Source organism: Cyrtonyx montezumae, unplaced genomic scaffold (assembly GCF_038088225.1).
Source record: "Cyrtonyx montezumae isolate F1298 unplaced genomic scaffold, pur_monq_1.0 scaffold_2, whole genome shotgun sequence".
In the NCBI taxonomy this organism is placed as follows: domain Eukaryota; kingdom Metazoa; phylum Chordata; class Aves; order Galliformes; family Odontophoridae; genus Cyrtonyx; species Cyrtonyx montezumae.
This window is the reverse complement of record NW_027071936.1, coordinates 52,328,520-52,400,608: the sequence shown is the minus strand read 5'-3', so window position 1 is coordinate 52,400,608 and position 72,089 is coordinate 52,328,520. Positions and strand designations below refer to the sequence as shown.

General features: G+C 37.6%; 1 protein-coding gene across 1 annotated transcript; it reads right to left on the bottom strand.

Annotated features, from left to right (window-relative positions):
• Positions 1-14,526: 14,526 nt before the first annotated feature.
• Positions 14,527-68,464, bottom strand: ADGRA3 (adhesion G protein-coupled receptor A3). The gene is made up of 19 exons (XM_065735721.1): positions 68,199-68,464; positions 55,966-56,037; positions 47,067-47,138; positions 45,707-45,778; positions 45,097-45,168; positions 43,310-43,470; positions 42,619-42,832; positions 41,592-41,756; positions 34,196-34,397; positions 30,696-30,845; positions 27,876-28,037; positions 27,419-27,622; positions 26,142-26,355; positions 25,780-25,988; positions 21,338-21,462; positions 20,679-20,802; positions 19,582-19,727; positions 16,635-16,730; positions 14,527-16,443 (listed from the first exon to the last, which is right to left on the bottom strand). Exons 1-19 carry the CDS (start codon positions 68,462-68,464, stop codon positions 15,201-15,203), a joined length of 3,969 nt encoding a protein of 1,322 aa, XP_065591793.1. The 3' UTR covers positions 14,527-15,200.
• Between the last annotated feature and the right edge of the window lie 3,625 nt (positions 68,465-72,089).

Below are 72,089 nucleotides of genomic sequence, written 5' to 3'. Positions count from 1 at the left end.
AGTAGAGAGAAGGAGAGTAGGAGGCACAGGGTAAATTTCCAGGTCTGCCCTGGAAGTTCAGGAGACTGAGACTCTTGTTCATCTCTTCAAACAGCACTGTAAGTGCCAGACTTTGAGCATGAGCCATCCTCCTCTTTGAAGATGACCTTTCACATGGCTTACCAATAAAAAGCAAACAAACAAAGAAAACAAAACACCTTTTGTCATACTGGGAAGGGCTCATATACTTTGTTTTCTTCATAAAATATCTGAAATATATGTTTTTCTGTTTTCTTTTTTTCTTTTCTTTTCTTTTTTTTTATTTTTTTTTCAATGCATAACACCAAGAATCACAAATTAAAAACATTTTATTTTAATATGGGTTTATTTTTCTGTCTCAGAGGAATAGGGCCTGTGGGACACACTCTCTTCTATGCGACTCCCAAGTTTACTGCCTGCAGGAACAAAGATATTCTGAACAGAATTTTAGCAATTATTAATAGTGACATTTTCTCTCACTTTCACATATTCTCATGGAAAACTGATTAACAGATACTTGGTGTATGAGTTCATAAGAGCAGGGACCAGGACAGCAGTTCACTTCCTTTCAAATAGTTAACTACCAAAAGGTGCATTGAGAGTCCTGTGTGTTTCTGAGAGATTAAATTAAATGCTTCTTTGCAATTCATGAGGAAGAATTATCAAAGATGAGATGGCAGGTTGAAAAGAAAAATCTTTTTTCTAAGCAGAAAAATATTCCTATCTAGCTAATCCATTAGTGACTTAAATTCTACCTTTTGTGATCCGCAGCAATAACTGGACCATGAGTGCAGTTTTATTCAGACTGTGTTGCTCTTATGATCCTTAAAATCTCTGTCAACATAAAACCAAATGAATTATTTAAATAAAGGAAGAGCAAATTAGTAACATAGTCATTCAAATCTACCAAAGTTCATCCCTCATATTCTTTCATCTCTCACTCCCTTTTCTTCCCACAAAGCCACTCAACTTTACATGACTTAAATATTCTCTGTAGCTTAATCTTTGTAATAAACAGGATTATTAAAGACTAATTTATCCCTGCACAAAATATTGCAAGTAGGTAAAGTTAATATCAAAATTTAGGACACTGTTAGATTGTTGGTGAGTAAACATCATTAGCTTTCTCACAGTGCATGTTGAAGGTGCTTGCTACTTTCTGTCTGTCTCTCCTTGTTATCAGCTTCATGTTTGCTCTTTTAAAATAGATTTCTGTTGACAATACTCTGTATTGACCACATTTTCTGAACTAGCAGTGGAAAGATAGAGTGAGTTGAGAGGGAAGAGACCTTAAACATCACCTAGTTCCAAGCCTGCGGTCATCTTCATGCCTCCTTCAGAAGTATGTGATGAGATGAGAAGCTGTCATTCTCCCTCACATCTAATTGTTGCTAGTGGGGCTTGTCTAGTCCTCTGTGGTTCCTCTGGACATGCCAGTTTCTGTCACTCCTATTACAAGTGAAGCTGTTAGACAGATACTGTGCTAAAATAGATGGCATTATCTTTCAATCTCACTCACAGTTACTGATTATGAGTCAGTTCTTAGAGGCTATTGAATGACATATGCTGAAGATGACTTCTTCACACACACCAAGAATTTGTTGTGCAGGAGTCTTGTGAAAGTAACGAACAGAACAAGCATTCATTCCAGAACCTTTTATGTATTTTTGACATAATATGTGTTTTTTTCTGAAATTAACATCTGGAAACTACAGATTTGACTGTTATTGGTGGTTCATCATCATTACAAGGGTCTGAATTCAACAAAATGGACTTAAGGAGAAGTGTTGAAAAGAGTTGTACAACAGAAATTGATTTAGAATCTTGCCTATCTACAGCTTAAATTGTGAAAAATAGATCTTGATATTGAAACATCTTTTTTTTTTTTTTCCTAAAAGTGAAACCTAAATGTTTAAGCCTGGAGAATTCTGCATACTGAAATACAGATTAGGAAAAGACAGAGCAAAAGAAATGCACAGTGTAGGGGAAGTGGATATTTTGCTATAACCATGAAAACGCAATTGAAATAATTGCAGAGGATGCTTTAAAGTCACCTTCCACTAAAACAAACCAGAAGGCTTGTGAGCTGTCTCAGAAGCTCAGTGGAGGAGTGCTCACCCTGTGCTCTAACTGTTATCCCAGCTCTGCAGTTTCACATCTATCAGCTCACTTTTGTTGATTCCAGTGGAGCATACGCTTTGGCAAGCCAGCCCAGATGGTTTCCCCAAATGGTACATTTATGACCTCTTTCTCCCTCTTCTGACTTCCTTCCAGAACATCAGACCTGGTGTTCTTTCTTGTGATTTCATACACATTTTAACTAGACAAAGGTAGATAGTTCAAGTTTCACTGGATTGTGCAGAAACATTCATTGGCACAACTGTCAACATGTGCGATGTTTTCTGTGCATGTAGTGGGAGTGGGGGAAGCATTGTTTGTTTCCCTTTGACAGGACAAAGGTCCTGTCCTTCTGGGACAGGATTCTGTTACACAACTGATGTTCCTCTTCATACTTACAATGCCTTGAACAATAATGACCCCCCAGATTTACCTGTTGGTTGCAATTATTCGTAAGAACTAAATGTATAATAGTGCAGAATTTTTCCTGTAACCTCGAAAAACAACTGGTTGTCTAGGCAGCAGAGCTTGAACACACTTTGTCTCTCATCTATTTGCAGGTTTTCAGGCAGTTGAGATACTTCTAGGTTTAGCTGGAACATTAATTTGTCCTCAGTATCATCATTATGATGGCTGATTCTGTCCATAGCTAGAAAAAAACCAAAACTTACCATCAACTGAGGTCTGTACCCACGTTTAAGCGGAGCTGAAAATGCTAAGAGAGTCAAAAAGTTTTTGTGAAGGAGAAACACAATTGTGTAAGATACACTGCCTAAGGGAGGCAAAGTAAATAAACTTTTTGTTGCTGTTGTCTGTTGCTTTGGTTAAGGTTTGACTTCCCCATCAACCCAACTTCATTCCAAATCAAGGTCAGGCTTATCTGAAAGGCTCACAGACATTTTCAGCAAGCTCAGGTTGAAATTTTTCAGGAGCTTTTGCTGAGATTCTGTTTTTCTTCTAAGTATTTTGCACTGCTCTATTTTCTCTCTTGATAATACATGCTGTTGTTCTGAATATGATTTTAATGTGGTATGAAATTGTTTGTGCCACAGGTCTGCTGTTACTCACCAGCAGAGTAAAAGTTTCAAAGAGCTTCAATGAGTGCTTCAGAAATTCAGATGGCTTATGGAAACCCTGGCGTCAAGCACTTCATTCATGTGGGACATTAATTTATTCTTTCTTCTTATTCACTTATTCTTTTCCTGTGTGTTTTCAGTTTGTCATAAACATTTTCCAATAGACATAACTCTACAGATCACCTACCTTGCAGAATACAAGAATTTAAAGCTCCTATTTTTTAAAGTTACTTCAGAGTTCCCTTATTTCTAGAAAGTGAGTGAGATTAAATTGATATAAAGGAATGCAATTCAACTATATTTATAAGCCTGAACAAATTAAACCTGAGAAGTCTGTTTCTCTCTGATGGAGTTGAGAGCTATGAATTAATTTCCTCTGTGCCTCCTCCCGCCCATGCAAACGCCTACAACAAATAACACAATCTATTTTGATTCTCTCTTTTGTATCAGGCGGATAAAAATGTACCCCAAACCTCACCACAGCCGCTATCAACATCTGTTAGACCTTTCATCTATTTTACCTTTACAGTTGTATGTGGGTTGTAATCATTCCTTTTTTTAATCACCCTGGGAAACAGCTGGATTCTAATTCATCCAGCTGGATATTTATAATACATAAACATGAAAATTACATTTATGATCATTTGTTTATCTATTCGTGTAAACGTGTGTGGAAAAACAAGCAAGCAAATGTTGGCATCATTACATTTAATGCACTGACCACTTATTTCTCTAAGTGTGATGCAAAATGATGAGTTGCTTACTTAACTGACAGAACAGTGCAGACTGCAAAGAGGAGGTAATCACTGCAACCCTAGGGAATCATTGCCTGGTAAAATTGTGTGGGTGTTTTGAATACAAACCTGCTTGAGTATAAGGCAAGCTTGTCTATCAAGAGCTTCAATGAAAAAACCTGAACCTATCTGTGTAGGTCAAGAAGTAAGTCACATACAAAGTGAAATAATTGAATGAAGGTAGTGCTCTGAAAGTAGTGTGCCTCAAATGAATGGCTTTTTATTCTGCTTTTCTAAAAAGAGGAGAGGTTTATGATACAGAAAATTATAAGGGGAGTATAATAGGCGGAAAGGATTAAGACATATTGTTTTCTTACCCCTCTCAAATGAAAAATTATTTCAGATGTTTGCATGTGATTTCCCTAGAAACGGTTACAGAACACACACTGGTCAACTCCTCAAACACTTCGGGCAAAGGAGACTGCTGTCCCTGATGCTACCTGTTACTGCAAGTATCCTGCTTAGTCAAAAACATTAGGGCTCTTCTCCTGGGCTTCACAGGCATATTCGACAGGAATGGGATAAAGACAGGGACATATGCCATATGCCCCAGCAGCCACAGACTTATACTGAAGTTTGAGGGATATGATGCTTGAAAATAGATGTTTTGTGCCTCTGACCTCTCTGGATGCGTTGCAGATGATCTTTTATCATGGAATAGTTTAAAATGACTTACATAATTTGAGATCAGAATATTACCTAGAAATCTTAGTTTCAAAAGTAATCAACTTTCTCTTCAGAGAGCCTCTACTACTTTTAAATGCTACTCCTTGAAGCATTTGCCTTAAACGTGAGTGTGTCTGCTAATCAATTTAGTGCATCTGGAGAGATCTGTGTATTTTGCTTAGCTTGGGAATGAAAACAGCTTACATTCTTGCACATGCACACTGCTTGCTTCACCCTTCACTGCGTGGACTCTGAGTCCTCAGAGTGACAACACTCAGGCGATACTGCACAGGTCGTACTTGGAAATAAGTTCTGTTTACATTAAGAACTCTGAAATGACAACACATTTAGATTTAAAAAAATAGCATTTCCATCATATCTGTTTTAAACACGAAATAAAAACTCACCTTAATTCTCAGTCAAATTCTAGTCATTGGTACACATTTTAAAGATTAACTGAGAACTAAGAATCTACTCTTTTCTTTAAAATCTCATCACTTGCAGTCTGCAACTGCCATTAAATTATATTTGCAATTTGCAACATTGAAAAAAGCAATCTATAAAACTATTCCGTATTCCCATTTTTATTAACCTTTCCAGTTTTATGAGAGCTCTGAAATTGTAGATCTTGGTTATTTTTTTTTTTTCCCCTCTGGACTTCTTCATGTTTCAGCAATTAAGAAATTTTGTAACCAAAGCCAAGATTTTTATACCAACATATTTTAAATCATGTTTAAGTATGATCAATTACAGAATTGTAGGGGTTGGAAGGGATCTGTAGAGATCATTGAGTCCAACCCCCTGCCAAAGCAGCTCCCAGCCCAGGTTGCGCAGGTAGGTGTCCAGGTGGGTCTTGAACATCTCTAGAGAAGGAGACTCCACCACCTCTCTGTGCAGCTGTGCCACTGCTCCGTCACTGCACTGGGAAGAAGTTCCCACACATTTGTGCAGAACTTCCTATGCTTCAGTTTGTGGCCATTTCCCCTTGTTTTATCACCACACACTGCTGAGAAGAGCCCAGCCTCATCCCTTTGCCTTCCACTCCTTAGGTATTTATAGATGTGGATCAGATCCCCTCTGGGTCCTGTTTTCAAGGTTGAACAGACCCAGGTCTCCCAGCTTTTCCTCATAAGAGAGGTGTTCCATGCCCTTCAGCATCTTTGTATCCCACTGCTGGAATTTCCAGGGGATCCCTGTCTTTTTTTTTTTTTTTTTTTGGATAATGAGATCAACCCCAGAATATTCTGCTTGCAGTGTCAATGAATGTTAATTCTGTGCATTTATTCTTTTGATCCATCATCAGCTTCACACTATTTTGAAGGAGTCTTTAAACTATCTCCCAGCAATACAAACCACGTTCTAGGTTTTACCTTAATATGCAAATCAGCACACATCAAAATTCACATTTAAGGACAATTTTGTTAACGTTCCAGTTACCTGATCTGAAATGAAAATCTGGCTCTCTTTCTTCCAAGTTTTGAAAAAAGCAACGGCTAAAACTGCCTGTAACACAATTCTTTTCTTTAATGATCCTAAGAAATAAAGAAGGGACCTTGATACAGACTGACACATTTCAAAGTCTGAAATGAACTTAGTCTCTGGCAGCCAGGAAAGTGTTCTGAAGAAGTTCTTTCTCCTTTGGAACAAACTATACATAAAATTCCAATAATTTTATGGGCAGAGAGCTTGTTGTTCTTTGATAATTTTTTGTTTCCACTGTAGTGGCTGATAGAGAGAACGTCAGGAGCTGGACCTGATTGACATCAGTCTGATAAACCTTTCTAAGACGTGAGCAGCCCACTGCCATGTCTTACAGAAAACAAGGAGGGGCCAAGGACCGTAAGGTCCTGGGAAATGCAAAGGGCTCCTTTCTCAAACAGAAGGAACGTAACATGAATTTGCTTGGAGAATATTCCAGTCGTTAGCCTAGATGCAAAACAGGCATTAATTTCCTTTTTTATTATTATTGCGGTGAGGTACAGAATCATGTTCAAGGAATTTTATGCTACTTTGCACATTTGCAATGCAAATGATTACCACCCTGACTTCCACAACACAATGTAAAACTGCAGCAGTTTTAATGAATGAATCCATCACACGGTGTCTTTCAAAACAACTTTTATAATGGTCATAAATTCTAGGATTGCCATTGCTGTTACTAGGAAAACTAAAATGAACAGGAAATTAACACGAAAAGCCATAGTCCAATCAATAAACTAACAAACCTGAGGCAAAGTTCTGAAAATAGTATGTTAAGTGTTGTTTTTTACTTCAATTCATGGACTTCCTGACCCCGTATTGCAGTACAGCTCCCTCAGTGCCAGCTCTTCCCTTGGAGTAATACAATTCAAAACAATCACAGCATGAGATCATATTTTCGTTTTCTTGTGTACGGATTGAAGGCAAGATAAAATTCAGTTTTGCCAAGGTAAATTAAGTTTCTCTCCCTGCTGTCTCATTTGCTTAGGTAAGATTTGCATTTTGTTAATTGCTTACAGATGAGAGGAATGAAAATATTTTAATTTAACAAATAATCAAATTCTGCACAGAACTATCCCTTCTGTTATCAAGAATACTCTGAAGCTTTGCAACATTTTTAAGGATTATCTCTGACCTGGGAGAGACAATTCCCCTTTAAACAGCATTACCATAGCAGAAAGACAAAGCTAAATAATTCTGTGAGCTGAGCTGCCCTTGTCACTGAGGTTACCCAAAAGTCACACAAAGATTCCCTGACAGGGTTTGAGCAGTAAAGGCAAAATAAAGAGCTGTACTCCAGGAATTATTTCGTATTGGCTGCAGAATCCTCTGACTCCTTTGCAATACATCACACATGAAAGGATTTTATACTGCTGTATGGAAAAATGTGCACCTTACAATATGGCCTTCTGGAGGGGGAAAAATGGATGTGTGCCAGTGTAGGAAATCATCACAGAAAACAGGATGGGATTATAAAATATGCATTTTGAGCGAGCAGCAAAGATCTCTGCAAAAGTAATTTTCTAGTTCCTAATTTGCATAGGAAATTGCATTCCTTAATCGACCAGCAAGGGATACCTGCCTTTCACACATGTACATTCACACACACATATAACCCTTGTTTTCATTTGCAGAATACCCAAATAAATCAGAAAAAGTACTAGAATAACCAGAGCTGACCAAAGTAACTTCTGTCTCCTGTTGCTCTTTAGCATGGCTGATTAATCATTCACCACAACTGCTGGGCCTGGGAAACCACTGCAGTCCACAGCACGTGTAAATTCATCACAATTCACCCCAGATTGTATGGTGAATGCATACATAAGTTTCTGCAGGCATGAGCTTAGGTTGCAAAACTGTTATCTGAAATTATTCCTGCTGAGTCCATTCCAACTCAAAGAATTCTATGTTTCTACATATATTTTACACAACAAACCTTAAAGAATGCTACATTTATGTAAAAATAATTTTTTTTGCAGCCATAACAAATTTGTTATGGCATCCATCTTATAAGGTTTTTCTTATTGAGTCCACATATTACTCTGAGTTGGAAAGACAAGTATTCCAGTAATGCACTCGCTTTTGGGAGTGCAATGTTGCATTATGATGAGCATATTCACATCCCTAGCTTTGAACTATTTCAGAATCACTGACTGTTATTAAGTTATTGTTAATAATGGAAAAGAATGTCTTTCATCTCCAGAAGCAATTTACAGTTTACAATAAACTGCTCAGAAGGATCACTTTGTACATTAACTTCCCCCGTGTCTTACAAATATATTTAGCTGTGACGTAGAGTCCAAGTGTTTTGCTGAGTGGACCGTAGAGCCTGATAGCCTTTGATTAACTTCTCATGCAATGCAAAAATCAAACATAATACATTAAATGCTAGGAGTCCTTAATACAGGGGCAGTATACAAAAAATACAATGTCTGAGTGATTTTCAGTGAAAAGCTCTGTATTTCCTTCCTATCTAAGAATACTAGAATAGCATGTGAGGGGCATTTCTGTATTTTGTTGGCTTTGTACCACAGTATTAATGTTGGAAGCAAACTTAAGCTTTAATTCCAAGGCCAGCTGTTATCTGTGTCTCTACAGCTTTAACTTCAGTGCTTTCATACATGCTTAGGGAATGCTGATTTTGACTGACTGTGAATCACCTTAATTTATTTTAATACTCTGCTTCAGTTCTTAAGACATAAAATGCACATGCAGGAGCCAGACACTACCTACTATAAATCAGTTTCCTTAATGCAATGAGTATATTGGTCAGGGTGGGCAAGCAAGATTGTGTTTTCTGTGCCTGGGTTACGTTATGGGAGCTTCTAAGCACCTGGAGTTTGTTTTTCTCTCACTACACAGGAGATCAATGACAGCATCAGAGTAATGCAATATGTAGGTCACTCTGGAAGTAATGCCTCCTATCTATTCCTAGGGAAACTACAACAGATACAAACGGCACAATAACACCGTGAGATAAAGCAAATTCTCAGCTACTGTTCTTTCAACACAGTCACCACCATCAGCTATGCATTTTCACCCCACTTGATCTCCATAAACTTTCAGCAACATAAGCATAGTTTTCTAAAGCAGATTAGAAGAAATAATAGAAGTTTTCATTTATTAAAGAATGCAATGCAGTATTACCTGTCTGTTTCCTACCGCAGCTGTGCCACGCTCCTGGCTTTCACTGCCTCCAATAGAGCTGAAGCAGGCTTTTATTTCTGGAGATGATTTCGAGTACGTTCTCATTTTGGAACTTCTTCCATTTTAATTTGACTGCAGGCAACTTTGTCAGTCTGCGCTCTATTGAAATCCATGGCAACACTCTCCATGACTGAACCTGCCTATTGTGACAGCTGTCCACCAGCTCCTCACCATTCTGCTATTAGTCATATTGTTGCTTCAGATCACTTCTTAATTATTATACTCTTTGCATACGTTTGTGATGACAGGGTTGCCATTCATTTATTTTTGTCTGTGATGGCTACAAGCAGCTTGTCACTAGCAGCATAACGACATATTTATACCATTTTCTCCTCTATCCCTCCTTCTCCTCATATCCTCCCTGCTCCTTTCAGGCCCTTTCAGTTACTTCTGCAGTTCCATGCTTCACAGCCTCTTTAGAGGCCCGGGGAGGCAGCAGCCATCAGTAGTGCCCAGCTCTGTTGGCACCCAAGCTGGAGCTCAGCAAGCCTGCCTCAGACATATACTTTGTAGGAACTCCCTTTCCTCTCTCATTTTCTGGCTCTCTCATATTTAATCTCTTTACATTGCTTTACTTTGTGTTTTCCATTGCATTTTTGTCTCCCCACTCCCAAACAGATTTGGTTGTAATGCTGCAACAAAAACATAAGTTTTCTTTAAATCCAAACAAGGAAGATGTGAAAGAATTTGTAACTTGAAGTACATCAGCCTTGATTTTCTCTTTGTAAAGAAAAGAATATTCACATAATTGTTGGTCAGATATTTTTTTCCTCTAGGCAAGCTTCCTCAAAATAAAGGCTGTATGTCAAGGATCAAACATTCACTAGTATACGCAGTTGGATTATTTCCACTTCAAAAATAGAGTATCTAGAATAACGACTCCTGTCATTTTCAGTTGCCCTCCTAGCCCAGAGACCAGCTGCTATCACTGAAAACCCACAGGAACTTGTGAAATAAAGCAGTGAATGTTGCCAGCATTGTCCTCCCCAGGCTGCAGGCGGAGTTCTTGCTTTGCACACAGCCCCTGGAGCTCCTCATTCTGGATAAAAGCAGCTTTTGGGGCACCACCCTCACTGCTACTCAAGCTTTTATTTATTTATTGCTTAAGAGATGCCCCATTGAAGGAGGTGTATTAAAGTTTTGCTATGGTCAGCACTTAAATATCAACTGCAAGTTCTCAAGAAGCTCCAGCTAATACAGACTGCAAAATTTCTTCTCAATTCAATCTTGTTAATCCTAAGGCTTGCCCCATCTACTGCACTCAGAGGATGCATTGTTTATAAGAACGCTCATATAAATGCTGAACTCAGGACACTCTGCTCAGCCACTTCATTTGCACATAAAATAATGTGTATTTGGGGGTTTAATTCTGGTTAATCTTCAATTTTTGTCCCCATTGCAGGCTGCTGAAGTGACAAATTTTAATTTTTAAAACTGAAGCCTCAACAGTCATGTACTCAACTGCCAGTAAAGCACACTTCCAGAGATTTGGAAAGCCTCATCTCAGCCCTGGCCTTTCAGCTGCTCTCTCTTGACATTGATGCATTCTCCACCATTCCTGACCATTTCCTGTTCCATTCACCTCTGCACTTCCGGCCTACAGCTACTGCCATTCGAGGGCTGCCTGTATAGAGGGGTGTTGGTGGCTTTGTATTCCGGCAATGAAAGTTTGTCATACTTACAGATCTAGCTAATCCAATCACTTTCAAAAGTTAAGTCTTCCACAGAAAACATTTTACATTCGTAGACATCGCCCTTTCATATCCTCCTTCATCGGCCCAGATATCCCGACACAACCACCCAACCAATCCTGGAACCAGAGAAGGTATAAAGCAAAAGCAAGCAAGTAAAACAACCTCCTGCCACACAACAGGTCCTTCAGTTTTGGCAAGTGGGGATTAAAAACTCACAATGTGTTTACATTGTGAGCTTCCTTCACGTTTTGTATGTGAGTTTTGAAGTACAAGGACAATTTCTCACAGGTATCCACTGATTCAGAATCAGACAAACACTGTGACTTATATACAAGCAAAAACAACAGTCCTCTGATCCTTCAGTCTGCTTAGGGATGTGAAAAAGCAGCAATACAGCACAAGTCAGAGCTGCAGTGAGCAGCTGAGTTTTATTGTCTAAGAACTTTTAAATGCATTTCCCTGAGAATACAGTTAACAGCACTGTGACCAGGTGTGGCTGTACTACCCTACGTATGCTGCTGTCATTTGTCATTTTTACAATCCATAAAGCTACCTGATTTAGCTCTCAGGACTTGAAGGCTGTCAATCTGACTGTGAATCAGATCATTTATCACGTCCATCCCTTATTAAAGTCAATTCTTTATTCTTACTAACACTCAAGTTTTCTTCTGCTCCCTCTGCCTCCAAAGCCATGCCATCCACTTTACAAAGCAAGCTTTTGTCTGTCATTTGTGGACAAACACACTCTGACTCCGACTCCTATCACCGACTACTGCTTGTGCAGCCTCCACCTTTTCTGCAGATAGCACAGCTGTTGTAATAAAAGTGGTTCTCACTTCAGTTTGTATTATCTACTCCCCTTTATAGATCTGACTGTTGAACGTTTGTAGCTTCTTCTCCTTGTCTCATTTCAACAAGCAAAATGAACTTCTGTGGTGTTTTTGTTCCTCCACTAGAGCGATCTAGGTGGCTTTAAACAGAAAGTTTAATTAAAGGCCTCTGAAAATAAGCTTGTTTTACAAGCTATTAGAAAAGAACATGAGGAAACTTTAATTTTTTGTTTCCAATTTCCTTACACTTAACTGCACTTTTTCACAGCTTAACAACCTGCCTACCTCTTCTTCTAGTTACATAAATTCCTTTATTTAACGTTCTTCATGCGAAACACAAGAGAAGCATGTAGTCTTGAAGTACCAAGGCTATCCATCTGCTTTCACTACTACACACTTAGCACAGTGTTTATTTTCCAGTCTCATCAACATCTGAGCCAAGCTTTGAAGCTATGAAGACATATTACAAAGAGAACTAAAACTGAAGGCAGTTTCAGGACTGACCGAACAGATATTTACTTCCAAACTTATGCAAAAGGAGCTAGAAGCAGAGGGCAGGCTGCTTCCAAAACATAACTGTTCTTATTCAAGCCCTTCATACCTTGTTCAAACGGGGAATAATCTATGGAATGACTTGTTAAATTATATATAATACCCATATATCTACAGAGATGTGATGTTTGAGCTATAAACTAAGAAACATTGGCTCTAGTTACATCACAACAGATTTAAATTTCAGCTTTGCACAGAACACTGCCTTACACACACACACTGCAGTTTAGTTTTCATCAAATTAGTTACTAAAACACTCAGCATGGAATTACGATCAAGCCACCAGAACTCTGATTTCACTGTTCAAAATGTATTTCTGCCACCGAGGGGGAACACCAGCCAACACACAGCACAAAGTCCCAACAACCAACAAATGGTTGTGAGTGCTGCCCTCCCTCCTCAATAAGCAGTGAGTTGTCTAAAGAAGTTTGAACAAGCAGCACTTTGATAATTCATAGATGGGAACTGCTCAGAAGAAGCAAAAATTCCAACCAAGTCCTACTAAAACTGTCCTTCCCAAGTTGTCTGTATACAAGATCAGTTCAGGCTACCAAACCAACTGGTAGGGAAGTGCAGCAGGGCTGGCAAGCAATGACTAAATGCACCTGGATGAGTCCTTGCATTATAAAGCAACACCTCTGAATACTGAGTATGTATGTCAGAGCCAGTCCTGTATTCAGAGAGGTACACTGAAATGCACAAAAGAAGTCTGAATTCGGGAACCAAGTAGACAAGTGCACACTCTCAACTGAGTACTGAGTCACATATAAGCATTGTTTGCTATTTAATAACAAAGAGTTTCAGCGAAACGGGTATCAGTCAGTGCAGCAAGTAACAGGCCAAATATTACCTACAACCTCACATCTGTCACAGCATTAAGGCAACAAAACGTGATCCTGCTTACACTGCTAAGACACCAGTCTAAGTAGAGAAAATTATAATCACAACTGAAAAACACCACCTATAACACTTCATTTTAAATTAGTTTGCCTTGGCTAGTTTTATATAGTTTTATACATAAACTCTAATTTAAATGGAATTGCAGTGTAACTATGATGATTTTAATTTCCAAAATATACTTTTTTTTTGTGAAAGACTGTACAAGTTGCCTTTAAAAACCAGAAAACCTCTATAAACATGACTTCACTGGAAACAAACTCTAGAATTGATGTAATTAATGGAACTATTTGTACTGCCTACTTCAAACACCAAATATCTCCTTTTGACAGAAACTGTCACAGTTTTCAAACACGTAGTAAATATCAAGATGCTGTTAAATGCAATCATATTTAATTAAAAGCCAATAAATCAGGACAACACTGGGCTGGTGGGGAAAATACTATTTATTATACATTTAAATACAGATCTGAAATGTGCTGTGGACGCATCTTCAGAGTTACAGGTAAAAAACATAAGTATAGAAGCTGTGTTCTGCATCGCTCAACAAGATGCAGCCAGCTGCTCCCACAGGGCACATCAGCAGCCCTGCCAGCCCCCTCCTTTGCTCCCTCCCACTGCTCTGTCACTGGTCAGAAAGGGGGAGACCAGGGATTGCAACCACCCGGCTGGAGGTGGATCCTCCACGTGGCCCCAGTGGCCAACCAGCACACCTCTGGCAGTGTCAGCTTCAGGGTCTGGGCCCCGCTCTACATGGGATACACTGTAAACATGTTTAGCTTCAAGGGGGATTTCAAAAGAAGGCCCAAAGTGTCTCCTGGAGGAGGGAGCAGGAATAAAGAAAAGGATTCTCTCCTGCATCACGCTCAGGAGAAGGAAAAGCAAGAGGAAGAAAGGTGAAGGCTGAAAAATGCAGTAATAATCCAGTCACTGGTATGGGGATAGAGAAACAGAAGACATCAGCACTCTATCCAAAGAAGTGATTGCTGTGCTAATTAAGGGAATCTTTTCTACTGCTAATGGAGCAAATTTGACCCTTTCAGTTCATTCACTCTTCTACTACAGACAGAAGGAGAATTACACGTTTGATATGGCTGTGTCAGAATTTAATTAAACAGAAATAGTTTGTTAAGCAAACTTGCAAAAAATAGTTTGCAAAGTTTTATCTGTTCTGTTTCTGTCTTTTGTGCCCGTACCGATTTTTTTTAACGTATCAGACTCCTGTTACATACAAAGTACATGCAAAAGTCAGCACTTCGGAAAAAACACACATGTAACAACTATTACAATTATTTCAACCTAAGTTAACTGGCTTTGTGTTTCATACTCGAAGCCTGTTGCGTCCACATTCCTTCTCTCTGTCACTTCTTCCCATCCTAAACACCCTATCTATGCTGGAGGTACTAGTCAAATTCATTATTTTTTGTTTTGACATCTTTCACGTCCATCTGCTAAGAGAAATACGTGGGAATATACTGCTTAATGTAACTAGCTATCTTGGAATAACTTAGTTTCACATGGAAGGAACTGCTCTTACCTGTAAGCTACTGCAGGGAACCTGCTGCAGCAGTGGGGTTAGACTTGTTGATCTCCACAGATCCCGTCCAATTCCTACAGTTCTGTGATTCTACAGCTCTGTTAAGATCGATGCTTAAACAAAAACAGAACGCAATCACAAAATACCAAAAGTTCATCCTTGTAGGAAGAGTAAAGATAATAAGGCATACAATCATTTGCTTGGCAGATTACCTCTGTTCCATCCCTGCATTAAGTACCTACAATTTGTAAACCGTCTTTAGAAGCGTTTAACAGCTTTCAGGAATGTGTAATCACAGTTCAGGTGGATTTGTCGCACACTGAGTGATAACGCTACACAGTAGTCTCATGTTTCCATAACCCAGTTCTAATGTTACCAGTACTGTCTGCAGCGAGCAGGGCTCCATCCTGTCCGCTGCTTTTAAGCGGTCCGTTCTGAATGGCTAAATTGAGGCCATACGATTTTTGCTGGTTTTCAAGTTCAACCACTATTGGTTTCCTCAGTATGTCTTTTTTGTTGTTGGCAGCTACCGTCTTTTCAGCATTTCTGCTGCTTTTCGGGAGCGTACTGCACGCATCGCTGCTGTCCTGTTGGGACTGGTTATACTGACGTTCCCGGTACGCCAGGTACGCTCTCCGGCTCCTTGAGTGTCCTTCGCCGTTGCCTGGCCGGCTTTTAGGTAAGCCGTTCTGCACGCTTCCCTCAACACTCGTAGGGACATCGTACGCGTATTCCCTCAACACTGCGAGCCTGCTGGCACGGTGTCCCTTGCTCCTGTTCTTGTGATGCCGGCTTGGGTGCCCGTTTGTCCGAAACTGCACCTCTAACGGAGCCACGTGCATCTTGATGTCGTTATCCACCGAATGCTCGGTGAGACTGTTATCAAGCTGAGGCCCCGTGTTTAACGGCAGAGAAGCGGAGTGGCACTGAGCTGCCGCAGCTTGTAAATTAGTTAGTTTACAACCTTGAGAAGAATTTTTTAGGCTTGACGCGCTTTTGTTTGTGCACGAAGATTCTGCACTACTGTTGGTGCACTTGGGGGTCTCCCCATTGGTTCCACTGGAACTGGAGGGCTGAACGTTGACCTGCACGGAATACGTACTCCTTCCAGGACAGCAAGTTGTTATCCACGCGTGCCTCACGTCTTCCCTGTTAACACAGTGGTGCACCATAAGAAAGGCGCTGAGGCTTAAACACGTTGCCCCAAAAAAACAGCTAAAAATCAGGTCCATGGGATAATACAGGGAAACGGACAGAGCTCCAAAAATCCACAGAGCGATGTACAAAAGCAAAGTAAGGCCCACTCCCATGAGCTGTGCTTGGAAGCTGTGCTCGTTCTCTAATGCAGATGTGGACACTAATGACACTGACAGGGAATCTTGATGAGTCAGCTCCCCGTGTTCGTTGGCAGCCAGACGCTGCTGCTCCTCAGCTGCTTCTTTCAGCTCATATTTACGTTCAGGGTGCCGTTTTAATTGTACGAATATGCTGAGAAAATACATGCAGTTTATGAAAATTATAAAGCTAGCTGGTCCATAAAACGCTCCCAAGCTAGGTTCCCAAGCCATCCAGCAACTGGAAATAAAGAAAAAACAAAGTCAGGGCAAACACATTCTCATTTGTACCTTATACTTCATCGGTTCTAAATGGCACTTTGAAATGATCTTGGCTGCATTACGTTTTCTAGAACCATCAGAATCACAAGCAGTATTCAGAAAAGCAAGACTGACATGTTACGACAGAGCTCTCAGTTATATGGTACTTACTAAGGTGCATGAGGTCTGCTGCCATAATTTCGGATGTTTGCTGCTGCTGTTATTCCACAAACTATGATAGGGATTCCTCCACCAATAAGGTAGAACCTAAAAAGTAAAACTAATGTATCAGTGACTGCTTAATGGCAATATATTGTCCAGTAATTCTAGAGCAAACGAGAAAGAGCTTTTCAGGATCCTAGAAATATATCATTTCTTAAAAAAAAAAATAAAAAAAAAATCAGATGCACTGGGTTTGGGCCCCAGCAAAACCCATATTTCCAAGTCTTCCTCACTACAGTTTCTCCCTCCCAGTATAAACCATCTCTCCTTCAACTTCTAACTTCCCCCTGAGGCACTGAGCAGACAAGGTACGTGAAGTCAGAAGGGAGAAGCAAACCTATTGGTCAGAAGTTGTAAATTATTACAAAAGAATATGGACACTTAGAAGGAAAAAATTCCTGAAGATGATTTTGCTTACTCTTACAAATACTTTTCTGAAGATCAGCCACAAGAACTGGTCGTTTGTTTTGTTTTAAAAGGACTGAACTTGTAGCATACATCTCCTCCTTCCCTGTGGCAGTGTTAATGAAAAATGCATGCTTTCCTAAGGATGAGGGCATATAACGCTACAGGATCTAACTTTTAATTCCAATTTCCATTAATTCGTGTTGAATTTGATAGTGGCAGACCAATAATTGCTAACAATCATTCCAATCAATGACAATCTGTACAGCACTTTGTTAATCCCATGCAAATTCAGATCTACATGCAGTGAAAACTGTTTTTGTGGCATGTACACAGGTAGTTTGTTTTGTCAACAGCAAACACTAATTTCTGCAGTCTTGGATTTGCTCGCTGCATTTCAAACTATTTGTCATTAGTTACTCCTTTCTCACTTGAGACAAAACAGTCTAAACCAAAGTCTTCCTTGGAAGTTCAGGTAGACTAAGTATATGACTTAGTCACCCAGCCCAAGGAGGATCATGTTCTGTCACTTGTTTATTCAGTATCGTGATACAGTCACCAGGAGAAAGCCAGACAAAACAGGTCTTTGTGGGAGACCATACTCTACTCATCTGTCACTACAAATTACTAAACCACTGCCTCAAACATATACCACTACTCAAACAAACAGCCAGCTTAAGCTGGTTCTACACAAGACAAGCTGTTATTAGTGGAGCAGTGAAGTAATTCGGATTGTTTGCAGATGTAGCTCAGTCTGCTGTACTGAAGGACCGTGTGTACAATCAGCCCTGAATTCCTCTGTACCCTAAAGTGGCTTTCCATAAAAAAACAAATCAATTTCACATGTCATACAGAGACAAAGCTGCACTAACACCAAGAACAGAGCTCATCGCTGACATTATCTTACGTGCAATGAACTTTCCAAATACAAAACAAAGCTTATCTGTGCTAGTGGGAAGGAAGATTAATGGATACGAAGTCCACTCTCAAAAGGAACCGAAGATCACTGCGTACGCATAACATGTACCTAACAACTGCAAAGTGGACTTTTTAAGGCACAAAGAATGCAAAGCAGAATAATGTGCATATGAGAGATGAGAAGAAAATTGTATATCCCGTTACATCTACGAGGGTTTTAATTTGTCCATTTTAAAATATCCTTTGTAAAGGAATGTGGGAAGAAGAATCTAAACGGCGCAAAGGCAAATACTGATCAGTTGTTTTCTCTCCTTCAATTCAAGAAACAGGAGGACTGAGAATAATAGGCGACTGGTTCCATACACACAAGAAACTCCTGCTCAGAAGTCCATGCCCTCTGCCACTAATGAGGAGACTTGTTGTGAACACAAATTTAAAAGGCAACTTTGTGAAAAATAAATTCTTCCACAGCCAATGAGCAAAAATATTACCAATTAACTCAGGAAATCCTGAGCTGCAGAGACAGGAGAATCTGATAATACGTTTAAGTACCTTTGTTGTGTTCTCGTAGTTCCCTCCAGAACTACTGATGAGGTGTCCAAATCTGAAGAGGTGTGTGTATGTCTATGTTTACACAGAGCTAAGCCCCTGAGGCTGATAATGTTACTAGAAAATTTCCCAGAGAAAGAATGGCATATAGTAATAGCAGATAGAAAAAAAATTGCAACAGATGTTAAAATGGCCATTCAGTGCTGTGCTGGAAGGCACAAATGGCATCCTACAACAAACAGAACAGATTCTTTTTCTTAATATAATGGACAAAATTAAATAACACAATGGGAATGCTCAGTGGTACAAACTCTAACATTCTGGCTCCCATATGCAGTATTTCTATACGCTTGTACATTGCACTGCACATTTTAGCTGATACTTAGAAAAGCGGTTCTAATTTCCTGCTGTTTCTGTATTTCAAAATTAAGCATTCTAAATATTTGTCTGTGTAACTAATCAAAGTTAATCAATGTCTGCCACCTTGTGGAGAATTCGAGTTTAGCAGTTTTTAATTAATATCTGGAGGCTCAGTGAGGTGTGTGTGTAAATTACATTAATGTTTACTCTCAAAAGTACTTCATAAGGGGAATTTTATAGATAATTAGTTTGCCCCGTTTCAGTGACTTCAGAAACAAATATTCTAAAGAGGAACACCTTAGAAAGAACACTACTTTTATTTGATAATGCCTGACATTTTTGGAAAAATATATTACACTGAACTTAAATGCTAGCGTTTGTTAATTTTCTGATAACACAGTTCTCCACTGTCATTCTCCTACAGCAATTTAGTGGAAAGTGTTCCAGCATAAAGCTGTAATCAAAGCCTCAGAAGTGATGCTGAAACAGTAACACGATAAGACCAAGCATCCTTCATCTCATCCTCACTAACAACTCCTGGAAACAAAAGTCTGGAAGGGACTTGAAAGGCACTTGGAAAAAAACAGTACTGTCCTTTATAATTTCTGGTCAGAATACGAGCACGGTGATCTGGCAGGCAGAGCTGCACAAACAGCAGGCTCACCTCAGCATTGGTCTAGGTGGAGGTGGTGGCTCATCCGTATCTTGACATCTTTTTGCTTTTCTGGTTACTTGCTTGTAAATATTACGAGATGTCACTCCCAGCCACAGTACTGTTGCAAGAGTGGAATAATGGAGAATTATCCCAACCTTAAAAAATAAAAATAAACCCCTAAGCATTTACATCTTGCCAAGCTACAGAATTATCGTTCACTGCATGACTTGCATAAAGCTTGAATGTTCAAGATTTCAGTTCAAGAAAATACAATTTGCTACAATGCTTTCAACCCTCAATCTAATAATTGCAAATCTGAACAAAAGCATTACGGAACATTATAGTAAATGACAGGAAAATTCTAGGAGTCACTAGAGGAAAAGAAAACACCTAAAAATTTCCACTGACAATGTTTCAAAGAAGCAACTGTAACACCGAAACAGGCAACTGAAAGACAGGTGGCTCAATCTCAGAAGAACAAATCATTGCAAAAGAGGAGTCCTAATTAAAAGCTGTTTGTTTAGAGAAGGTACAGGCCTTTGACTTCAAACACTTCTCATTTCCTCCTTTTAAGTTACCTTGGGGCAGTAAAAATTATTATGTTTCTATTTGCAGAAATCAGTTTTTATGCCACCTGGAAATGTCACATACTTATTACATAATTGTTATAGGGAGCTTTAAGTCACAAAAATAAAACTAAGGTAAAAAAATTTGTGTGATAGCATTCCTGGCTAAAAAAAAATTTGCTGCTCTTCTGAAGTATTTTTCCAGTTTTGAAATAACAGGTAATTGACATCCCTAAGGTAGGAAAAATGATTCTTCATCTAAATTCAGCATTCTGATGAAAACGCCTGTCCAGTGCTACTGCTTTGTAGGAAGCAAAGGGCTGTATATATGAATATATAGGTATGAAACGTACCTATTTTTTTCAAATGATATTAAGCACAATTCCAAAATATTCACCGTTGTAATAACTAAACCCTAAAATATCAAGCTTACCTATTTAAAGCTTCACTTTCACTAGCAAAATGATGGGAGAGTAAAAATCTTAAAATTATTTCCAGAAAATAATGTTAACTTATTCTTTTGCTGCTGTGTCTACTTACTGCTTGACAAATGCTGGCGTTCCTGGTCTGAGTTACTCCTCCAATGAACATCACACACGTCAGGAAAATGTGAAAACTCAGGTTAACTAGCATATGCCAGCTCTTTACACTGATCCTGATCACACTGTTAAAAAAAATAAAGTTAGACAACATAAAAACATACAGCACAGCTGCATTGTTGTCTTTCAGAACATAGAAGGACACAATCATGCTAAATAAGATATAATCATGGTTAATGATTGTTTGACTACCATTTTGCAATCAAACAAGGTCTGGTCTTCATTACAAGAAAGTAACATGCCCTGCTATTAACCAACTTTATACAACTATTTTGGGCTTGCTTATGAAAACTGTCAGGCTCCAAGCTTCCATGTCATCACAAATGTCAAAAGTAGAACATAATTTCAATGTCATTTTTGGGAGTGGTCATTTCCATCACCACAGAGGAAAATAGAAGAATTAAAGAGATGCATGGTTACAAGAGCTAAATTATCACACCAACAAAGACATTAAATAGCCACTTTCCTAACAGTTTGTTCTCATCAACAAATTTTATAGGGAATTATGAATACAGATTACTATGTCACGTTCAAAACAGAAAGGAAAGGTTGTCCTAAGCACAATGGAAGCAGTTGCTTAGTCTTTAATTTTATTCATACCTGTGATGGTATATATAGCTGACTATGATCATCAACAGACACATTAGCAACACCATGGCAGTGGCATAAACTACTGGATGCAAAAAATTAGCTGGCTGCGTATATAATTCATCTTCTGTCAAGTCCTGACAACAAAACCAAAAGTAACATTAGTCCATCTCCTTATTCTGTAGGAATGAGACAGAATAAAATAGAGAGTTAACAGATAAAATACTATGTCCCCACTGCCTCCCCCAGTTACTTAAACCTCACAAATACCCTCTGTTCTGACTGAATGTTACAAATGCTGTTCATTTTATAGCATACTTAAATGTCACATATGTAGGAACACAGAGACAAGTTAGTGGATCTGACAAAAGCACTTTTATTATTATTAAAATGCATGTAAGTTTGTAGTGTGTAGAATAATACTGTGTTTCACTGAAGATTAACAGCTGCAATAACTCGGACAACTTAAGAGAAACTTGGCAAGTTTGTAGATGATGCTGAAGTGAGGGAGTAGATGAACAGGCTGGAGGATATTCAGAAGGACAAAGAAATGGGTTGGGAAATGTCATGAACTTCACCAAAGGAATTGCTGAATGTTCTGCATCTGGGATAACATAACTCCCATGAATGCAACAGTATGGGCTAGGCACTGGACTGAATAGAAAGCAAAGAAAGAGGAGCCTGAGGGTGCTGGCAGACAGAATTTGAACACGAGTCAGCATCACTGCCCAAGGGCACACTTCACTGTACTAGTGAAAATGAAACACAGATGAACTGAAATCATTATTCCCCTCTGCTTAGCACTGTGCAACCACCTTTGCAGAAGCATATTCAGCTGCAGGCCTCCTAGTACAAGAAAGACATTGACACAGGATGGTGCAAGTCTAACAAAGTATTGCTGGGATAATCAACAGGGTGAAGCACACAATTAGGCTGAAAAGGCTGAATTTGTTCATCTCCGAGAAGAAAGATGGGTTAAAAAATAAAAATCAATCAATATTATTATATTGGACTAGTTATTCTAATAAGAAATCTCATTATTATGTAGAGTGATCTACTGAGATGGTATAAATACAACCAAGTCCAACTTTCTGGAGCTGAAAAGAGAAAACAGAGGCAATGGATATTACTGGCAACATGGACAATTCTCATTAGATGTAGGAAAAAAAAATCTGATGACAGATGTAAAATACTCAAGCCAGAGCAACGTAATTCAACTTCAAAGCTGATCTAACTTTAAGCAAGTAACTGCACCAAATGACACCTTGCATGTCCAACTTGAACGCTGCACTTTGATTAGTTTGACTAGAGCAGATAGTTTATAAATTAAGATTCCAGCACCTCTTGGGCATCATTCAATTTTGCTGAATCTGTTGGTCAAAGTGTGCCTCAAGAATCTAGAATTAAATGGAACTTTGCCCTGTTAAAGCATAGTAACTTTTAAGTAACAACTGAGAACTGACAGTTTCATGTACTAACAAGAAAAGTTAAAAAATAGGAATTCTATGCAGTAAGGAAGTTTCAGCTCAGGTTGAAACAATTTACTAGGATTGTTTCCCTAATGGTAACAAACTTTGAAAAATGCTTCAGTATCTTCTGGCACAGAATGAAATCTTTGCCTAACTAATATCAATGAAAAAAAATTCTATTTCTTTTCAGAATAGACAGTACATGGAAACATTTCTCCTAGCTACAAATGGTGATTGACTCCAACTTCAAGAGTTGTGCAAAGTTCAAATGTGTGCTGGGGGAAAGGAAAACAAATTCAGCCTTCACATTAAACAGCAGAACATTAAGAGGAAACTTCAGTTTGCTTTGAGAAAAATCACAGTGATATACAACCTATTTTTAAGGTTAAGATGGGTAATCTGATTTCATGGACAGGAGAAGAAATCTTGAACCAATAACTACAATTAAATTAGAGTGGCAGTGCATTCACTACTCCTTCAATTGTTCTTTTATCAGAATATAAATTTGTTATTGCTAAGTAACTCACCAACTTCACTCTGAACTAATTTAATCAAACTGTCCGTTTGATTTTTATGCATTTGTTTGTTGGTTTTTTTTTTTTTCAGCACCTGGAAGAAAATGCTTTAGAAAAGATCTTAAGACATTACAGGCAGTAATGTCAGGCAGCCAACATTATCTGAACCTAACACTGCCCATGGTCCAGCCAATATCCACCTGGAGATCCCTAGGCACCCATTGCTGTGAAAAGTACGAGTGAAGGTATTGTGACACAACTGATGAGTACTCAAGAACAAAAACCATAGGACAGCTTCAGCTGCTACTTCTAAGATGACGACAGGTAGCACAACGTCATGCATCATCTGGTGGAAGTTAGAAAAATCACAACATTTCAAGTAATCTAAAAAGTTAGAGAAAATTCAATTGGACTCAATGCGCACTAGGTCAATGGAACCCTCACTGACTGCACTGCCAACTTGTAGTCATACTTACTAAAAGGAGTGAGGAAGTGAATAATGTTATTTTTGAGCTAAACTGATCCTAAATAATTTATTTATAAAATGTCGTGACATTGATAACACTAGAATGTTTACAGACTAGCAGTAGCAGTACTTTCCTCTTGAGAAGCATTGCTTTTATTTTCCCCTCCACTGCGGAAACAGTGTGTGTACACACACACACATATATATATATAAAATAATGAGATTTCTGAGTCTTCTGGTTATCTGTTCTGTTATTAAGCAGTAGTTTAAACAATTACAAAATAAAATCTTTTAAAGCTCTATCCTGATCTACGTCACCAGATAAGAAAAACTGGGCACTCAAATACAGCTTCTTTATCAGAAAGGACCTTACGTCACATTCTGAAATGTATACAGATAAACAAGTATATTGCATCTGCTTTTATTTTAAAAAGGCACAAATTATGAAATAGCTCAGGTTATAAGCCAGAAGCCATGCAGCCAGGATGACGAATACTGCGTCCAGGTCCCTGGCTGCCACTCCTGCTTATGTATTGGATGTTAATGATAACCGTTGGTTTAAAAGCCAAACTTCTAAAAACAAAAAGCCAAAAACTTCCTATGAGGCAGTGATCTGAATCTAGTCTTACGTATCACTAAGAGAGTCTATTAAGAACATAGGCTATTGTGGCCTAAATTTTAGGTAGTATGAAAACCATCTTCAGCAGCTGCAAAAAACAGAAGTTCTGCAGTGTGTTAAATTATGTGCAAGGAACAGCTTAACGGAAGAGAGTTGGTTTTCCTTTTCTTTCATTTATCACCTCCTCTCCAGTCTCTACTGTCCAATGCTTTGGGCATCAGATAATGTTCAAGAAATACCAGTTCTGAGCACACACAGAATGACAGACACTAGCAGAAAAGGATGAAAGCTGCCTCATCCTCTCTTCTGACTTCTGATTGTCAGCAGTTTTCTCTGCGTCTCACAATATATGTAGATACTGATGCAATCATGCCATGTGTAAATTTAGAAAGTCATTTACAGCTGCAGATAAAGTATGCCCTTCATCTCTCATCCTCCAGATGGCAGAAACGTGACCAATTTTAAGCAGAATCTCTCTTTGTATGTATACTACACCTACATACAAAGTTGAATTCAGTTCTAAAGACGACAAGATTTACACATAAAAAGTGAACAATTATTTCTTAAAGCTTTTACAATTTCACCCTGTTTCTTACTAGTTTACCAATTCTATGGCATCACATTTTATACGTGGTGATGAGAGATGAGCAGGTTAACAGTCACTGGCTGTAAACTGAAAGCGTCCCAGGCCAAATTCCAAACTGAAGAGCTCTGAGAACAAAGAAGAAATCCTTCCTAACTGAATGGCAGGAAATGAAGGCACTTCTCTCCCTTTCCATTCAGCTTACATTATACTTCAGAACTTGTTGATCATTTTAATGACATCAATACGCACAGATTGAAGTTGAGATAATGCTCTTCTAAGCAACATTTAAGATGTTTTATTTTAGATATTTACTATTTTTTCATTCACCTTTTCAAATGATTTCTTCTGGTAAAGGATGTATTACTAATAAGCTTATTTGCAGCAGAACAGCTACAGAATTATGGACTACAACAAAAATAAAAAAGGAAAACCCTCAAAAAAAAATAACCCAGTAATGTGGGAGGTATTACTTGTTTTTATTTCTAACTGTCATTAAACTAAAGTTCATAAAAGCACCATGATTAAATAGCTCAAGAGAATGCCTTCGTTCCTATAGTACTTTCTGCATAGAAGTTATTTTTATCTCATATAGTCAGCAATTAATTCCACTGTGACAGTTTTCCATTTAAACTTAGTCTTGAATGAAAACTTGTATTTACAGAAGCAACAACTGAAGATTTCTGTCCAGTTTTCTGCAAAAAGGAACAAGCAGACACTTACTTTAATGCAAGAACAAAGAGCAGCTGTGGTTCCAATAATTTTTAATTCCAGAAAGAATATGTAACGTTAAGTGTCCTACCATTAAAACTGCATAGTTGCTGAGGGAGTAGCACTGAATGGTAGTGATGTTTTCATCAGACAGAAGAATGCGACAGCCATCAGACTTCCACCCCCCCTGGCCGTTCAGTAGATCGAAGTCCCACTGAGCTGCAACAGCATCAGCTCCGTGTGCAATGCGCCGCAGCGTCACATTTATGGGAACGTGGTGACCAGCTGGGTTCAAACCATCTATTACAAAACAAATGTATTTGCACATAAATTGCTCAGCAGGACAACTGCTAAAAATCTCTTTTTTTTTTTTTTTTTTTTTTTTAAGATATGCACAGACTTGATACAAATCAACAAAAGTTCCTCGAATATAAAACATAATAAAAAACAAACCTATCTTGGTGAGAATGACTGGTGTCACAACTGTGCGGCGCTTCCCATCGTCAGCAAGGTTTGTTGAGTTTCCTGTTGCTGGAAAAAGCTTTCCATTGCGAAAGGCAATAAGCTGAAGCTTGTAGACAGACTCATCTGCTGGTCTGATTTCTCTTTTTTGCTTTTGGGTGAAAAGGGAAGCTGGCAACTGGATAGAAGCCTCTATAATTGTATTCTAGGAATAAAGAGATTGTAAAAGTTTTAAAGAGAAAACGAAATTTTCTTTACAGACATTTAACAACTCCTCCACCTTAACAGAAACAAGTGCATGGCAGCAAACTTATTTGTCAGTGCTTCCAAATAATCCACAGAAGACGACCTGAATCTATTAAAAGTCCTAACCTTTTCTTAAAAAGGAGAAAAAAAAAGTGCCAAGAGTCTGTAATTGCCTTAATTGTCACAGCTAGTGAAGTTGAAGTGGAAGTCAGTAACTTATTACAACAAATTCCAGACTTCTGGCAACTAGAAGCAGTAACCAAGGCCAGGTGGGAATAACTACATACAGCAAAGCACGATTTCCTGAAACTGCACATTAATGTCACAGAAAATGAGGCACTCTACCCAATAACGTTTATGTATTATGTGACACTGTATATAAATTAGGTATCAGTAAGGGAGCACGCCTGTAAATTGCTTTGCTTTACACAAATATTTTAAATATGCATCCTGCAGTGATCTTCAAACTCAGTAAGGGATAAAAGCAAACTGGTGTGCAAGCCATTCTATCACTGTGATACACTGACGTGCGTTTGTGTGGGCATGTACACATCTAAAAGGAACAACAAACACATTAATACACATGCCTAAAATACACTAATAAAATGAGCCTTTCAAGTTCATGCGTATGTACCATTTTCTAGTTGGATTAACACTGTAAGGTGATTGATATGTAATTTAATATGTAATGAAGGAGAAAATACACCAAAATACAAGACAGTAACTGTTATGACCTAGGGAGAATTTCAATTTCCCTACTTCTGAAATGCAGAATCTTTCCACTTAACATGTCTTAATAAGGAAAAAACACACCTATTTATTAAAAACCATTCATTAAGAAATTAGTCCAAAAGCAAACTACATTATCCCTTGTCATTTTAATTACCCTCTGCCACAGTCATTCTGGATTACCTAACAATGCCACTTTAATATTAGAAATTAGGAACATAAGCTTGCTTTCCAAGTGATTCATATTTATTTTATCATTACAAAGACAGTGTGGAAAACAATGAATATCCAACCTTTAAAGCCAGGCTTGACAGTGTATTTGAAACATTGCACTTAAAACTTAGTTGCTTATCTAGATTTCCATCTGGATCTCTTCTCCCATAATCACTGAGTCCTGCACGGTCTGATGCAGCCACTTTCTGAAATACGGTGCATGTCATCCCAGTGAACCCAGCTGCCTTTATCACGTAGGCCTCCAGAGCAATATTTGGTGAATACTGTAATGACAACAGCAGAAACAATATTTTAACAATAAAAATGTATGTATTACAGGAGGATAACAGATAACCTTTAAGGGATTCTCAACTCTAACAGTACATAAAAAAACAAACTATTCCTACGTATCTGGAAGGGAATTCAGAAAATTTCTTATTCTCCAAGTAAAAACAGCAGGCATTTTAGATAATGTCAGGTTACATTAAGCAAGGAAAAATAATCAGCAGAATGTTTTCTAAACAAATTCATGCTTACAGTAGAATAAACTTGAGCTCCATTTGCAAGCCGATACATAGCAATTTTCTGTAGACACTGTACAATTCTTGTGCAAGCCTTGGATTCCCTTTGTGCCATCCACAGAACACGTTCATCAGCTAGCATAATGTTACTTGCTATGTCCACCATCACATCACCAAGCTAACAGGGAAAAGAAAGAAGATTATTTTGTATCTTTGGTAACATACAGCAAGGAGAATAATCACCAGAAAATACAATGCTACTTCTCGACATAAAAAGCAACATATAATTGCCTGTTCTTATTTCAAGCACTGCTTGTCAAGCTCAGATACTGAAATACTTCGACATTTACATCCACTCAAATATCACACCAATGTCATTTGCATATTTACATTATACTTATGGAATGAAAACATGAAAAATACAGGTATTTCATTAAGATGAAATACCTATTCTGCTAATTGTTTAAAAGAACAATTTACAATTAAATTTAAATCTAAGATAAATACAGATAGCCATAAATTGACTATGGTCTGGTTTGCACATTTGGTATTAAAAAAAAAAAAAAAAGAAAGGAGTAATACAGGAAGAACTAGCACACAATCCTTTGACTTCTCTTCCTTTTGCTATGCCTGTACTTTCTTTGATTCCTTCCTTGCATGTTTTCATTTTTGCACAGTTTTAGGTCACAAGCTATATACACAAGATGGCAAGTAACCACAGGTACCAGAGTTGATTTCAAGCCACTAGTTACACTGCCAGAAAGCTGCTGCTCATGCATCTTACCTGGCCTTCTGTATGATGAAATACAAACCAACAAACTGAATTCCTTCATGTACACCACAAGTGATAAAATAATCAAGCATCTATGCTGGCCTACATTAGATTTTTTTTATTTTATTTTTTTACACCATTTTAGGAAGTGACAAATGGTGCATCAGAAGTGAAAATGCACGCACTCTGAACTGAATGAGAAGCCATTCTCATAGATTAAACATTAGGAATGGAATTTTCTACATAAAGAATACAAAGCTGTGTAGGGAAAAGATCTCCCTTACATCCAGAATGATTCTTTTTTTTATTAAAAAATAATTATTTGTATTTTTAAGAACACTGCTAGTGAGATAACACAGCAGACTGTTCTCCTTTAAATCTTTAAAAATAAATGCAAAAATGCTGATATAAAAACATTAACTTTATAGGAACTGAGTTTGTAAGGACACAAGCTACTGACAGTAAGTGCTCGAAAAGTAACATACAGCATCATGCAAAACCTGCAGACTGAAGCCTTTTTTTCTTGAATTCCCAAAAATAGAACAAACTTAATTGAAGAAGCTTATTATTATTTTAAAATAGGTATCATGCCTTATACATCTACAGACAATGTTTTTACATTATCAGTGTTATGATCCTGAAGTCATAGAACTCGTGTTAAATATTAGTACTATTATTTCACCTTAAGGTATGGATAAGTTTTTCAAATTGCAACCTAATTTACAACAATCTACTGAAAACCTTCCAAGGGTCCCCAGCTTCTTTTCACACACAAAAAAAATATTAAATGAAACATTTTACCATTTACAGTATTTGTATTTCAAATAGCCACTGTAGCGCAAACTGAAGGGACTGTAGTATCATAACCACAGTTAAAAAGAGTTCTTCAGACTGAGACACTAACAAGAAATAAGTCAGTCTTCCTAACCAGTAGAGGATTAAATGGAATTGCACTGGCATCCTTTCAACAGATTAAAACAAGGCTGATTTAAAACCAAAACAATTAAGATTTAAAAAAGAAAAAAAAAAGATAAGCCTGAAATTATCAACAAATTTAACTGTTTCTTGTCCACATCATTTATTACCTTCAAATATGGCAAATCAATGACAGATTGTGCAGCACTACAGACAATAAATCACAGCTGAGAAAAGAGTGTCCTTACAATGTAACGAATCACACAGCACTCGAAAATGTTTCTGCTTTCAGCTGGATACAAAACCAGCCATTTAATGAACTGCCTGTAAAACTGCAAGATGTACCAAACAAACTGCAAGCTATGATTGTAAAAACCAATTGTAGACTGAAAATTCTCCAAGGAGTTCTGTGAAGAATTTACAGCCAGCATTTATAGTTTTCCAGGGGGGGAGAGGGAAATTTGGATGCTTTCTTTTGTGTGTTTTTTTGTGCAAGTTTAAAATCAAGGCATTGTAACCTACAACTGCCCAACATGCACTGCAGAGTGAGATCAATATAACCTCTGTTCAGCATTGAAACAGAGAGTTCCTGCCCACCAGTGGGACTATTTCATCACTCACACTTTTCTCCCCAACAATGAGCGTTCTCTAAGATTTTATTTTAATGTCTCATCTTATCCTTCAAAATGTAGGAATTCTGAAAACCTTAGAGATACGGCTCAATACTGAATAAACACATTCTACCATGGTGGGAGGGGAGAATATAAGTCTTGTTTTATTCATTACTGAGAGGATCTCTGAGGCTTTCATTATTCATCTTTTTAAATAAGAACAGACCAATGAAAACCTGCGTGACCCGCTCCATATTAAATAAAAACAGACTTACTGTACCTATCTCCCTGCTCCAGTGCTGACCAGAGGTGTTACTCACATTACAGGTCCAGTGAATGCTGGATGATCTCAGCGCGAATGCAAAGTCTGTGACCATGGGTCAGCAACTTCAGGGACCTACTAAACAAACAAAAACACGGAATAGAATCTGATAAACCACTAACTCGGTGCTGCATCTATTGTTGAGAAGGCTTCCCTGCTCAGAATACTTTAGGACACTTTGGTTATTTTTAAAGCAATGGCAAGTTATCCAGTTACCTCTTTATATTTTTCTGCAAATCTTCCAAATTTCTCTATCATTTCAGCCACAAAAATAACATCCATCTTATCAGAAAAATTTGCTGCTTCAACAGTGTAAGCCAAGAGCTGTCTTGCTGTTGCCAACGCGTTAGTGAGGTTGAGCGGCATCTACACCAAGAAGAAACAATATTCACTTTTTTAAAATGCTTAAGCACAAGATAAAGGAAACACTTCAGCAATTCACAAACCAGCATTTTCTCAAGAAGGATAACAAACCCCACAGGGATCACAGGAGAGTTCAGTTTAAGTAACTAGGAACTACACCCTATCTGCTAGCAATACATTTTGTAAGAAGCTGAAGAACCAAAATTTGCAGCCTGAAGTTCTATTTTGTCCTATTGTCTGAAGAGGGAGAAAGATGTTGTACCACGAAGAGCAAAAAGACAGTGCTGTTAAATGCTTATTTTGTTTTGCATGACAGCTTGAGTAATGTGAAGCTCCTAAAATATGGTGTTTTACAGCAAGAGAAGCCAAAAGAAATTCCAACACACCACTGCTGTCGCATTCACTCTTGATTCTGTAATTACTGGAAGTGTTTATAATAGAGCATAAAAAACAAACCCAAGACAGATTATTTCTATGAAAAAGCTCATGGCTTCATTCCTAAAACAAGTACTAGGCTGCAAAACTCTTTTACCACTAAACAGTACCTAACTCCAAAATGTCTGAGCTAGCAGGGACCAAAGCCAGCAAATTTCATACAGTACAGCAGAATGCTGTGCAAATGTTATCAGCTCATGATCAGTTACTGTTTATCCATTATAATCCAAACCAGAAGCATCTTGTCTCTACATTTTTTGGTGTACAATATTCAGTCTGACCTAAATTTGTAGTCTGCCACATAAGCATAGCTGTACATCAGTTCCTGCAGGTCGCAGCCTATATACATAGGCTTGAATGCAATTAATGAAGAATTATTTGCTAAACACTACTTAGAATTTATATAAGTGACTCAGAGTTCGAGTCATAACACACACTGAACAACATAAACTTTCAAGTTCAGGTATTTCATATAATTTCTTTGAACTCAAAGCATTAATTTCTCTTTACCTACAACTATATCTGAATGGTACAGAAGCAACAGTAAAATATAAACTTAAGTCACAAAGGTTTTCTCCCATTTTAAACGTAGGCCTCTATTTCATTTCAATTTACTTGGCGGAGTTCTAATGTTCAAAAGAGCTCACCAACTATCTTTGTGTTGGTGCTTGTAATATCATTAATACATTTAAGATGTCTCAAAGAAGTGGTAAACATTTGTGCTAAAAAGACTGCCAAACCTACTAAGCATAAAAAGATGAGGGCTCTAATGAGTAAAAATCAACCTTCAAAATCAAAACATGCCACTCTTTTGCTTTTAAGGAAAAAATGGAAATCTCTGCTTCACTGTAGTATATATCCATCCCCATACTTTTTAAGCAGATGATAGAAACAATTATCTATTCCACACACAGAAATTATACTTCTGCTTTTCTGAAGCCAGAATACCATTCTGATACCCACATTTTAAATTTCCTAACACAAAATTGGCAAATTCTTCTATAGCATGAAAAAAAACCAAAACCTTGCCTAACCAAGAACAGGTACAACACACTAAACTCATCTAGGCTCCCAAGCAATTGCAGCTCCAAACTTGGGTTGCAGTACATCGTCTATAATGCTGCCCCATTACAGGCCTTGCTGGAAGAACTGTCAGGATAAAGAAAACATATCCCAGTTACACCACAGCTCTCAGTAAGTAAACCCTCAATGCTGCTGTGTTTCCTAATGGAGCAACACCTCCCACCTGCTAACCAGACACAGAGCACCACCACAACTTTGTATTTTAGTGCTCAGATCGTCTCAGGTGACAACCAAAGCATGCACCTTCAAGTGCCCGGAACGTAACGCTGCACCGCACAAATAGTTAACAGAATCACCAAGGCTTGAAAAAACCTCTGTGATCACCTATCTCCACTATTGCCACACAAAACCAAGCCCCTTAGCACAACATCCAATTGCTTCTTGACCACCTTCGGGGACAGCAACTTTACCACTTCCCCGGGCAGCCTACTCCAGCACCTGACCACTCTTTCAGAGAATAAATTCTTCCTGATATTCAACTTGAGACCACTCCTTCTAGTTCTATTGCTCGTTAGGTGGGTGAAGAGGCTGACCCAGGTGTGAGTCCAGAGGAGGGGCACTAAGATGATCAGAGGGCTGAAGCACCTCTCCCGTGAGGAAAGGTTGAGGGAACTGGGCTTGTTTAGCTTGGAGAAGAGAAGGCTCTGGGGAGAGCTCATCGTGGCCTTCCAGTACATGAAGGGAACATATAAACAAGAACAACTGTTCATGTGTGTTGGTATTGATGGGACAAAGGGGAGTGATTTTAAACTAAGGATAGGGGAGATTTAGGTTAGATGTTAGCAGGAAGTTCTTCACTCAGAGGGTGGTGATGCACTGGAACAGGTTGCCCAGAGAGGCAGATGCCCTATCCCTGGAGGCATTCAAGGCACGGCTGGACATAGTGGTTTAGATCCCAGCTGTCTCAGCTGAAGGTAGCAGTACTTTCAACACACAGTTTTCCCTTAGGGAATGTGAGCTTCCACACTGAAACATTCTGCATACGTGCAATGTGTGGTAATCCCACCCCAAAGTCAGACAAACACCACGGCCTGTGCTGAACATGGGTAGTGCTATCAATACCATCATCAACTCAAGCAGCAGAGCTATATTAAAAAAAATAAAAAAAACATTCTCAGATATCTGCACATCCACCTGTTTCACAGGTGTTGGTGATATAGCAACACACTGGGGAACATCAAGCTTAAACCAGAGGGCTCAAGGGTTTATGGAGTGTTATGCAACACAGTGCCCATACACGCAACATTTACATACACTGTTTTGCAGTAACGTACCAAAAGCATGCATTACCCTAGAGATAAGTCTCAAAAGGACTTTGGAACAGAAATGTTTCATAACCATGCTAAAAATAAATCTTATCTTGACAAGTTCTAACAGATAAGACAAGTCTGGAATTAGAATTGTTACTTTCCATAGTTAACTCCCATTATCCACAGAAGATATTGTAGGTTTACTGCACCAGAGGCTGAGCAGAATTTGTCCACTTTATAATACTATAATTAAAAAAGCCATCCTCTGTTAAAAATATAAATGTTTCTGCCTATGTTCTATAAAGGATAAGGCATTCACTTGACAAAAGCATTTGTGACTTGCATCACTCAATTCTATGCTTTACAACAAGCATACAAGAGTCAAATTTTCCTCATACGTTCAATCTGAGGGCACCCAAAATAGATCACTATTAACATAAATCTCCAAGTTTCACCATACTCAGAGACACACATTTATCACAATTCAGCTTGACCATCAGTGCTAATACTTGAAAATAAAATTCCAAAGTCTGTCTTTTCATTTCTTTCATTTCAAATTTGATTTTATAGGAATGCACAAAATACCTGATTGAACATGTAAAGAACTCGAGTCACATCATTTGCATATTGGCATCTAGAATAGTCTTCTTCTGCCCAGTATCCTCCCCTGTCACATCTCCGCCAAGCTCTTCTCTCATCCTGTGAGTTGCCAGGATATATCCCACTGCCAGCAGAGTAACGTGTGCACAGCAGGTATGCTGTGATGCCTGCCAATGTTCTAGGCCACCTGGGGAGTCAAAAGCAAAAAAAAAATAAAATAACATGAGAGAAAGAAATTTACATGACAAGTAAATAAAAGAATTACACACTACAACATGAAATAAAGAGGCACTCAAAATTAAGCATCACTAAACTATTTGAAGGGCCACCTTGGCCCACCTTCAGTGTTTTCAAGCTGTTTACATTTGAGCACTATTAACAAAATGAGTGCTAATGCTAGCATGTTTTTTTTCATGCTTTCATGAGGTTGCAAGCGATGTGAAAAAGGTGCTCATAAAATCATACAATTGTTTGAGTTGGAGGGGTCTTTTACAGGTCACCTAGTCCAGCTCCCCTGCAACAAAGAACATCTACAGCTAGATCACATTACTCAGAGCCCCATCCAGCCTGACTTTCTATGTCTCCAAGGACAGGGTATCTACCACATCTTTAAGCAACCTATGCCAGTGCCTCACAACTCTTATTGTAATAAAAACCTTTTTCCTTATAGCCAATCTAAATCTCCTCTTTTTGGTTTAAAACCATTTCTCCTTGTCCTATCACAACAGATCAAGAGTCTATCCCCTTCCTTCTTACAGTCTCCTTTAGATACTGAAAGGCTGCTATCAGGTCTCTCCAGAGCCAGTTTGCCACCCACCAGTACCCTTAGTTTCTTTTTGGTAGGGCTGTCCTCTATCTTTTAGTCCCAGAGCTTGTACTGATAGAAAGGGTAAATTGCTAATTACTAAAGACAGTTTTTTGTTGTTTGTTTTTCTTTAAACAAACTAGCCTATTTCATGAAAATAAAAGTCCTAATGCTATCAAAGCACTTGTTATATACAGTAGAAAGTCCTGCAAACATTCTATTTGTCCTGTTCAGATATACTGCATTCATACTGATGCTAAACTACAGATATGAACAGCAGAGGACTACATTTAAAAAGATTAAGAAACAGTGGTAGTAGTACAACCACCAACTGATTTCACAACCAAACTTCTAGCAGACAGAAAATCATGTGAGAATTAAGTGCTCAGAGCTCACAGTGTTAATATAGTGAAAGAAGTCCTTTCCAAATAACATGACACAGAACTAAGTATTTTAAGGAAACCTTAATATTCTCCATTCTTCCTCTGTAATTTTATTGTATATTTTACTTGTAGATACTTATTTTTATATATGTATATATAAAAATAAATACAGGAAATTAAACCACAATACAACCTTAGTGCACTGATCACTCAAGATGAATTGTTTCAAAGGAAACAATAGGAATACAAAGAAACTAGGCCTGAATTGAGCTGTAATGCTGAGGACAAAGACAAGGAATGCCCCTCGGGGCCTGCACATGCTTCCTGTCCCCTCCCTGGAAAGATGTGAATAAGCAGTATTTCATAATTTGGAACACTAATGCTTGAAATTTAAAGCAAAAAGCATACATATCCACAATAAAGAACACTAAATATATAATCTCTCACAACCCAACAGACCAGGCTTAACTGAAACCCAGCAAAAGATATATTTCATCAACCCAGGCCTTCTGTACCATAATCAAGTCAAAGCTAAAGCAAGCTGTCTTTGAACAGCCTTAAGAACTAACATACTTCTTCCCCAGTCTTAGGAATTTCTATTGATTTTACACACTACAGTTGTTTCCAAAAATGAAAAAACTGCTAGGTTACACTGTTTAAAATTTGTGGTTGAGCTTTTTCTTTTTTAAACGTTCTGACTGTATTTCAATAGACAGAAAGGCAGTTCATCAAGAACACACCTAAATATGTAACACATTTCTGTGTTTGAAGCAGTCAGAAGTAAACACACTAAAGAATGTTCCAGAAAAGTAAAATTTAAGTAAAAGAACACAAACTAAACAACGCTCTGATCAGCTCCATTTTCCTTCATACTGATGATGTTCAGGTTACCACAGTTTTCTCTCAAAGAGAACTTTATGCAGTATCCTAAAAGTCCTCTCTATCTCCAATTCCCATTGATTTCTAATCAACTCCAACAGGCCACTTAGGTATCTTCAGTAGTGAAAGAAAGGCGTTAGAGGCATTTTGGCAAAGATTTATTAGGTTTACCAAAAAACAAAACAAAACAAAAAAAAAACCAAAACACCAAGCAACTCATAAAAAGAAAGCTGTAGGCATCTTAAAAATGCATGAATCACAGCATCACCAAGACATTTGAGTCAGTAAGAAATGTAATAGAAAAAATTAGACAATTATTACAATCACAGAATTGTAGGGGCTGAAAGGAACCTATAGAGATCACTGAGTCCAACCCCCTGCCAGAGCAGCTCCCTAGCCCAGGTTGCACAGGTAGGTGTCCAGGCGGGACTGGAACATCTCCAGAGAAGGAGACTCCACCACCTCTCTGTGCAGCTGTGCCACTGCTCTGCCACACATTTGTGCAGAACTTCCTATGCTTCAGTTTGTGGCCAATTCCCCTCGTCCTATCACCACACACTGCAGAGAAGAGCCCAGCCTCGTCCCTTTGCCTTTCCCTCCTTAGATATTTATAGATGTGGATCAGATCCCCTCTGAGTCCTGTTTTCAAGGTTGAACAGACCCAGGTCTCCCAGCTTTTCCTCATGAGAGGTTCCCCTTTATCATCTTTGTGTTCCTCCACAGGGCTCCTTCCAGGAGATCCCTATCTTTTTTGTATTGGGGAGTCTAGTAGTGGACACAGTACTCCAGGTGAGGCTCAACAGGGCAGAGTAGACTTGGAGGATCCCTTCCACTGACCTGCTGGCCATGCTCTTTTTACTGCACCCCAGGATGCCACTGGCTTCCTTGACAACCAGGGCACACTGCTGGCTCATGTCCAACCTGTTTGTCCACCAGGACACCCAGGTCTCTCTCTACCAAACTACTTTCTAACTGGTCAACCGCCAGCCCATACTGTTGCATGTGGTTATTCCTCCCTAAGTGCAAGACTCTACACTTGCTCTTGTTAAACCTCATCCAGTTCCTCTCCACCCAACTCTCCAGCCTGTCCAGGTCTCGCTGAATGGCAGCACAGCCATAAGCCAAAAGAGAAAACAGGAGATCATTCTTGGTGTCTTTTCTAACAGCTTTGGCATAAAAAGTCAATTTTCCATACTGCAGTGGTGTGACTGAGCCAAGACATGGAGACCTATTACAACCATCAGCGTAATACCTGAATTCCTGAGTACCTGTAAGGTAACAATTGAGTCTTGAAGCACAACTTCTTTCAGCCTAACAAATACACATTACACTTATATTCAGGGCCTCAGGAGTCGTTCCGAGAAATTAAAGTTTCACTACTCAACCTTCATTTGGAAAAGAAACTCGACATGAGAATTAGGGGCTATAGAGGATGTTAAAAGGAAAAAGAAGAAAACAATTATCACAGTTTTAAAATAACAGCAATAACATACAGACATTTTAGAGAACGTAAACCAATTCAAAGAATGTGTGTGTGTATATAATACACACCTACACTATATATTGGTAATTTCTACCTTTGAATAGGTTCTGTAATTATTATTTTATCTCCTGTAGAAGAAGGAAAGACAACAGAAAGGACAAAAATCTCCCTCATAAAAATCACTTTGAAATACTGCAGTCTCAGTAGCAAACTTAGCACAGCATTATGTGGATCCTTGCAAGGAAATAAAAATAACACTATTGGATCATGTCTGGACAACTGATCACAGGCTGAACAAATTATGGATCTGTTGGGAAGTGAGGAACGGGAAAGAGAATACAACACGAAACAACCAGAACACAAATTTGTCTGAAGTCTCTGGAAAGTGTCTGAAATTGTTGTATGGGCAATCCAAAACATAATCCAAAAGTACATCTGGGAGAAAAAACAAGTTAGCCTAACTTAAAACTCTCACTCTTGTTGTACGTTGTATGACACGTCCTCTAAAACCAGATGAATATTTTCATTGAAAAAAATAACATTCAATTCTTTTCCTAACTACTCACATCTGGTGCTGAAACATTAGAAACAAGGAAAAAAGTAAAACAGCATTAACTCAAAGTCTTTCAGAAAATTTTTAATTACTACATTTTGTTATTTCATTTCTAAGCAAGTATCTTTGCTAAACTATATATTGCTTCTGAAACTTCCATATTCATCAAATGAAAAGGAGTTTCAATGTAAGAATAATTCATTAATTAAACAAAGATTATTAGATCACAAGACGATTCATCTTCTTTGCTCATCTCTATACTTCTACTTTTTTTAAATGCATCTCTTTTGTCACTGTTCCCTTACTACTACAGCATTGTCTTCTCATTCATACCGCTATACAGCATTTTATCATCTTTTATTTACTATGATCTTTTCAAAAAAAAAAAAACCAACTGTCAATATCAAACACTCATACACTATGTGCTACCTTACTTGCAAATTAGATAATTTTCTGAAACATTACAGTAATAAATCTGAAACATTAATTGTCTAATGATTTAAAAGGGTTTCCAGTGACCTTCAACATCTTTACCAATGGCACAGTGGTGATCAAGCACACCCTCATTAAGTTTGCTTATGACACCAAGCTGAGTGGTGCAGCTGATAGAATAAAAAGTGAAGCTGACCTCCAGAGGGACCTAATGAGACCCAACAAAGCCAAGGGCAAGGTGTTTTGCCCTGGTTGGAGCAATCCAAGTTATCTGTAGAGGCTGAGAGAAACACTCCTTAAGTGCAATCTTATGGAGAAGGGCTTAGGGGCTCAGGTGGACAAAAAGCTGGACATGAGTAACAGTGTGCTCTTGCAGCCAGGAAGGCCAACACTATCTTGTGTTGCATCAGAAGTGCAGATTTGGACTGCATTAACCCTCTTACTGTATCATAGCATGTACTTAGGTGCTCAAATTTATCACATACACATGAAAGTAAACATCTGTGGGAGAAAATATGATTCATTATCATTTAAGTACTGTGATTTCATTTGAGGAAGAAAAAGGTGGACAATGAGGCTACAGAAGCATTCTCTCACATATTCTGCTTTGAAAGTATTCATTTCTTTAAGCAGTAACTTTTAGTAACAATGTGTTTTATTATTATAATTTCATTAGCTTACAGATAGTCTGATTTTTTTTTTAATTATATCTTGGTAATTATCTAAATTTAACGTGACTAACATTTTTAACATTAAGCACACTAACAGTTTTCAGAAGAAAAATCCTTCTATTTATGACAGAATTCTACCAACTACTAGTATAAACTTGCACTACACAATACCACAGTTGAAGAATTTACTGAAGTAGAAACAACATGTTATATTTTAAAACACAAATTCTACCAGCTATTCATTCGCAGACTGTAACATACCTCAGGATACTAGCTAAAACCTAAAAGGATGAATATACTTAAAAGAAAAATAAAAAAACAAGAAAACATTCCCATGACGAAGACCCTTTTTCCCTAATCTTTATGAACTCATGCTGAACTATTATTACTGCACAAAAAAACACTGAAGACAAACATTCCTCCACCACTACTCTTTGCTGTCCCATTTCTAAAGGGATAAAAATCTAGCTGCCAGTTTTGAAGCTGCTTCCAAGCTAAAATGACTAGTCAGTTCCAACTAAAAAACTATAAAATCAAATTCACCTAGGATCATTTACAACCATCTGCTCAGAAACATTTTCTTGCTAGTCAAAGTCTTATTTCCATATGGTCTCAAAAGTAAAAAAAAAAAATTACCCTTTATTATTACTCTACCTAAACTACAAATAGAAGACTGTTATAGTAAACCCAGACATGGTGAAGCTTTCGATAAGCTGAATATTTCCGGAAACCTTATTTCTTTCCACTAAATTCCAGAGGGGGTAAATCCTATTACACTGAACAGTCACTGAACAGCACAGGTTAATTTAATGGAAAACACTTTCAAATAGGCCCTTACCATCTGTTTTCACCTCTAATGGCAAATCAAAGAAGAACAATTCATGCTTGTATAATAAAAAAATTGTATAAGTGATTTAAATAGATGTGTATGCTGTTTGATGAATACAGCATCCATCTCTTTGACTTTCTTCACCTTTTATCTTAAGCAGGAAGTTCTCATTTGCTAATGGAGTGCTCATCCCCGCAGTATGAGCCTACACAGCGTAAAAAGAGGATATTCAGTGTTTCCTACATAAATAATTCATTACAATGTGAAAGCAAAGCCCTCAGTAATTCCAAATTGCTTTTGTGCAGCAAGTATTCTTAAAGTTTCCTGCCTTACTAACAGTTCCTTAGTAACTAGAAACCCACTACTTTTCTTCTCAAAATCATCCATATGGCAAACAAGATGAACTCAACATAAATGTTCTCAGCAGCTCTTTACTTGAATTTTTGCTACAACTGGAGGTCTTATCCCCTTGAAAGATTGCCTCTTCTCCCCCTACAAACTACATCCCAGCAATATGATTTAATTTGCTTTTCATTCCTTAAAATATTTTATGTCTATAGAAAGAAGGTGACTATGAAGAACTCTAATGTACATAGAGAAAGTAACAAAAGTTTATAAATATACATGGAAGATCAGACAGAAGATTAGCATAGCCAAGGAGCATAAACAAATGAAAAGCAGCTGCTATAATGTTGAGAAACCCTACAAATAGTAGAAACTATACATGTTATGACAAACTAATTCTCTGTAGGGGGGTACAACACAGAGTATTATAAAGGGAATTACCTTACATACAGAGAATCTATACAGAAGCTACCTGGCACCTCCAGGAGTAACGTGTTGTTAAGAGTGACCAGCAGCAGAAAGATCAGAAAAGGGAAAACAGGTGAAGAGGTGAGAACAAAAGACACAATACTCTGCAATATCCAACACAATGGAATATCAGAGCTAGCACTGCAGTTCCAACAGTCATTAAAAGGAAGCAGCATTCCTATTTTCTAATAATAACTATGCAGGAAACATTTAATCTGTTGTGTGGCAGCAGCAAAATTTTCAAAATAGAATGATAACTTGGTGGAAAACCCACCCCCATCAGTACATATTCTAATTAACAGCTGTTCTAGAAAGTTTCATTCCCATGGTATACATTATATATATCAGAATATCACAGTTTACTTTCCATCTATCCCAAAGATGTCAGTTAACAAGACCAAAATTTACTACTGCAGAATGTGAGCACCTCAACACATACTACTCTAGAATAGCAAGACATCTATTATATATAATTTACAAATGAACACCCAAGCATGTGCCTTTGAGGCAAAAAACTACAGTTAAAAGCCAACCTGAAGTCTCCTTTATTGTTGACAACTCTCTCTGGAGGGCAGTATTGTGCAGAACTTTCTAAAACCACAATGTCTACTGTCCTTGTATTATTTCCACGTCTGGTTTGTACGTGGCAACCCCAGTTTCCCGTAGAGCCAGCCTGAATGTTCGAGATTGTCAGTGCACTGGGAAGATAGAATAAACAAACAAATAAACCTCAACAGTCTTGCAACAATTTACTTATGTCTTTAGCAAAACAAATAAAGAACAGATACAATATGGAAAAAGCAACCAGTTACATAAAACAGTGAACTTATAAGGTATCCGTGAATAATTAACTGTAATTAGCAGAAATATTTGCTATTCTTCTAGCTCTCACTTATGCTAAGGCAAAAAACCGATCAATTTCTGAAAGAAGAGTCAGGAAGTCCAAATCACCACTTCTCTTAACAGTAGTTGTAGAAATGTCAAACTAAGGTAATTACCTAAGTGCACAATTTGTGATAAAGCTCTAATTTACTAATACAATTACTAGACACATAATCACTCTGTAGATGCTGAAAGAGCCAAAAATCTGCTGTAAGTGGAATAAATGATACTTATACATATGTAAGTACCTGTTGGAAAATTTCAGTATCACTACACCACAATTGGTAATAAAGAAGAATTAATGTGTTCACCTAGAAGTCTTGTTTTTGTGATTCTAAGAAGACAAATATCTCATAAAATAATAATCTGTGGCATGTGAACTGCATTAGGAAATCTTCATAGTTTCTCAAAATACAGCTGGCAATCTACTCTAGCTGTTTCAAGTAGGGGGTGGGGGGAAGGGAGGATTCAACTACACTATCTCTAGAGTTCCCCCCTTAATAGTTAGTAACTATGAACAAAACCAGTTAATGTAAGATATGAACTTACTAACTATGCCCCTAATAGGAAAGTTTTCGCCTACACATGTTCACTCTGTGTGGGCTTCACTGGTCCTTCAGTAGTCACCAAATCAGAGCAAGGAACAAGAGAAAATACAATTTCTCTGCGCAGATTTACCTTGCAATCAGTGAGCAGTTATGAATCATATTTTTTTCAACAAAAATACCCTGGGATTCATCCGTTTCCACAATCTTTCCATCTTGATACCACAATACTTGCATGTCCTGATCAATATATGAAGCCATACACTGGAAGGGTAGACTGTCTCCTTCAAAAACAACCTGGCGGTGAGATGGAGTCATATAGAAAGATGGTAATTCAAGAGGAGGTTCTAAAATTCAAGAAACAAAAACATAATTAATAGCCAGAAATGTCATGTAAGTATTTTTCAGAAGAGGAAAAAATGTAATCAACTGTGTATTATTGATATAATCACATTGTAAGTTGATGTCTAATGCATCAGAAATTCAAACTTATCAGAGCCTTTCTTAAAATGTATATTCCTTTAATTTCTAGCCTACACTCAGAAGAATTAATATAAAACACTGAAAAATATGCATTTTATTCCTTCACAATTTCACAGAATTAGAACGACATTATATGTTAACATGCATACACAACAGAATGACAGACTTATTTCTGAACACAAGCAACACTGGAGGACGAATAAAGATGAGTCTTTGGAAAAGGATCACAATTACCAAATTTCATATCCAAATTTCAGATAAACAAAACAAAGTCTGCTCAGCAATATTAACAGAACAGGGAACGAATTGGGAAACAAGGACCAGTTGTCAGAAGTGCTTACCACAGGTTAGAAGCTCTTGCTTAACACCAGTCACTGTCTGCGACTGAAGAGACTTGGGATAGGCACATTTAGTCTCACGTACAGTTATATTTCTTTCTTTTAGCCACTGATGCATCCAGAGTATGTTACAATCACAAAGAAGATAATCAGTCTGAAATTCTCTGCAACGCAAAATGAGGATTCACAATGATGAAACGGAACACTCAGATGTCTGAAAGCTTAACAGGAACAGCTGCAGACGACCTCTCACAGTCACAGACATGCAGGCAGCAGACACCAAACCCCAGAACACAGCTGCATGGCCTGCTACTGTGTATTGGAAGCTGCACTAACACTTTGCAAGCTGTGGCATCAGCACAAAAGCACGTGCCCCCCCGGGAAGTAATCCTCCCCATACATATAATGTTCCATACATGTATATGAAATAGTTTCTAGTAATTTCTTCAAGAGTTTACATTACTTAAGCAAACATCACAGGGAACATCTTGAACATGCATCACTACAACCTAAGAACACACTTCACGGGCAAATAGTTAATATAGCAATCAGATGCTTTAACATTAAAAAACAACAGAAATCCAAAAATGTACTCTCACTTATTTCTCTTTTGAGGCACCACTCACACATTAATGATTATTCTGCTCTATATGCAAATCTTAAGGTTTTTCATTGATTCATAAAATCTTCTACATAGTTTAATATTTTCTATTAAAAAGATAAAACAAACCCACCATAAGTGCCTGTTGCAGTCAGCTAAATTCAAATAGAGCATTAATATTCTACTTGTTTAGAAACAGTTAATGTGCATCAAGTTGTATCACTGTGTCTACACTGTTTTTACCTCTATTAAAAGCATAATTTTTATTTTTGCAAATGTCTAGAGAACACAACATCACTACAGGCAGAGCACTTCAAATACTGAACCAACATCCTTGTGAAACTCCATTTAGTCTTTATTCACAGCAATTCCTCCAGACATACATTTTTAATAGCAACAATTATTTTCAGATTGTCTTGTCAAACCTGTGATGCTCTTGGACAGCAGTCTTTTTGTATACAATAAAAAAAAAATCAGTAGTAACAACTATTAAAAGGAGCTAGAAGAAGAAAGGAAAAATTTTATATGCAATAAATTTCTCAGTATCAAAGCCAGAAATCCCAGTACAGTGAATGAGTAAATGATTATCAGGGAAAAATGCAAGCTAATTAAAGCACTGACAAAAATTTTAACTTCTTTTCTTACATGTAATTCATACAATTAAAGAAGAGAAAAATAATGAGATTGAGATGTAGCCATTGGTATGTGTAACAAAACTATCATTCTTCAAGGTAAGACTAAAATTTTCCTTAAAAGCATTTGCTCCCTTGATTAAAAACAAAACAAAACAGGTGAGTGACTAATTTTTTAATATAAAAGTAATAAATTACATAACGTAAAACTTTCTCAAGCTCAGAAGTTTGTATAACTATGTTCTCTTCCACTTATGGAAAAAAAATCAAGTATTTTTTGAAGGTAGTTAAACAGTTGAACATCTGTATGTATATTTTCCATGCACTTAGACAGAAAGAATATTTATTTTTATTTCTTCTGCTAGTGAGACTATTCACATTAATGTGAAATTCTCTAATTCAAAATCTGGAATATTATGGCAATTTGTTTCAGCTATTTTTGGTTCAAACAAATGGTAATTGCAAGAAAACACAAGCACGTTTTATGAATACAATAAGAACTTTCTGTTAAGAACAAATGATGGCACATTTTAAACTCAGATGCAGTAAGTACTTACAGAGACTTCAGTGAACCAAGATGATCAAATGTTCCCTGTGTAAGCGTAGAAAACAAATTTCCAGAAAGATTTCTAAGAAATAAAAGTAGAATTATTTCAACTCTTGCTCAAGAGATTGAGCTTTGAAGTTTACATGTGTAAAAATTCCCTCTTCAACACTGAATTATTTTTAAAATCTACATGATACTGTTACGGCACAGTGCTGTAGTTCACATGACTAAAAAATCATATCAAATTTCACAGTCTAGCAAAAAATCACCAAAAAAATTCTTTCCTAATAGTTTTTTAGCTCTAGAATTTTAAGACTGGAAATAAACATGATTTGATCACGAATACTTTACTAAAAGCAACAACTAGTTGATGTTCATTATACATTTAAAGAAGTTTAAAAATAACATTACTGATCACAGTGAAATGATGTGTTATTACTGACATGTTTTAATAAAATAACATTTGTTATGGCAAAACTTCAGTGAAAGCTATAATATACATCTCAGGCTCCATGCCTTTCAAGCACCCACTTAAAACAAATGAGCCCCACTGAAAAAGAAGATTAACTTACAGAAGAAAAATACTTAGATGAAATAACATACAACAAAATTATACTTACAGTCTAATAAGATTTACAAGTCCTCTAAATATGTCTGCATTCAGGCAGCCTATTCTGTTATTCGTTAAGTCTCTACAAATAAGAAGAATGTAAAACATGAGAGTAAACTCATTTCAAGATGCCATACAGTCTACAAACCAAATTATTTAATCTAAAATTCATGGGTAATGGAATGTACCATATATACATTTGGTCTTTTTCAGCAAAAAAAATCCAAAGGCACTGATGTATGGATGTACATAGGTGCACCTTATCCCATTACCTAAAGCAGTAATGGTTTGCCAAAATGCAGCTAAGAGAGCATTCAAGTCCCTTCTTACTTAATAATCTTTGTTTGTTTAACAACAAAGCATATTTTTGCATTTGTACATTCATCTGCTACTTCAGTTAGTTTTTTGATCTGCCAAAATATTTACGTCAGACCTTTCACGACACAATGATATGATGTATATATTTATATTAATATATATTACATTATTTATAATGTAGACCTTAAAACTGGTAATAAGTCTTAAAGAAATAAAGCCTGAGTTTCAAGAAGTCCACAGATGTTTCTTGAGCTTTATTTTTAAGATAATTAGAAGAGAAATTAAAAATAAAATCTCCTATTAAGTGAGCCACATCACCTGAACAATGACAAATATACATGATGAAAATAAGAGGGAAAGTGGTAACTTAAAAAAAAAATTGAATAAAATAAAAAAGACCTCCATGCCGTAAAAGTTGCTCCAGATATATTCAAAATTGAAAGTGTTTTAAAAAAGCCATCATGCTGACATCCTACTTTTCAAGTTTCATCTGAGACAGTTTTTACAGTCAAGGTATAAATCCTCAAAAAATGTGTTAATGGAAACACTGGCACAACCTTCAATAATTCAGCATTAGCAGCACTGTCGTTTCAGTGTAACATTAACAGCTAAGGACTCTGTGTTCCTCTATGACCTTCTGAAGAAAAAAAAACCAACAACAAAACCATAAGAGGTTTAACATTCAACAAAGCAACACTTGATGGCATCAAAGCTCTGACTGAACATTCACCCAGTGATGTCTGTAGTCAATGAAATACAAAAAGAGAGGAATAATACAAAAAGACTACCAATAAGATAAGTGAGACTGCCAAGCCACACACAGTAGATGATCTTCAGTCAGATTAACTGACGAACTTTGCTATTCTATCTACATATAGATGTAAATTTACATATTTTAGACAGCAAAACTCTCAATATATATGCATTCATATATATATGACCATATAATAGTTGTCTTTTAATAGATAGGTATTTACTTAAGACTTCACTGTGAGTTTTTTTGTTGCTTTTTTTTTCTTTTTCTTAAACGACTGGCTAAATATACTACTTACAGTCTTTTCAGAGATGAGAGCCCCAGAAAAGCTCCTGGATCTATAGTACTTATAAGGTTGTTCTTAAGGTCCCTGTGGTGAGAAAAAAAAAAAAAGACATTAATTTAATGGCAAACCACCCACTGAATATAGACATACATGATTCAAGATTACACAAATTGCCTCAGCTAATTTGCAAACTGCCCCAAACACTATGTAACACATTTCTAATTTTTCTGACTTAACTTTCAAAATTTGCAAATCCATATTTAACCAGAAAAAGGAATATGAACAGAACATGTGACTTCAAATATTCTATCAGTTCTTGGTGCAGTAAGGGTGCAGTTGAAGACATTTTTACCATAGTATCCAAATACATTACAGCTGCTCAGGATGTATTACACTTGCTCATTATACAGTACAATGCATTTCAACTTGGTGTCATAAAATTCAATCACATTTTAATACTTGTCCAACATCTACCAAAAGCAGCAAAACAAGATCCTAAAAATACAGCAGACATCTGAAAGCTTCCACCAATGTTACTGGAAAAAAAAAAAATCCCTGGCTGAAAATCTCAAATAAAGATGATAAAAACTCAGACCATAAAAGTTTAGATCTTCCATTTTCAGAACAGGAGTCCATAGCAGATGAATAACGTAGTCACTTTAAATCCCTTTATTAACTGTACAAGTGTCACGGGAGTTTCAATTCCTAACTTCAAATGTTTTGCAGATATAGTATAGCTTCAAAGATCACAGAAAGCATCTGCCAGCACTTACAGTTTCAAATAAACTTTATAGTTTCTAGAAATATTTCTGCCTCCCTGCTAATCTAATATTTGGACTGTACTACTCAAAACTCCTCAGATATTGTGACAAGAAAAAAGTTTTAATTCCTTTAGTAATATAGGAAAGCTTCACAGTTGAAAACAAATTAGTAGATCCAATTAGAAAACAGTGTTTTATTAAGGTGGAATAGAAAAAAAAATTAAATCCTCTGCAACATTAATAATTCTGCCAAAAAAAAAAACCAAACAAAAAACAGCACATGAGGATTATATCTACCATCACACAGATACACATGAATGAAAACACAAGTTCACCAGAAGACTTCACAATAGCATTTCCTGCAGCCAGATTAGTCAGACAGGGGACAACAGACAATGGCACATGGTTCATGCCTCAGTGCCATGCCTAATAAATGCTTTCAGTAGTTGAAATACTTTATGTTTACCTCGCAGCACTGCAAATTAGAATAATGCAAAAGTATATATACCATTCTCTCATCTCTATTTTGTTTTCTTGCCCCATATGGAGCAAGGACTCACAGCACTGCAAATTAGAATAATGCAAAAGTATATATACCATCCTCTCGTCTCTATTTTGTTTTCTTGCCCCATATGGAGCAAGGACCAGAGCATAGGGGATCTGAAAAGTGAACATTTTTAAACCTCTTTCCAAAGGCTGACAGATTCAGTCCGGACACTGTGACAAATCTGAGAAAACAAAATATTAGACATCACTTATTTACCATCAGTCTTGAGGGCAAGGAAGAAAAATGATACTGTTCGTACTTAAAAGTTTTAATTTAAAAGCCATGCAACTCCCACTCGGAGAAAAAAATCTTGGCAGCATGCCTTGGAAATCCAGTAGTTCAGATTATCAGTGATCTTTAATTTAATTAATTCAAATCATAGTCCCTGATGCATCTCTCACTTAAATTTAACACTTCAGCAGAAAAACAAAAACAACACACAAAATTAAAAGCAAGAGTTTTACTATGACAGAAATCTATTTTGAATTAATTTATAAGTGACTAGTCTAGTTTTTACATAATATTTTGCTTTTTTCCTCCCTTACGAGGTCTTAAAAACAGGTCCAGAGGGATCATGAAACCAGAATTAACATTGTTTTTAAAAAAGAAATGCCAACACAATTGTCAGTTTTTCACAGTAGTTCTACAATGTATACTCCAATGTTTTGTAATAAGATAGCAAAGCATTAAACAAGCAATGTAAAACAAACAAGCAACCCAGAACCTCGAATATGGCAAGTGTTAGCATTTTCTCAACTTGCAACAACAGTCACAAAGTCTGTTGGTATTCTTCCCCCGCCCCTTAGCAGTCATTTGGAAGACAACTTGTGCGTTCATCTCTCAAAAAGCATTAACACATGGAAACTGTGAAATGCAGAAGACATCTAAAGTGCACAAAAATTACAACAGTGCTGACATGTCTGGCAGCTCTTCAGAAATAGTAAGAGATGTTGATGCATGAGCTGGTACAACTGCCAGGACTCTAGGATCTGTGATAGTTCCTAGAAGAAACAGCAGCTGTCGTTACACTAGTTGGAATCTCATGAAAGGGGTGGAGAACATAATCTCATCAAAAAAAGTTGTGTTCGACTTGGAGATTTTTTATTAAGTTTTTACTGCTTCTAAATACGTGTCAACAGAACTACAGTTTTTTGTAATTAGAATTTAATCATCTCATTCACTGATTTTAATCATTTTGTTAGGCAAAACGTAACCAACAGGATATACTTATCTATTTGATTTATTTGTCTAAATAAATGTTTATTTAAATACACAGAAATCCATTAGAAAGGCTTCAGCTGAGGATTTGCCGAGCTCGTAATTCTGTCCCAAAGCACAACTAAATCACATCAGCTGCTCCACTGTTGCATCCAGTCAAGTCCTGAAAACCTCAAAGGATGGAGATTTTGTTATGTAACTGTGCAACCTCTTCCACTATTAAACCGTTCTCATTATGAAGGACTTTCTCCTGTCCAGTTGAAAAAACCCTTTCCTCAAATATGTGATTAATTGGGCAAAGTTTTTGGCAAGAAGTTTGTGGCAAGTTCTGACAAGAAGAGACACTGAATACCTGACAATCAATCCTAATGTTATCTGGTTAAAATAAAAATATCAGTAAAAGAATACAATGTTTAACTATGGCTTGCCGTGTTAAAGAAAGAAAAAATTTTATTTCATTATAATTTAAACTGTATGTTTCTGCGTCCAGTTGTCTGAAATTAAAAGTGCACATATACATTACTTAGTTTTGAATACATATTATTTACAATTCATCATTTTCTGTCTCAAGACAATAAAGATTGTTTAAGTAATTACTAAAGCGTCCTGGAGGCATGAATGATACATACACAACTACTGAAATATGTAAATCATTTAGCTCTCAAGTACCACTGAACAATCATTTCTTTCTGAACGAAGGAGGGCATACTGGCTACCAAGGACTCATGTATGAAACATGCCTTTTCAAAAAGGACATAGATAAAGTTAGAAATTAGAAAAATACACTAATCGTTACATAAAGACAATGTCTCCCTCCTACAGCTCTATGGGATATACACAAAAGCTACAACCCAGAGCAGAAGCCCTAATTTTCCCCTTCAATAAGTTTCTACAGTATTTCCAACAGTTCAGAATAGTCCAAACTACTCAATTTCACAGCACAGTCTTTTCAGCAGACACCAAAGAAAAATTTTCTTGTCTAACTCATCTTTCAGAAATAGAGCTTCCAGAACTAAAGTTCAAGCAGAAAACAAGTTCCTGAATATCCATTAAACCTTTTTCTCTGTTCAGTAACATTCAAACAAGAAATACTGACATTCTCCAATCACTCATAAAGACCTTTTTTTTAAAAAAAAAATTCTAGTGCAAGCAGAACACAAAATCCACGCTCTGCAGCACCATTACAACAGAAACTAAAATCAGAAACTGTCACTGCCTGAAAAACTATTTTATTATTATTATTATTAATGTATTTCAGGTATCCGTATATATACATATAAATATATATGGATTAGCACTGATAAACAGGTGAAAGAAGACTGTCTATAAATCACACTTCTTTTATACTGTGTATTTTCCAAAATATACTAGTAAATCCTAAAAAACAAGTGGTAAGCCTTTGTTATTATTTGCACTTTAATAAATATCCAATTGTTCTGGTATCTAAATGTTTAACTAAAATCCACATCTGTCTCTTTCTCCTCTCTCCCTCAAGAGCAAGGACAAAAAGCACTTCTAACTAATCTTCCTTATCCATTCAAAGATCAACAGACTGCATCAGTTAAGCTGTCAGACTTTGGGTAATGCTATATAAGGTGAAGAACCTACATGATGAAAAATTCTTACAGTCTTGACAGGCAAGAAGTTACATCCACCACTAAATGGTAGGAAAACCATACCGATACAAAGTAGTAGCAAAGCCACTGAAGATTACAGCATTTAATATCCTTTGGTACAGACACTGATTACTCCTAAAATCCTGGAACTCTTTACTATTATTCAGCCATTAATTTCTCCTTACCAGAGTAATGTATCTATAGTATAATCATTTTCTACTATAACAAATAAACATTCCATCCTCCTCTTAAATAAAGCCTCTTATTTTGGTTTTCTTACCAGTATGTTTACAAAATAACGAGTAACTGAATTCTACATTTTCATAAATTAACAGATGAGCACAAAACCACAAAAAGAGTCAGAACTCCTATCTGTGGTGAGGAAGTTTCAGCACCAAGCTGTAAGCATTCTTTGCTTCTGAAGACACCATTTCCAATTAACAAGATGAGTATGCAGTACCACAAATCTGATATAAGCAAGGTATTCTTAAGCTATATAAAATTTAAAATTAAAAAAAAAAATCAAAACTGTTTATATAGAATGCCCTCCCACACTCAAAAATCATTCTGGGGAAAATAAAATTTAGTCAGTCTTATATCAAGCTATCTTTTTCACACAGCAGTTTTCATAAAATGATAATTCCCTCAATGAGAAGTGAGAAAAAATGATCTAAAATGCTTCAAGTTATAAACGATAGTTAAATGTGGAAGGTTAGTTAGTAGTTGCATCAATAGGTGACATGTTAATGCATATGACCACAGAAAATGTCTGACACAAGCAGGAAAATTAAAATAGACATATCTGAAAATTTTCTCAGTACTTAATGCATCCTGGATTACCTTAATAAATTTTCAGAAAATGAAATATATGAATATATATATATACATATATCCAGTACATATGTAATGATATTCTCCTTTCAAAACCATAAAGACAACGTTTCTTCTTTGTTTCTACTCCTTCTAGGTCACTGAATAAAGTTTTCCTCATCTCTAGTTCTACATTTTTTTGAATTAAAAAAGAAAGAATCCAGTGGGAAAACAAATTCATGATTTCTTAGGACAGAACAACAGCACTGAGAACAGCTTTGAGGTTTGAACAGAGACGGACTGTTAGGAGAATTGGGAGGGTGTTTCTGTTATGTCTGAAAAAGGCAGACACTTGAGCACTCCAACCTCTGCCAGCAGCGTTGAAGGCCAGAGAGAAACAGCATTCTGTACACGTACTCCCTGTTTTGAAGACAATAAATACATAGGCAGAAAAAGTCAAACTCTATCACCTTCTTCCTTTCGCTTTACCTGCCACATATGCACATATCAGAACTCTGTTACTATTGAGGTAATCATTTAATGAGGTATTTGAAGGAAACAGTACTTTTTCACAGAAGCATCCACCATTTTTTTCAAGTTACAATTCCCACATTTTAGAAAGTTGTCAGTATTAAGTTAATGCAAGAATATTATCATACTGTATATATGATATTATTAAATAATATTAAATCATTATCTTTTCATTTTCTTGAAAGAGAAAACAACAGCCTGCTCTTTAGGGAGAGTTGGCAAATGCTAATGTAAAAACCAAAGCTTTTGGAGAGATTGTTTTCATCAGTAGGAAAGTGACATGGCAAAGTGCAGAACCTCTACAACAGAAAAAAAAAAGAAAACAAACAAAAAAATAAAATATACATAAAATATCACATACCCAAAATTAATCCTTCTACTCAAGAAGGAAATCCAACATATGGGTGAAATTTTGCCAACACGTTTTTCCAAGCATATGATTAATGTTAGTGCTAATGTAAATGTTTCTCATTTTAAACATATCAGGAAGAAAAAAAAAAGGCAAAAAATTATTTTTGCTTTTGCTATAACTTTCATTTTGCATACTCAAGAGGCACAGTGAGACTCATGAGAGAAACACTACATTATTGTCTCAAAAAAACATCTCTACATCTATGTAAGCATACACCAGGCTGCAGAATAAATTCAAACAAACATATCATACAAACATAACTTCAAATTGTTTGCAGTAACTTCAAAGTGGAGGTTATAAGTAAAGAAGTATTTCATCACGTTCTCAAAAGATCAACGCAGAATTCAAGGATTAATAACTACGGTTATTTAATGAAGTCTCGATACCCTTCTAGAACGTGGCAGCTGCTAAACTTTCGATTTGAAAATTCAGAGATAAGGTGTAATTTCAAATTCTGCTGAATGTCAACTGTGGTACAGTACTCTTGTCTAGGCTACTGAATACCATGATGAAATATTTTCCCTAATAAACGGCAGCATATTCAACAAAACAAAGCTCAGTGAAGACTTGGTTTCTTTGGGCAAGGGTACCCTATTAGATTCAGTTCCCCCAGAAAATAAACCAAGGAATGACTTTTCAACTCTATTTCATAAAATATCCTATTACACGATTATACTTTGTCCTAAAGTTACATGGAATGGTCTTAAGAACACTTAAGGAAGAAAAATAAAAAGGAAAAGACAGTCATTAATGATTGGTATGTCATACCAGTTACTCCTTCCTTCATAATGAAGACACCTAACTCTCAATAAAAATTTGTTAGTGTTTTAAATTCTACACCAGCACACACAAAGTATGTTATCTCATTGAAATTAGAGAGCCACTTCATCTGAAAAGCTGCCTCATCCAGATCTCTCTAAAGGTGGAAAGCATGGTGGATTACTTACTGCTTTATTTTCCTTTTCTTGATAGAAGATATAAAAAGTAACCTAAAAAACCTTACAAGTGACCGATATTAAATGGAAGAACAATTAGTTCTGATTTCATTAAATAAAATTAAGATTTGGAGTCATAGAACAAATGCAAATGATCGTCTCAAACTAATTACAGTTTCAAGTATTTCCTGTCTGAAAATTGTAATGAGTTGCAAAAACTAAGAATTGTCAGCAGATGCTTTTATTACCCAGAGTAACAATGCCAAAATAACGTGTAAAGATCTAGAATGCTGTCCCTGCTGATAACCTTGCCTCCTTGGCACAAAAGCTTATTTCTACAATAAAGTTCATCTGTCACTGTAGCAGACATATCTTTTTCTCCTAGCACATGGGGGGTGGAATGACAGAAGTATTTGAATTTATTTAGGCCAGGTGACTGGGATTGCAGCCTTCAAGTTTCAGAGGATGAATAAAATACTTTTAATCCCCTGAAGCCAAAAAACTTTGGAACTCTTCCTAGATGCTGCAAGATGATTATGAAACTGGCTACTTTCCCAGTCAAATGGCCTAGAAAAATCCCTATCTCTAAAGTTTCTGCTTGCTCCCAGGTAGATCAACCTGCCAATCCTGACCTTCTATCAGCCGAAAAAAAAGCTGACTATAACAGAAGCTACAATGCTTTTTTATCCCACAGGTGATATATCATCTGAAAGGGAAAGTGAAAACAGGAAGCAAAAGAAGTTAAAGAGGTTATTCCCATCGGGCTCACTCCCATTTTTCCCCACATATATGATATTTATGGGGATTGTAAAATAACAAGGAAAACTGTTAACATACATGCCAGTAACAAACTGACAGCACATATACCCTCTTTTAGAGGTTAGAATACATTTGCTTACCCTGGAAAAGTCACAGAATTGTCAGGATTAGAAGGGACCTTTAAAGGTCACAGAAAGATGGTTTGAGTTGGAAGGGACCTTTCAGATCATATAGTTCCAACTCCACATGCTATAGACAAGGACATCTCCCACTGGATCACGTTGCTATCCAGCCTGGCCTTGAATGCTTCCAGCGAGGAGGCATCCACAACCTTGCTGGGAAACCTGTTTCAGTGCCTTACTATTCTCAGGGTAAAGTTCTTCCCATTATCTAGTCTAAATCTACCCTTATCCGGTTTAAAATCATTTCCGCTTTCCCAACCACTACACGCCCTTCTAAAAAGTCCCTCCCCAGCTTCCCTGTAGGCACCGTTCAGGTACTGTATGGTAATCGAGTCCAACTCCCCTGAAATGATCAGGGACACCTACAGCTACATCATGTTGTTCAGAGCCCAATACAGCCTGATCAAGGAAAGGGCATCCACCACACCTCTGGGCAATCCATTCCAGTGCCATACCACACTTATTTAAAAAAAGAAAAAAAACAAAAACAAAAACAAATTTTTTCATAATTCCAATAAAAATATCCCCTCTTCTACTTTGAAAGGATTTTTCCACATCCTATCACAACTGATCCTATTAAAGATTCCACCTCCTTCTCTCCTATATAGCCTCCCCTTATATTCCAAAAGGCCACTATCAGGCCTCCTCAGAACCTTTTCTTCTCCAGCTGAACAGTCCCAGGTTTCTTAGCCTCACCTCGGGGGAGGTGTTCTACTTCAGTCATTTTTGCAGGCCTCCTCCAGACATACTCCAAAAGGTCACATCTCCCTGTATGAGGTTGTGCTCAATCCCACCATTGATGTCACTGATGAATTTTTGGGGTTGGCTGGCCATTCTTGTTTTTCGTTTGATTTATGCCAGTGGTGTTTCTTTGGTTGGTGATTTGGGTGTATTTTTTTTGTGGTTTTTTTTTGCATTTTTTCCATTTACACCTAGTTTCACAGTTGCAGTTTTTGCAAAGTTCCCTTTCTTCTGTTATACAAAACTTATTCGTATTAGTGCTTAACTATGTTAACTCCGCAATCACAAAATGTTACAATCAAACAAAACAGAAATACATCTTGATACAAGAGTAATTAATGAAATAAACAGAATATAACTGTTTTTCTGAAGTGAAATATATTTTTAAGAAGCACTTACAATCTTTCAAGAAGGTTTAATCCAGAGAAGGAACAATTCTTCAGCTCTGTTATTTTATTGTTGCTCAGAATCCTGTAAACAAGAATAAAAAAGAACATTGTATTACAAATTGAATAACAGAATTATGTGCTAAATTATTTGTTAAATAAGCTGAGCAGTCTTTCTATCCATTACTTCTTGCTTTTTGAAGGACCACATGTAACCGCAAATTTCTCCTTCCATACAGTACCTGTCTCAAACAGCAGTCATCTGCAAAGGCAAGTTATCCGCAAGACATGAAACCTCAAGGATGCTTCTTTACTTAGAAGGTGATACTTTCTATTTCTATCACATTTTTTCCTATTTTCCTTCTGAAACCATTTTTGAATATTCTGGCATCCAAAACACTCCTTAGCAAAGGGTTTTACAAGAACCTCAATTTCCTTTGTTTTCATCATGACTCCTATCAGCTTCCTTTAGTTCACCCCCTTACAGCACGGAAGCAAGCAGTGATCAATCCATATCTATACTCTCTTTCTCATGTACAGTTGTGCTGAGACCCAGACTGGCTATTGCCAGATGGGGAAGACTGATATTTTCCTTTATTACTTCTCTCACAAAAGTCATTTTGTGCCTTCTTAATAGTGTCTGAGCTTTTTCTAGTTTTATTATATTCAAATTTTGAGACAAGACTACCAAAACTGAAATAGCACCGGAGGCTTGGAAAAGTTAGAAACTTATATAGTGATGTAACAATGTTTTATTTTTTTGCCTACTGTTCTCCTAGCAATTCTTAACACTTGGTCTGAATTTACCACTTGTACTGAAAACTGAAGTATGCTGGTCAGCTCAGTGCCAGCGTCTCACCTACGAAGATGGAATTGCTGTTGCCAACAAGTTTTTTTACTTCTCTAATGTGCTGCTTCTCCCATTTTGCTGCCCAGTCATTGTTTTCAAGAACTTCTGAAATCCATCAATTTATCCTCATCGTTATTAACTTAAATTGCTACCCCAAAAACCCTCTTTCACAGGTCACTAACAAATATGTTATACCTTTCAGGTCTGAGACTCCAGTCCATTGAGGATGCTGACCATTTACTTCCACATTTGCTCTCATCTTTTAACAATTTAGCTACTGATACAATGTTTTCTCATTTTATGCTGACATTTTTCTTCAAAAGCCTTTGGCAAGGGACTGCAAGATGCCTTTTAGAAAATCTCCTATGTCTTACTCCATCAACTGGATCATCTTTGTCAATATTTTGCTGATAGTGAAGAACTCCATAGCTTTGGGGGGGAAGTATTTCCCACAACAGGATATGTAAGTTCATTCTAAGTGCAACTTCAGACATTCATCATTTGACTTTTTCCATCCCCGAGTTCTTCTAAAAGCTCTCCAGTGAACACCACCTCATCCTGTAAAATTTATTCACTCTGTCAATCTGTTCCATAACTTCTTCTACAGTCACTTCAGTTTCTGACAGATCCTCTATCAGACGTGTCCTGCAGATCCCGCAAGTCCGTTCTCTTCCTCACTTGTACCAATTACATCCTCAGGCTGGATCACGCTGCTTCAGCACTAACAACTGCCACTAGGAGATTTTTTCCACTCTGCTACATCTTTCAGATATCCTTTACAGTAGCAATAAAAACAAACACACCTTTCCTCCAACGCATAAAATTTATTACCTGATGACAAGGTTTAGTACTTCTAAACACATCAAGAATAAACTAAAGTACAGAGATACCTTCTATGAAAACAGCATCATTTTGGCATAGCCATATATTACACTGAGAACTCTGGAGAAGAAAACTACTTAAAGATTGCCACAAGCATCTATGGTTTCAACAAACTGTGCAGGCAGTTTTTTTGTCTCAAAGCTCTGGCTTTGAGTCAGTATCCCTTAATCACACACATATACACAGGATCTAGACAACTGAACAATTTTTGTGAAGTTTTCTAAGAATCCTTCATTCTGACAGGCAGGTTTGACAATTCTTGAAGCTAAAACTGAATCAGCCAACCAACGTAATAGTTGTGATGCTTAAAGGAGATCCTATCTTCTCTTCTCCTCTGCCAGTTATGCCTCTTATTTCTGAAGCTGATCTCAAGTCATTTCTGGTGACTACACTCCATAAGCAACATTAAACTGCAGAAACAGCCAAACATCTTACACGATATTAATTCACAGATCTACTGCAGAAGTGTGTTCAGCACAGTACTCCAAACAGCCAGTCAGTTCTGGGTGAAAACCGATCAGAGGAATGATGGAAAGGTAAATGTGTAAGAAAAATGCCTATTTTTAAAAGAATGCCAATAAATTTGTGGTTAAGCGTGCCTATAACGCATGTAACACCCACCAGAGTGTCAAGCTAAGAAGAAAATTCACTATTGCAAAAAAATAAAATAAAAAAATAATTGCATGGTCAGGTGCAGAATTTACTTCACAGGAAGGAAACAAGGAAAACTGCCCCTCGCCTGCTTCTGTGATTACCTGAATGACTCAACAAATAATATAAATACGCACACAAACTTGGCAAGTTTCAAAGACAGACGTACAAGTCAAAAAATCATGGGTGATCTCCTCACATCAAGGAAGACCCAAAACAGAGCAGAATTAAAATTACATATTTCTGAGACAAGTTTGGTAAAGCATTATGCTGATATTTTACTAGTAAAAGCAAAAGAAAAAGAATAATAAAAAAACATCTTTGACATGGAATGCCCAAAGAACTATTAACGTTTAACTGGACTGTTACAATCACTACACCTTAATGTCTTGAAGCTACTCTTACTTTTACTCTCAGAAAGGTTTCAGTCTAAGCAGAATTAGGTAGGAGGGTAGAGGATTCATTTTACAATCTAAACCAATTTTAGCATAGCACACAATTTCTTCCACATTTTCCTGCTCCAGAAACATACACAGAAAGAAAATGAATAAAGTGAAATGAATATAGGAGCTTATAAAAAACCTCATTATTACTTACTGCAAACAGAATATAAGGCATAACAGCCTTCAAGAAAAAAAAGAAAAAAAGTCTGATTTAGACCCATTGTTAAAAAGAAAAGAAAGAAAAAATATGAGGGGTAGAAAACATACAAGTCAACACCAGCAAGCAAACTATAGTCACTGGTGGCACAAAAATCTTATGTGTTTTAGTTGTAACTGACTTTATTTTGTAATCTAATTACTTGTAGTTCTTCCAGAAAAAAATAAACTAATTAATTAACAGCTATTTAAGATGGAACAGCTTCAAAAGTAGCTATAAGTGAGTAAACTAAATTTAAACTAAATAAAAAGAACAATTCTGTTTTAAAAAAATCAGTTTTCTGATACTGCCTATAAATTACAGGCCTACAGTAGAAGCCTTTGAATATCTGAGTACTAGGTAAATTTGTCTCTGGAGTGTGATGTACAAATTATAGTCAGCCTGATTTAGTATTTTCTGCGGAAGCTGTTAGTTGCTCAGCCATAAAGGTTTAGTACAATAAATGGTAGATTTTACAACACTCCATATAACCCAAGACATTTCATCATACTTAATGCTGTAAGTGTAATCTTTAAAAAATGCAGTTTAAAACTTGCTATTAATATACTTTGTCTATACATTATTAGAAGTGTTTAGGGATGTGGCATAACACAACAAAATAATATAAAGCACTCATTTCAAAGTAGACATTTTATATCCACTTTTATAATTCCTGTGCTTTAATGTACAGTAAAATGATGGACTACTCTGTACCACTTAGATACAGTCAATTATTTGTAAACAATAATAATTTTAAGTTATCAGTTTAAGAATATAATTCTTCCTAATAGGGAAGTAGTTGTCAAAATACCTAAACTTTTCCAACATTAAGAAGTTTAAAGGGAAAAAACACAGAAAGATAGAGAAATCTCACTCATTCTTATCTTGAACTCTTCTGTAACAAGTGACCCAACAACAGAAATGATGCATCTGGAGGATTTATGAACAGGTTCCCATAGCCAAGCATCACCAATGCACTGTATATCTCATAAGCTGCAGATCATATACTGTCTGGTTTGGGTGGGTTTTTTTGTTTGTTTGTTTGATTTTTATTTTTCTAAAAGATGAAAGAAATTTGCATGAATCAAATGTATTTAACTTGTACACTACCCATCCTCTGTGCAAGAATAAAAACTGTGATGTGGAACGACCACATGCAAATATACATCACAACCTTAACAGAAAAAGGCAGCTGAAAACGAGGTTCTAGACTATGTCTCAGAGTCATCTTAAACTATTTCCCCTTTCCTCGGAATGCAATGGCTCTAAAGAGGTAACCTGAAACAATGCAACACAGTACCAATTCTCTCTCCATAGAAAAATAAAAGAGAAAGGCTACACCACATTTTCACTCATCCGATGAACAGTGCTGAAGTTTTACTTATCAATTATAGCTTAGTTTGAAAAGCCTTGCTTTCACTTTACTCCAGAGCTTAGTAAAACTCTGAAAAGGAACTTACCTCTGACTCAATAATTGGAAGATCTTTAGCAACAGATGCCCAATTGCTACTGTGCAAAACACTTTCATGACTTACGAGCAAAGTTGCTGCCATCAGCCATTTCTTTATGATAGAGCAATAAAAGGGGTGGGGGGAATAAAAATCAAGGCTTGTTTTTACCTTTGGAATGAGGAAATAAATTGTATGCAAAAAGTTTTGTTCTAATAAAACTACTACTGCTAAGCTAGGAGTCAGCTAGTCAGGAATTCATCTCCAAATTTCACAAACGAATCCCTTCATAGGATGCAACTGAAATACACAAATCCAGTGACTACAAAAGAGGCAAAAGGATCTCCAAGAAGTACAAAGATTGGAAGATGGTGTAACTTTTAGCTAAATGTTGAGGTAGCTTTCAAAACACAATTAAAGAGACACAAAAAGAGAGGCAGGAAGCAGAAAGCAGATCGTTTCATGGCAATAGTTGTAAACTCTAAGGACTGTGAAAGTGGCCACCAGTAATAACTAGGCTAAAATAACCATCTGTACTGTCCTTTCTGTTGAAAGCAGTGAACATGGAAAAACAAATATTTTTAAAAACTCATCCTGTAGAAGCTGTGACTTAGCAATGACATAAAAACAATATTTTTCAACATTTAGTAGTTTGCCTTCTCGACAGGTACTGGTGTCAAAAGCAAAGCAACATCAAATAATATACTGATCAGATCAGGAACAATACTTGCTTAAAAGTAAACCCTGAAATGAAAACAAAAATGAAAACTGGAAATGTATTAACTTCATATGAAGTAATGACTAACCTCTACTTTTCCTGCATAATCCCAGTGTCTTTAATTTATAAAGACAATGATGCACATTCTGTATGCTGCATGCTTTATGCTACATGCTGAAGGCTGCATGCTTTATTCCCTACATTTAAGGAGAGGTATCTTGATTTCTAGTGAAATATGGTGCACATCACTGGAATTAGTAACAACAACAAAAAAATACTAAATGAAAAGCATCTTGGAAAAAGAGAGACAAAGCAGAATGCAACAGTGAATAGCAACACTGCTGAAAATAATACTACCATGGCAAGAAATTATAAGCTTTACAACCAAACCTCTCTGGTACTTAGCCTAGGCAGGAAAGCCTACCTAGGACAGAAAGCCAGGAGTACAAAGCAGCATCCAGCTTTTTCCCCACACTGGGTTGCTGGTCCTAAAGCTAACCAAAAGCACTGGTAAACTAACCCTGTGACGACGTCCTCAAAAACTTGCCTCCAAGTTCTCTTTCAAACCCTCTGCATCGGTAACATCTGCATCAGTTTAAGAGATTATAGACTTCTGCTGCAATCCTTGTGCCTTACTCCCCTTCCTTGTGCTCCTTCCCACCTTTCCGCTGTCCAACAGATGCACATTTTTTAGGACTCTTTTGCATTTCAGTGCAAGCTTACCCTGCTCCTCTCACCTCCATATATATGGAGCAGCATGGTTCTCTTTACAGGAGACATTTACAGGCACACACAAGCCTAGCCAGACCCTCTTAACTTAAGCTGCTACAGCCAATATGTTCTCTAAGTCCTATCACAGAAGTATTAATTATAGCATACGCTGTCAAACCCACAGTCTCATGTATTTATATTCCCAGTGAGTACATTACCTGATAAGAAAGTGCTTTGTCTAGACACGATTTGTCTAGACATGTTTGCAGGTACTTCCTGCAAACTGCTAACATCCAGATACACTTGCACAAAAATTTACATCATAACCCTACAGAAGTTAACAGGTTTGGAATAGTTTAGCTCCTCAAACTCACTGCTTATGGAGCCATACAAAGAAGGAAGAGCAAGCCACCCACAGAGCCAGAACCTGCAGATGAAGGTACACTCCCAGCACGCCTGCCTGAGCAGCAGCTTTTCAGTCAACTAACACGGATATCACTTTCTGCTGTCAGCAGTGAGACTTCACTTTCATGTTCTTTGCTCCAGACCATCGCTGTGACAGAAGCAAGGCAGGCAGGATAAAGTGGCTCCCATTCTCCAGCACAGAGCTGTAACACCTACTAACTGCCAGCCACAGGAAGGGGCAGGTTTAACAAGAACATCAACACTGTTGTGAAGTCTCCTTTTGAGGGCTGCTGTTGCCCTCAGACGCGGACTCTGAGGCAGTACATAGGGTTAAGATCTTTCTGACAGGATCATTTTAGAAATCTGAACTCCTGGCCAAATTCTGCCAATTGTTACATTTCAGGGTTAAACAACACAGGTTAACTCAATCAATGAGCTTCCTAATTTGACAGAAAAGTCTTGTTCATTTCCTCAGGTGGCAATATCACATCACGTGGACAAATGCAGAACAGTTTTGTAGGGTACTGTTGGGTGATCCATTTCCTCGTGGCAACCAGTTCCTAATTCTACAAAGATTGCCTTAGTAACTTCTCTATTTCCAAGGATTCTTGCTCACCTCTCACTAAATCAGCTCTACCCCCATCACATCTTATTTACTCTACTTTCACTGCTTCCAAAGCCCTCCTGATCTTCATAACCAACATACCCAGGCAAAGAAGCTCCCCTTTCCCTCACCCCTCCCCAGCTTCTAGCCCACCCTTAAGAGCTCCAGCACCCCAGTCACACTGACTATCTGTGGGACCGTATCGCTTTGTGTGCTGGAAATGCATATGTCCTTGCTGAAGGAGGAGCAATGCACAGAAACAGTAATGTGAAGTACATATGGGACCAATTAAATTCTAAAAAAAATCTGATCTTATATCTCCCAACTTATTTTAAATTTAAAAAAATGAGACCTAAAAAGTGAACAAACTGCAAGAAAAAAGGAATGAGACATGAAGTTGTTCACTCCTCATTCATCAGTGCAGCACAAAATCTACTTGTGTTTCCTCAACTTCTAAATGCAAAGCCTTAGGATTTTGTAGATTTGTAGAACAAAATCAGACATACTACTGATCAACAACGAACAAAACAAAAAAAAGAAAAAATTATTAGTCCTGAAGATGAACTTACTAATTCCTGAGGCTAAATACTGAACACACTGAAATGTATGTATAAAGGGCACTGCATATATGGCTATCTTTTGGGGCAATAAAAGGTTCCAGGCAATTCTACATAAATATTTTAGCTCCAAAAATTGCAAAATTGAATTTTGCCTCACTACAAAATTTTAAATTTATTCTCCAGGATTTTGTAGAATTTACCTCTACCATCTCAATATTCTGTAATAACAACCCCACAATGATCAATCAGTGTTGAAATAAGTTATAAACTGAAACGTCATTTTATTTTCAACATGAATTGCTATCTCCTCAACAAGCTAAAAAAATGTACACAAATGATTGGTATATATTGTATAGATACACAAGAATACAAGCCTAACAGAAAATGAAACACCACCACCAATTCTTGCTGGTAGGATGGCACTGGTAAATAGTGGATGTGCCAGCTCTCAAGTACCACACTGCCTCCGTATTGCCATGTACTATTGAGAAACACATTTTGCACAGTTCATGTATCCAATGACTGAAGAAAATTTTAAGATAAGTTTTAATGGGAGTTATTAGCCTTTTGTGTCTTCAAAAAATGTTATCACTGTTGAAGTTATTAGTACAGAGCACTTACAACAGTCTCAGATAGACTGCATTAACAAAAAGGGGATTAGCTGTCAAGAGTACCATTCAAGTTAATAATGGAAATGTACTTTAAAAGAAAGAAGAGGGAAACTTCCACTGAATACATTTACTGTGCCAGTTTTTCCTGCTTGACAATTTTTTTGTAAAGGACACTTTTTCTAACACATAATAAAGGCTCTACAAAGGAAAGCAAATTAATCAAAACAGTTTAGCAAAGCAGCGACAATGCCTTAAAAAAGACAGTATTAATAACTGTAAACAGAAGTCACCATATAATAACAATACACTTTATTTTTAGAACTTGAAGAGTCCATTTACAGCAAGTAGGAAAAAATTACTCATGTAACTACACACAGTGACTGTAATTACAGTGCAATCACACGCTGTGATAGGAGTGATTCCTTGTGACGCAAGTGACCTTTTGCTAGGAAATGCTGAGAGTTTAGGAGTTTGTGTTAAAAAATGGAAAGGCTTCAAAGGTACTTGGAAGGGCAAATAAATGAGATGCTTAATGGATGTATTTTGATACTGTTATATTTGGATATTTGGAAAATGGGCAAGAAATGTCACATTTTTAGATGTTTCTCAGCAGCAATCCAGTTAACCATATCTTTGAACAGCTCTGAACACAAATGCAGGCAGATGCTAGGGCTTGTAAACGCTAATACTTGCAAGCGCAAATATTGATATTCATTTGTTCCATTCACAGCATGTGGCTAAGAAAAGCTGTTTGCAGATCAGGAAAGCTCCTGTCTCAGTTCATTACTAAATGTACATGTATTTCCCCCATTCATTTACATTCCTATAGGATAACTTCTATGTAAATCAGTGACTAAAATTCTCAACACGGATTTTAAGTTCATTGGCTTGTCTTCAGTGGGATAGCACTCTGTTAATCAGAGGAAGTTGTGAAATCATCAGTTGAGCTTGCATCAAAGAAACAGCAGTGGTTATCTTATCTCAAACCTCTACTGCACGAGGTATAGCATGCTCCTGTTCCTTACTTAAACGTGAATCACAGCAGTGACTTCAGTATCTAGTGAAATATAGTAGACAAAGAATGAAGTTACATTCACCCGGTTATATTATCTTCACACCAAAAGCATCTCATCTGGCCGGTTAAACTACAAAGGTCAAAGCAATCTGTGGATGTTCATGTACGTACACCCTTCATTTGCATCCCAAGCACTTTTTATTATGTAAGGCTACAAGTCCCTTCCTTGGCCATAGCTAAAGGTCAAATTTCAAGGTGAATGTGAATAACTGCTTAGTGAAGCACTAGCTAATTCTAATTAGACTCTAAAGGAATCTCAATTTACAGTCGTAAATCCTAAACTTTATTTATCCTCCTGTACAACTCTCTCTACACTTTAACACACTTAATTTGAGTGTTTGCTTTCCTTCTTCAACCACAACACAAACCTACTTTATCCTTCATTAATTGAAATTGTTATGATTTTTTTTCCTGAATTGGAACTACAGATTCTAAGTACTTGTAACCAGTATTGACCTAAATTACTACAGCGATGAAAGGTTTTGTGGCAAAAAAAAAGCCAGTCCTTTCCTAAGTTGTGACCTTGCCAAACCTACCAACACCATTATTAACCACCAACTACAGCAACATGCAAGAATGAATGAGCCTAGCCAGCAACCTCAGGTGCAAACTTCCTCATCCTTATTTCCACTGATTCTTCTTTTGCTCACATTTTAGACTTTTATCCTCAAAAATACATCAGAAGGAAAAATACAGAGGTGGAAATGCTAAATGCACAGCAGTTCATCTACTGAAAGTGTAAGAGTTTGAACAGCGATGAGGATAGAATCAGGATTCTCAAGAATATAATCACTTGAGTCCTTCTAGCTCACTCCCTGAAAAATCATACATTGTTTTATATAAAACTGTATAAAAGTCTTCATATTTAAAATTACTTTGTGCAAAATAAAAGCCAACATAAAAGAAAATTAACTGAAGTAAAACACAGCTGATTTACAAAACAGTGATCTATTTTCAGCTACTTATCTCTGCAGTGATTCACTAATCCTGCAAAATCACTAAAACTATAATAGAAGTAGGACTTATCTTAATAGAAGAATCCCACAAGAATCAAGATTCAAGATAATTCAGGGCAGCTTGACTCTAATCAGAAAGCCTTCCACTACCCACCAACCACTGCAGTTCCAAATATCAGCTTGGAAAAAAAAAAGTAATTTTGGAAAAAAGATTAGATAACAATTAACCCAGCCACTATTAAACAAACAACATGGTAGTGAAACTGCACATAATGGGACACGGCAACCCAACTCATAAATCACCAACATTTTCTAACCAGGTTAACGCTGACTCAGTAAAACGATCTCAGAGATATGCAAAGTTATACTTCAGAAATGAAAAAAACTGAAAGATCCCCAAACACAACAGCCACTGTGACCACTCAGAAAAATCAGAAGCAACACTTTAATAATCTTTGTCTAACATTTAAGTAGAATTTCAAAGTGTGAATTCACATTGATTGTATCAGCACAGTTATGATACTTACTAGAGAAAACAGCAAGAAACAATGTGTTTTCCAGTTAAGCAATTTAAAAAGTTAGGAGTATTGAAAAGAAAATCTGTTTCAGAAGTATTTCTGAACTTCAAAGGCTGGTTAGAAGTGAAAGCAACTAATTACTGCATGAAGATGCTCTAGATAATGAAGGAGTATGAAGAATCAAAATGAAATGAATTCTTCCAAATTCTTCTGTCACTGCAATTAGGAACAAAGGTCCATTCACAGCAAGGATGCTAGATTTGATGTCTGCTTGTCTTTCACAGCAATCACAGCTGTGACTCCAAGCTTTCTGAATCAAAAGACCCCCACTGTCAACTTCAGCATATCACCCAGACTAACACATACTTTTATCTTTTTATTTTGTGGATAATACTGTATTTTTAACAGCTTATCAGCTGTATTGCACTTACAGCTAACAAAGACCAAATTCAATCTGTTGATCAAAGAACTGTCACCTTTCACTTTTTTCTCTCTACTTCAGAAACTTCACATATTTCTGGTCATTTCTTACAGGTCATTTGGAAACATTCTGATCCCTTGCAAACTGACAAGCTAAGAGCAACTACCCCAGCTCCTCTTTTTTGGCCTTCTCTTTTCCCACTGAGTGGCCCAAACCATTATGACTGGTGTACACATCTCACTCTAACTCCCCAAGCAAGCCCTCCCACCGGGTTTAAGTACTGTGAAAGTTTGCAAAGTCAACAGTCAAACTGTTGCTCTCGTGACAAAAGTACATTTAGAGAAATGGATCTGATAAGAGCATCTCTAGAAGAGGGTTACAAAAATGATCCAAGGAATGATCCACCTCTCCTGTGAGGACAGGTTGGGAGAGCTGGGGCTGTTTAATCTGGAAGTGACCTGATAGTATACTTGATAGCTTTGAAGTGACCTGATAGCACCTTTTCAGTATCTAAAGGGAACCTAGAAGAAGGAAGAGGACACTCTTTAGCACGGTCTGTGATTACAGGACAAGGGCAAATGGTTTCAAACAAAGAGATTTACACTGGGTATAAAGAAAAAGTTGTTTACAAGAAGAGTGGTGGGGTACTGGAACAGGCTGTGCAGAGATGTGGTGGATGTCCCATTCCTGGAGACATTCCTTCCAGCAAAGTAAGGAAGCATATTAAGCTATAGTCTCTTTTCATCAACTTTCCTGCATGCTGCTAAATCACACTTGAGTCCTCCCACAGAAGCACAGGCTGCCTAAAAAAAAGAAGATAGCTTTTTTTGGCCATCACTTATGAAATTCAGAGTTACTGCACAGTTTCGGTTAATGTCTCACGAAGAAAAGAAAAACAAACAAAAAAAGCCAGCAACTTGCAAAGTCTTCCTGTGAAGAGCAACACGTTTCTTAGTTTGGACTAAGCTGCGCGTCCTGCTTGAAACTTCCTATTCAAATGGATGAGCTCGGATCAAGCCCACGTAGAAACAACACGCCTGAACGGAAACCAAAGAAGGACGGTGCCGGGAGCACGGGGACGATGCACGGTGGGCTGGGACCGCCCCGCACAGCCCCCCAGCGCCCGCACAGCACTTCACGAACCGCTTCCCAACCCCCCCCTACCCCACAAACCACCATCCCCGGGACCATACTCACAGCGTGACCGTCCGGTTGGGCAGCGCCTCGGGAGGCAGGACGTGAGCGAGCTCCAGGTTGCTGCACACCACCTTCACCTCCAGCGGGCCGCCAGCCGCCGCTTTGCCGGAGCTTTTGGGGCGCCCGTCGTACTTACAGCCCGGGGGCAGCGCGGTGCCGCCGCCTCTCAGCGCCGCCAGGAGAAGGAGCGCGGCCAGGAGGCGCGCAGAGCGGCGGGCACGGGGGCGAAGCGGGCGGCACGGAGCGCGGCGGAGCGGGCGCAGCATGGCGCTCGGGGCCCCGCTCCGCTCCTCCGGGAGGTGCCGGATGGGAGAGGAGCGAGCAGGGAGCGCGACTCGCCGGGGCCTCAGCTCCGCGGGGGCGGCGCTAGGCGCGGCCGCAGCTCCGCCGCCATGCGGTGCCGGGGGGTGGCGGACCGGAGCTGCCGCCGCCGCCGCCCTCGTCTTTGTGTTGGGGCCGAGAGGGCCCCGCGCAGCGGCACCAGCGCCGCCTTCCGCCGGTGTGAGAGCCCCACGGCAGCGCGCCCGCCGGGCCCCGGCCTCGCTGCGCAAGCGCCGCCGCCGTGGCGGTCCTCACCGCGCATGCGCGTCTCCGGCTAAGGGGGTGCGGCGGAGTGGCGCGGCTCTCCGGAGGAGAGATGGGCGACGGGTGAGGCGCGATGGGTCCGGGGCTGCCCCTCAGTGAGCACGGCGTATTCTGCTGCGCGGGCAATGGCTTCATTTCAAGCGGCCCTTGGGTCCCCAGACATTCTGTGGGACACTCATGTTGCCCTTGTAGGGCAGTGCAGTTTGCCTCCGTGCTCCGCGCTCTGGATCCTTGGTCTGACAGGAGTGGCTGCTTGCCATCGTGCTTCCTGGAAAAAGGATAACCTGGTGCCTGGGCACTAAATAGCCCTCAGTGCCATAAGGTGGGGCATCTTGCAAAGTTGCACATCATCCCTGTGGAAATGAGGTAACGTTCTGGCTTTATAGCTGAAGAGCTATAAAGGATGGTAAAAGTCATTTTGGTAACCTCGATCTCGAGTGTTAAACAAAAAAAAACAAAAAACAAACAAAAAAAAAACACCTTACCTACAGTGTATCTTTTTATTGCACACTTGGGATTGCTTTTCTAAGTGTATTCAGGTCATGTTTTCACTTTTCTCTGTAGCCAGGACAGCCTGGCATAAACACCTTCATGCCAATGGAAGACAAAATTCTCAGTACATTTCCACCAGTCTGTCTGGGGCTAGCAAAATAACTGTTATGTAACCTGCAATGAAGTTACAAGATCTGTCAGCGACTCATTTTAAAAGCTGAATGGAGAGCGCATCGGAAGTTGTTGGTCCCTGACTCAAAAAGCCCCCCAACCTTGTAGCAGAGTGCTGGCAAAGAGCATCCTTCAAAATACCTGCTGTACCACAGAAATGCAATACTCCTTATTGGCAATAACAGCTTTCAAAATGAGGCCAACAAAATCTTTAACGTACAGTTTCCTTGATTAATGTGGAACTCCTCTGGTTGCAGCCTAGTTTTAAATGCAGCCTAATAAAAGATATGGGCAAAGAATAGGGATTGTGGATGAGGCAGATGGAATGTGGTTTCTACAACAGCATCACATTTTACTTGGGCATGTTGTAGATACTCTTTAGCTATCATGTACTTTACCTACCATTGTGCTTCTCTTTTCATTTGTCTGCCTTCTTACATATCAAAATGGAGACTGTCCCAATTAATGAAGTTGTTGACCAGCATACACAAAGGCTATGGCTTCTTAAGAGTTAGCATTAGTCACTGAGTCATTCAGCAGGACCAACCTGATCTGAATCAAAATGCCAGGCCAAAATTACACTTGAGCTAAAGTAGGTCAGGGCACAAAATACAAAATTAACAATGTTCGTGCCCTTGTGTTGCTATTGTGCCAACTAAAAGGAAATTAATATATCTGTTTAGCATATAGCTCAGCAGTATTAAGTTAATTTTTCTGCTTAGGCCTTTGTTGTAAACAAATTCAAACCGCAGAGTGAAATTCTATAGGATCAGTGTTATGCATCGCTTTTGGTCCGACACCAGGGGTTTAAAAGCGGGATATACTCTATACTTTTTTCCTCAGAGATAGTGCTGAGTTAAACTGCTCTTCCTGTTTTCTACTTTCTTTTGATAAACTTCAGCTATGTCAGTTCCATGGTGTGGTACACTACACAGCTGTATAAAATCTTTGTGCTGGGTGAAGCATGAGTGAAGATCAGCATGGAGACAAGTCCTCACCACTACTTTTCATATTAATGTCATGACTGTTTCCATTCTTTTTAATTTATAGATTAACATGTTGTGCTTGATTTTCTCAACTATCTGCTCTGTTCTTACTGTTCCGAGATCACCCCTACTAAGATCTCTAACTGTGCACTGCAGTTGCAAAGCTCCTACCATTTAAAATGATACTTCTGTTTAAAGTGGTACTGTTAAAACCCTGAAGTGTTTTCTGTTGATTTTTATTCTGTTTCCTTCTCTTAGTTACTTTGTTTCTGCAGTGAATCTAATCCCAGGGTATAGAGTTCCTCACCTGTTTTAAAAAGGCTTGAAGGATTTAAGCAAAAGATGGTTCTTGGAGGCTTTTGCTTTTACCCTCTTTCCTCCTTAGTGCAAATATGACAGTTCCATTCTGAGCTAAAAGATTTGAGAAAACATTGTTTTCACATTAACTTAGAAAAGCTTTTAATCCAAAACATATGTTCCACTGGAATCCCTTAACATATTTCAAGTGGTTTTTGTTCCTGTTATTTTTTCATTTTTTGGGGAGCTGAAATATACTTTTTTCAAGCTTATTAGATCACTACCTGTATTGTAGTTGTGGTCTAAGGATGAGATTATGTTCACAGATGCTTCAAAAACCAGAAAGTCCTGTTCCTCTTGGATTTTCCACACCTGTCTAGCTTTAGGTTATATATTCTCCCTTGCTCTACCTGTGGTAGTAATCTGATTGTACAGTAAACAATAAACAGATTCAACCCAACAACTAACCTATTATTTAAAAAAAAAAAAAAAAACTTTTTTCCTGATTTTCTGTCAAATTATGGAGCTGAGTCAGCTCGGGACAGGATTAAAGTAGTGCCAGAACTGGAGCAAGTTGAGAACACTAGCAAAGAGAGTACAACCTTCTCCCTTGGCAGCAAAGTAAGCTGGAATGTGGAACTTCAGAGACAAGATTTGTAGGGGTAGGCAACGTCTTTTATTATAGTAGCTGGTACAGCTGCAAAAAAAAGAAGGCAAACTGTACCCCAGACTCACAGAATATAGCTGAAATAGCAACTACTCCAAAGATGCAAAGTATTTCTTCAATTTTTGATTCTTTTTCTAAGAGTGAAGAAAACCTTCAACTTTCTTTCCCTCAATCTCTTAATTTTCTGTCAGTGTTGGTAATCTTGTTGTTACTGGCAGTGCTTTGCTTGAGGTGATGCTTAAGCTTTTTTGAATGTGTTTTGCTTCCAGATTGCAAACAAGTACCCTCTATGCTTTTTTGTTGTTTTTGTTAAATTACCCCTAATACAGTTATGTTTTGTTTGCTACAGCAATTGCCAAGGAAAAGGAAGCATTTGGTTGCCCTTAGCTATGTTTGCAGTACTGTGGTTATTTATTATTCCAAGTAGACAGAGGTGATGATAACTGCTGGCAAATGCTGGCTTGCTATTAACCACTAAATCCAGTGGGTACAGAGTCACCTTTATACAGCAAGTAGTTCTTACATAGCTGCAGGTGTTATTATTACATTCCTGCTTCTGTCAGTTCACTTGCTTAGACCAAGCTCTGCTTGTGACAAATACAGACGTTCTCAGGCAGGTATCTGGTTTGACATGTGAGATACAACAAACTGGACACTGCTGTGATTACGGGTAAGAGATCTTCAGTGTCAGTA

Excerpts from the sequence above, each read along its gene's own strand:
- ADGRA3 (XM_065735721.1), bottom strand. The coding sequence starts at position 68,464 with ATGCTGCGCCCGCTCCGCCGCGCTCCGTGCCGCCCGCTTCGCCCCCGT. Across the intron at positions 21,463-25,779 it reads GCAACTATGCAGTTTTAATG|GACTTGACAGAAGATGAATT; the intron begins GTAGGACACTTA and ends TTTTGTTGTCAG. Across the intron at positions 19,728-20,678 it reads ACGCCAGCATTTGTCAAGCA|GTTGGGATAATTCTCCATTA; the intron begins GTAAGTAGACAC and ends TTATTTTTTAAG.